We start from the raw sequence: 72,089 nt of genomic DNA, 5'->3' as shown, positions 1-72,089 counted from the left end.
CTTCATAGTTTTAGTTCATTGTTTATGTCCGGCCCAAAACTTTACTGTTCTGGTTCACTCTCAGCGCTCTCATAGCGTCGTTTCCAGCCGTAAAACAGGCCGCTGTTTTCAACAAAAAAGCTGTAAAACGTAAGGTGAACAGATTTCTGAGACAAATTCCGGGGAGCGTAAATACCTCCAAAAAAGGTAATGTTGTTATCTTTGTAAAACTTAAAACGGGGACACTGCCCCAGGGGCATCACAAGACCTAGAGCTGCACTGGGGCACAAGCCCCCCTAGGGGGGGTCCATGGGCATGCTCCCCTGTAAGAACATTTAGTCTATTTTAACATTTAAATGCATCAATCTGGTGCACTTTGAAAAGAAATTCAGAGGTAAGACTTGATTATTCTTATCTATGGATATAAATACTGTATTTGTGCTGTAGCCTGAACTATTTTGCACTTCAGAATTTTAACCATGCACACACAGGTTGAATAGTTTTTTCTTCATACTTTTGCATTAATGTCACTAGGAAGTATTCCAGTGTAAATATATATAATATATATATATTCATATTTGTAAGTGGGATATATATAAGTAAGTGGGATTGTCAGGAATCTGGCAATATAATAACCATTATGGTGGGATACACTGGCTAAGCAATTTACAGAAATGTCTGTGCTGACATAAATAGTTTACATGAGAATACATTATAATTTTGGCCAAAAGCTGGAGACCATGTAGAAGTTTTGTTGCAATTTCAAAACCGGATTATCCAGGAACCGTTTGTTGTACCGATGCATGTGTTGAGCAAAGAGTTTGTGAAATATTTCACAGAGAGTAATGGTGTGCAGAGATTTATGCAGAATGCAAATATGATAACATTTCATGTAAGTTCAATGTTAATTTTCTCGCAAACCTGGCAAAAATATCATTGGAAAGCTTAGATTCTGGTTGAGGTGGTTGTGCCAGACTCACGCCTTTGGCTGAGTCAGAGGGAGAGCAGGTGTGCGGTTGTGAAGAAGTTGGTAATTTCATGGTGCAGATTAACACTTTTGCATGCACTATATCCGTGTCACATTCTCATTAGGGGCTGAGCCCCCCTAAAGGTCTGATCCTAGAATCCCCCTGCTGCTACTTCCTACACCTCAGAGGGAAATGTTGTAATGTTTACTGCACTACATTTATCTGACAGCTTTTGCTTTATTGCTTCATGCTAGGCTTGTTTCTGCAAGAGCTCATTGAGTATCGGATACAGTTAAAACTAGTGAGGAAATATTTTCCTTTTACATTAGTCCAGTATTAAACGAGATCGCTGCAGTCGGCAACAGCGAAACAAGCTACAATCTAAGTTAATGGACGTCAATTGTCCAGCTTGTATTTACGTTCATAAAAGTGCACGTTTTGCCGCTGACAGGCTCAGATTAATATTCTAAGTGTCTGACAACATTATGGAAAGGATTTCTAAGGAGGTCGATCTTTCTGTTAGAGTAAGATTCTTTTTTTAAAGTCTGCAAAATTGCGTTCGCTAAACCTACCAGACTCCATGTAAATAAACAGTAATTTTAGCATTGTAAAATATGGACATTCTAGAACATATCTGAGCTCTGAGCAGCACTTGCTCTGGCTTGAGTTTGCGCGTGTAGCGTCATGTGTGCGAGTCAGCGCGACTATATGTTTGGTCAATGTTTTCTTTCTTTCATTACAATTTCGGGTCTGTCAGTCACAGTGAAAACCGGGGACATTTCCGGGGACAGCTCCAGCCGGATAACCCCGGAAATCGGGGACGTCTGGTCACCCTACTAAAACGCCACTACTACCTGCTCAGCAGCAGACAGACCCAGTGAGAGACTGGTAAACGGAGTGGAGCATACAGCAGCTAAACAGACAGATATGTCTCTCAGGATAAGGTGGAGACCAAAAACAGAGCTAAAAGAGAGAAACAATGGACTTATATTTGCCAAGTGGTCAGAAACAAGACTCCAAATGAAGGATCATGTTGCTCAGTCACTTCTGGATGTGGAAATAAGCAGTATATAAATTTACCATATCAACGTAAAAGGGGAGTGTTATGTTCACATATTGTTTTTGCTGCCCCCAAGTTGTCAAAAAAAAAAGTTACTGTGGGTTTACAGTTTAGATGTTATGGTTGGTTGTATTTAAAAATATATATCTTGTTTACAACTCTTTTTTACAGGTTTTTGCCTCGTGTCAGAGACGGACTGACAATCTGCGTTCGGGAAAAGACGACGGCCATCCAACCGTCAGCCGTCGGCACAAAAAAAGTCTAATAAAACGATATTAACAGCCAACAGCAAGGGGCGCTAATACGATAACTTACTGTATATGCTACGTGTTAAAAAAAACAGGAAGAGAGTAGGAGAGTAGGCCTACTAGTCTGGCTATCACCAATCCACAGCCTGGTCATGATGAGGCAGACAGCAGTTCATTTCACATCAGCAAGAGACCGCGATTTCACTTCGTTGTATATGAGAGGTTGTAGTGAGCTCACTTTTGCTGCTAGGATAAAGACTATGGTATTGAATTAAACGGGAAAACATCAGGCATGCATTGGTATCACTCTAAACGTGCTAACAAACAGGGAGGGGGCTAAATAATTCACCAAATTTAACCAAAAGTTTAACCAAAAAATCCTAGCTTGCACTGTCTGTCTTCCGTCAGAGTGCAGTTTTTCCTTGTCTTATTTGCGTTTACTATTGTGGAACTGGCAAAGACCTGGTGGTTGTTTGTGAAAGCTTCATAGACAAAATTGATAGGGCCTAGTCATTTTCATCATTTCACAGCCTTAATATGAATCAACGTGTAATATGACATTGACGAAATATTAATTAGGTTATTAAATGCTAATTCTTTAACACAAAGCAACACATATCATCAATAATAGCTAATAAATAGCTAATAAATCTTTAAAATTATTTGTTTATTCAGGTTGAAGATAGTTGCAGCACAAAAGATGACAGGGAGAGTGCAGGGAAGTGCCAGGATGTCCCAGGATGCTCTACATCACAATGTTTCAAACAGCAAGTGTTTAGTTGTAAAGATGGTACCAACCGCAAATGGCTAACAAACACAACTCCAATTATCATCATTGGTTTTGAGATGTTACTTGCTGTGAATACCTTGTCTGATAGGCTACAGTATTGTGGCATAGTATCAGGACATCCTGGCTAGTGTCTGTCGTGCACGGCTAGGGGCGAATTGCCAGATGATGGGCCTATTTAGGAGAAAGTCCAGGGATGTTTTTTAGCCCCAGTCCGTCCTTGCCTCGTGTCCTCTGCAGCTGTGCATGTGTGTGTTTTCTCACTAGTCAAGCAAACAGGAACAACATCTGTCCACTTCCTCCCACTCAGCCAAACACAACCACGGAAACCTCAGTCCCACTGCCAGATCAGTGGCCTGATGGGTCAGTCACACAGCACTGGACACGTCCTCTGTGCTCCTCTAAATATTCCTCTGATTTAAAGGCTTGTGAAAGTTCATGTGAGTTTCTGCTACAGTAGGACGGGCTTTGTGATCTTCCCATTACAGCATGCTACTTTAAATTTCAGGCCAATTGCTCTGCAGTAACATGCAAGCATCTGTGATAGCCAGGCAAGCTGTCATTTTGAGCCATATGAGCTTATTGTGGCTGTTGAAATTCAGGTCTGAGTCCATGACTACACCAAGATTTCTGTCTTTGTCTGTTGTTTTTAACATTGTCGTTTGAAGCTGAGCGCTCACTTTTAATCGTGCCTCTTTTGCTCCAGAAACAACCACCTAAGTTTTTTCTTCATTTAATTTAAGAAAGTTCTGGCACATCCATTCGTTAATTTGTTCAATGCACTTACTCAGTTTTTGTATTGGACTATAGTCCCCTGGCGATAATGTTATGTAAACTTGTTTGTCGTCTGCATAACTATGGTAACTTATTTTGTCGTTTTCCATAATCTGAGCCAGTGGAAGCATGTAGATGTTAAACAGAAGAGGCCCCAGAATGGAGCCTTGGGGAACTCTGCATGTCATATTTGCATGCTCAGATGCATAAGTACCTATAGACACAAAGTAGCAGAGGCGATTTCTTTAAGACTGCAAAGGAAGCTCAGCTTCCCCTAAAATGTCAAACAATTAATGGTCAAATATGTACTATTGTGTTAACATTTTATTGACTAAAAATGCGTTCATCTCGAAGACGAGTTCGTTCAGAATCAGCTACTCAATTTCCTTCTCATACATTCCTGTAGCGTCACAGTGGATTTCTATGTTGAAGCCTAGCGTCCATTGACTTCAATGGGGCTGCTTTGAACAGTTTTTTTCAGTGCTTCGAAACTAGACGGTCATTGGATAAATGCTGCGATTATGTCCCGCCCGCGTCGCTCAGCATCTCTGGGGTGGTGGAGTGAGCTCCCTATTGACATCAGGATGGCCGAAAGCCTACGCATCTTCCGCCGAAGGTTAAAAACTAGGGCTGTCAAACGATAATTTTTTTTAATCGCGATTAATCGCTGAAGTTCTATAATTAATTGCAATTAATCGCATATTTTATCACTTGATTAAAATTCCATTATTTTGCATTTCAGAACAGCTTTTAAGTACATATTAACAATCGAAAGCAATTTTTACCAGTGTATCTTGATTGGGAATCAAATGAATGCAAAGAAAGTTACTTAATGAACTTGATTTTAAGATTTGTAATTATTTATTTACTGTAAACAAAAGAAAAATGTGTGAATCTGTCATTATTGCACAATTCCTCCAAGTACCTGACTAAAAAACAAAAAATCCCTATCCTTAATAGAGTCAATATAGTGTTTAGTAACTCCTAAATAATGTTGATTACTCACTGACGTCCAGTGATCACCGGTTAATGAGCAGCTCATTTCTGCACAAGTCCGTGTTAGCACAGCCCATCTCCACTCTTACCCGGTGACAGAGAAACAGGCTGGATAGTCCGGTACACTGTTGTTTCCACAACAACAAAAACACAGCAGTCTCTGAACTCGCGTTGGGAGTTTCATTGAAGTTGGATGTAGTCCAGTTTTTGTCTAATGAGCGGACACTTGCTAGCAGGATTGATGGAACAGGTGGCCTAGTGTTAGCTTTCCACCTAGCTAGGTTATACTCCAGCCCCAGTTCGCGTTTCACCACTGAGGATGTCCCCCCGTGATCGCCCGCTCTGGCCGTTGCCCGCTACAGCCGCTGCAGCTGCTCGCTCTGGCCGCCGCAGCTGCTGCTGCTCGCTGCGGCCACCGCTGCGGCCACCGCTGCTGCCCGCTCCGGCCACAGCTGCGAGCACCGACAGTGGCCAAGGCCGTATTGAAACTGAAGGAATTGTTATTCTTTTTCCCAGCAAATGAATTGCCTTTTTGAGGGGCTTAACGTATTCAAAAACTCACCAAAATTGGCGTTCGCATCAAGCCTGATGAAAATTTACATATTTTAAGGGTTTCGGGAACAGCCGCACAAAAATGGCTCACTAGCGCCCCCTACAAAGTTACACATATGTAGCATGTCAAGACATACAAAAACCCAACCCTACCCTAAACCCAACAGGAAGTCCGCCATTTTGAATTCAAAGTTCGAAATTAGTGCAATTTTGGCCATTTCCATGTCGTACTTTAACGAACTCCTCCTAGAGATTTTATCCGATCAACTTCAAATTTGGTCTGTGCCATCTTAAGACCTTAAAGATGAAAAGTTATTTTTTTTGTGATCAATTATTTTTTATTTTCAAAAGAGAAAGGCATGATACAATTCAAAGACAGTAATACAACAAGTAGTATCCACTTCCCTCCATCCACCTCTCCAGAATGCCCCCCAGAATAAAGATGAAAAGTTATTAAAAGAAAAACTTTTCGTCATAGGGCATAGCGAAAAGGCATCGAAACAGGAGGTGGGTGTAACTTCACTGTACATTGCCCAATTGGCTCAAAACTTTTCATGATTCATAAGACTCTAACTCTGAGGACATTTACCAGACAAAATTGACTCAAAGTCATAGCGCCCCCTAGTGGCAACAGGAAGTAGGCCTAAAAGTCAATGTGCTATACTTTAATGAACTCCTCCTAGAGATTTCATCCGATGGACTTCAAATTTGGTCTGTACCATCTCAACACCTTAAAAATGAAAAGTTATTAAAAAAAAGAACTTTTCGTCAAATGGTGTGGGCGTGAGTGTTTAGCGTAGATGAGAAAGTGGCTGTAACTACAGTGTACATTGTCATATCTGCTTGAAATTTCACACAATTAACAAGAGTCTAGGCTTGAGGACATATGCAGGCCAATATTGACTTTTGGTCATAGCGCCCCCCGCTGGCAACAGGAAATCAGCCTTATATGACAACCTCATCCGATTTACATGAAATTTATGTGTGGTCTACATGTTATACTGAGCTGCCCCCTATAATTTAACCACGCCCACGTACGCAGGCCACGCCACCTTTAATACCATTTGAACCGTTTAAGGTAGAGTTTTGTGTGAGGTCTCATTGAACTTAGCAGAGTTCCTTCTTCATTGATGATGGTTTGGCCCGCTCCCTATGCTTAAGCCACGCCCCTTTCATAACATTTGAACCGTTTAAGGTAGACCCTTGTGTGAGGTATTATTGAACTCAGCAGAGAGTTCCTTATTCATTGGTGACGGTTTGTCCCGCCCCCTATGCTTAAGCCACACCTTTATCGCTTTTATCGAAACCATCATATCTTTCTCCCTAGTGGCATGGTTTGGGTGTGTTTCAGTCAAGCACAAGAATTGCCTAAACCAAATTGTAAAATGGTCAAGTAAGCTGACTGGGGAGTCCCAGCTGCACCCCACATCCCTGTATGCTAAACAACTACAACGGATAGCTATGGCTATCAAAGAAGATAGCCTACACCGACTGAATAGGGAATTCCAGTATCTCCCCTCTGGACGGAGGCTAAAACGTTCCTGGTTACAGAACTACAAGATTTAAAAACAGTTTTGTACCAGTGGCAGTCACTCTGTTAAACAAAAGGTAAAATTATTTGCACAAAACGCACAAGCACTTTGGTCATGTACTGTTTTCTATTCCTTTTTATCCATGTTTTACTACCTATTTTTATATGTTTTAATGTTTTGTGTGTTGCATGTTATGTTGTGGTCTACAATGTTTTAAGGATGGCCTGCCTCTTAGACTGTAAAACTAGTTTACCTACGGGTACCAATAAAGTAACCTAACCTAACCTAACCCTTTCATAACTGGTGACCCTTTTAAGGTGGAGTCTTATGTGAGGTATCAATGAACTCAGCAGAGACTTCCTTTTTTATTGGTAAAGGTTTGCCCCGACCCCGATGCTTTGGCCACGCCCCCTTTCACAGCTAATGAACTGTATGATGTAGAGTCTTGTGTGCAGTATCACTGAACCCGGCATGGAGTTCCCTTTTCATTGGTGACAATTTGCAGTGTCTGAGTGCCGTGCAAATGCACGGTCGCAAGGAGCGGCATCCGCCAGTAACCCCGACGCGCGCACAGGCCCGTCCATCACTGCTTGCAGCTTTAATATAAATTATTATTATAATAATTATTATATTATTATTGTTATATAATTATAATATTATAAATAAATGGACAGTTTTTATGATGTAGGCCGAAAATGAGCTTCCCCTCTTTGAAAGACCAGCAGCTGCCACTGCAAAGTAGTCCCTATTCTTTAAGGAGGATTCAAACCAGTTTAGTACTGTGCCAGAAAGTCAAACCCAGTTTTCCAAGCGCTCTAGTAATATGTCATGGTCGACCATGTCAAATGCAGCACTGAGATCAAGTAATACTAAGACTGAAGGCACGTGAATTATTATTGTCATTGTTTCTGGCGATAATGTCAGAGAAAAAGGACCGCCTTGCATTCCTCAGTTCCAAATTATAAATGCGAAGTCTCTCTTCATAGGTGTCATGATGGACCTGGAGATTAGTTTTTCGCCACCTGCGTTCAGCTTTTCGACTCTCTTTTTTTCTACCAGTGTGGCATTTCTCCATGGCGATCTTTTCTTACCAGAGACAGCTTTGACCTTAGTGGGAGCAATGGCATCAATAACATTTGTAATTTTACAATTGAAATTATCTACAAGCTCATTTACTGAGACCAAAGAGAGGGTGGGTGTGGAGGAGAAAAGCTGAATAAATGTTTCACTGTTTTTAGTGATATACCATTTTCTGATTACCTTTGTTTGGACACTTTTGTGCACAGAGATAGTGCCATAAAAGAAAACACAGGAAAGATCAGAGAGAGCAACATCAGTCACCACAACCTTGGAAATGTTCCGACCCTTTGAGATAATCAAGTCCAGAGTGTGCCCCTTATTGTGTGTGGTCTCTGTCACAAGCTGAGTAAGTCCATAGTTATCAAAAACACAAAAACACAACACAGTTCTTTGGTCCCTCTGTCCTGGGGGAGTGTTAAAATAACCAGTAATCAAGTTAATACCGATTATAGACAGCAGTTCAGTAAAGTCATCGAAGAAGGCTGCACAGTATTTAGGTGGCTTGTAGATATTTAGAAATATAGCTTTAGGGGAGGACCTCAGATGAAGAGCCACATATTGAAAAGAAGCAATATTTCCATAAGATATTTGCGTACATTGGAATGAGTCATTAAACAAAATGGCAACTCCACCTCCTTTCTTATTCATTCTATTTTCACTAATAAAACTGAAGTTAGTCGGAGCTGACTCGATAAAAACAGCAGCACTGTTATTATGGTCTAACCAGGTTTCAGTTAAAAACATAAAATCAAGATTGTGCTTAATAATAAAATCATTGATTAAAAAAGATTTTCCAGCCAAAGACCTGATGTTTAGTAAGGCTAGTGTTAGTGTGTTTTTTTTGGGACAGGCTGTGGCTGATGAGGAATGGATGCTAAATTTGCTAAGTTTGCAGTTAAGTGCTTCTTCTTACTTAGCGGATTCACCATTCTTTTTCTATTACCTATCACAACATACATTGAGGAAGAATCTAATACACAGGGCCCCAGGCTTGTCCTGGAAAGAGTCATGAGTGCCACTAGGCGTGCAGCCTGGACCCAGCACATATCAGTTAAAGCTTGCTGCATTTTGTACACAAGCATCCTTATCAGTCTGGGGAGACAGAGTTAGCTGCCGTCCTTGAGGGGGCAGAGGTGCCTGGCGTTTTACTCTTGGTGATTGTGCCAAAACTGGGGCAGTTTGATGCCGGGAGCGAATTATGGGAGAAGGAAGGGGGTACCGGACCGGTGAAGAGGTGGGTTGAGATTTCTCCTCTCCATTCTGTGGTCTCCCATGGTCAAATCTCTTCTCAGGTGGGGGCTGTGGTGGATCACTGCCGCGCTTTGTTATGCTTTCCTTTTGTTTAGATTCTTCTTGTCTTGTGTCCTTGGCCGAGGGAGCAGATGTGTGGCGCAGAAAGTAAAGTAGGTTAGAGGTGAACAGCTTTACTCCTGGCTTGTTAAGGAAACGTCCATCTGCCTTAAAAAGATGTCTGCGGTCCCAGAACAATTTAAACTTACCAATGAACTGCAGAGAATGGATGGTACATGCAGTTGAAAGCCATGTGTTCAGCATGCACGTGCAGAGGGGGGGCTACGGGTGCTTGAGCACCTGCCCCTTTTGCCCCTCAAGACCAAAGTGCCCTTATTTTGTTCATATTTTTTTTTCATATTTTTTCTTTGACAATGGCCCACAAGTGGTCTGTTTAAGAAGAATATTTAACAATAATAATTAGCTAAATAAAACAACCTAAACCTTCATATCACATGATGACCAGGGTTATTGCGTGACACATGTCCGCTTCCTGCCAGGCACGCCACTTAGATACAAGTGAGTCCATCGGCAGCAGCAGCAGTTCTCTGTAGGTTAACAGAAGTGTGTGTGTGTGTGTGTGTGTGTGTGTGTGTGTGGAGCAGCAGCAGTTCTCTGTAGGTTAACAGAAGTGTGTGTGTGTGTGTGTGTGTGTGTGTGTGTGTGTGTGTGTGTGTGCAGCAGTTCTCTGTAGGTTAACAGAAGTGTGTGTGTGTGTGTGTGTGTGTGTGTGTGTGTGTGTGTGTGTGTGTGTGTGTGTGCTTTCTGCCTCTCAACCAGCAGCCCACTTAAAAGAACATGTCACTTCTTTGGGAAATTAGCTTAGGTTATTTGTAGTCTGCGGTGTAGGTTGGTGGTCTATACATTTTGACTTCTTAATAAAGGACATCCTCATATTTTGAGAAAATAATCTGAAACATGCTGCATACCTTTGCAAATCCCTTTCTGATTCAAAGCCTACTAGCCCACTGCTACAGAAATCTGATAGTCAGTTCAGGTTCCAGTTATAGGCTACAATTAAACTGTTTATCTGCTTTGATATCTTGTTATCTTGTATTTGTGTGAATGTAGTCTAATGTAAGGCTCTATATTTCATTTTGAGGTGTACAGTATTATGGATTTAGTATTATGTAAAATGTCATATTGCACTTTCTATATACAGTTTGGATACTGTATGTAAGATTATATTTTGCTTGGACAACGGTTGCATTTTTTGGATATATGTGTGAATGTAGTCTAATGTAAAGCTCCATATTTCATTTTTTGTTGTACAGTATTGTGGATTTAGTATTATGTTAAAATGTAAAATATACAGTTTTTTAAAATAAAGATGACATATATTGTTAACAAATCTTGTTTCATGTGCCCTTTTTTGAATTTGAGCCCCTGCCCATCAAAAAGGGTCTCTGCGCGGCCCTGGTGTTCAGTGCCAACAGTCTGTTGAATCTCTCAACTCCTTTTCTGACTGGCGGTAGTGGGCCACTGATAAACACCTCCGCGTTTAGAGAGCTGACTGTGTTCAGCATATCCATAAAGTCCAGTTGCTTTCAACATCATGTGACCCTATATGCAGTATAATGTTCTTAACAGTTGGGTGTGTTGCCACGATAGCCGGGATTCTTTGGGCCAAGTCAGACACCATGTCTTTGGGAAAGCAGAGTATTTTGCTGTTTTTACTGAACATGCTTTTTACATCTCTTACATCAGAGTCACCCACAATCAGAGTTTGAGGCCCAGTCGTTAGCTTTCCCTTGATGGGTTCCAAATGGTCGGTTAGGACAGAAGACAAACATTTCTCTCATTTAAGGTGGTTTATTATAGATGGAATAATAAAAAGCAACTTGTATACAAGGAATAAAACAAAAAAGATTACATGACACACACAACGATGTGGACCACCCTACTTCACCCTGGGGCTCCGTAGAATGGCCCCGATTCCCTAAATCAGGCAATCAGACAGTTATTATACTATTCTACTCGGCCATAGTCTTCTCCCATTGTTTGGCTGGGGCCAGGTACTTTTGGCCCCCTGGTAGCGCTCAGGCGTGTCCACGCCTCTTAGAGCTCTCCTGGTCCAATGGTTCTTCAGTTGCTCCCATAGGGAAGAGCATAAGTCATGCAACTCTTACATGACTTCTCACATGACCACACTCATAATAGCTGTTTCACAACCTATGTCTCTCATCCTGTCTCTAGGTATTTTGTACTTTTCCACTGTCCCATACTGATGTAACCTGTCAATACCAGCTCATCATGTGTTAACAATAAGGGTAATGATCTAATCAAGCTTACACACATATTGCAAAGAGCACCATTGATTATCGACTCAAGCATACTTACACACATTTGACATTAGCACAGTTACACTTTTCCTTACCTACACCCACATTTCCTAAAAACATGTAACTTTTTAGTAACGTCATTATCATATTAAGGCACTTTAGGATGTTAACGTTTTTATTTCCTCACACCCTGTAGCTTTTTACTTTTTGAATTGCTCTCAGGTCTTACCCTGCTGTGTGACGATGAGACGTAATCCAGGTCATCAGATGGAGGTCCAGGGTCCCGCAGCAGTGGAGCAAATCTGTTATCCAGTTGCACACTCGGTTGTTGGGGAGGCATTTTGTTGCTAATTCTCCCTTTCGCAGCTGTCCATGGCTGTGTCTTACTAAGTACAGGGGTTGAAGAGGAGCTCTGCCTGGATGATAATGCAGGCCAGCTGGTCATATCACAAATCTCAGGGCGCTGTGCCCTGCCCGTTACTCGTCCTCCCATTTCCCAGAAAATGATTTACTCTTAGGCTTTGCACCAAGAGAGTTCCAGGGAGGACTACCACTTGTTGATTTATTACCCGTTCCACAGCCTTCCTTGTTTCTTTGTAGTCTTGTTGGTGCTGTTTAGCCGTGTGTTAGCATGCTTTTGTCCATTGTTTTGGGTCCATGGTAAAGTGGTGTCATTCCCACATGGTCCGTTCACTTCCACGTTTACAACCGGTGAATTTTGGTTTCCAGAACTGCAATATTCTGTAGTTTTTAGTAGTCATCCACTGAGAAGGGAGGCATCTTGCTGCTAATTAGCTTTAGCTAAGTACCACGTTTCCAGTCACTGTAGGACAGGCTTGTGCTATTGTAGGCCACGCTTACGCAGTACTGAGAAGGTCATAACATTTTTGAAATATGGCGATAGCCTACTATGTCTACAAAAAATGTATAGTCCAGTGATTTATAAGTATCCAGGAGCCGCTGCTCTTAGTTTCTCACAGAGGAAAAGCAAGATTATCAGCAGAAATATGCAAGCGGAAGCAGGAGCAAGCAGCAAAGCGTCTGCACTGTAAGAAAGCAGGAAGCATGTTAACTGTTGACACAATACAGTAACGTGAGCTATTTAAATTAGCTGGATACATGGTTAAACCTCATTAACTCTTACCATTGTATCTCTGTGTGTACTTTGTCCAAAGCAATCACACCAATCGGTCTCAAAACGTCTCAGTTAGAGAGGAAATGCCCTAAACATAATCTTTGTAAATCTTTACAATCATTCACGAACCAAACAGGCTTGCCTTTCTGCATGATCCAAATGTTCTTCACAACTTGCATTTTCAGCGTGTAGCTTGCTAGCTCAAAGTTTGTCCAGAAACGGACTGAGTTTGAGAACGGAACACACAGAGAGGCAATTATCCTGGAAATGTACTTCCGTTGATCCAGACTAACATCACCACGTCTGTCCTTTGAAGCCCATCTACTCAGACTTAAGAGTTTATTTCCCAAAACTTATTGAGGATGAACAGTCAGAGTGGAGACAGAGAAATTCACTGGACAAAGAATATGAACGTAAAATGGAAGTTGTAAAGATTTTTTTTAAATGCATATTGTTAATGAGCCTCACAGATTGCAGATTACAGTGTTATGGTGATGGAAAAAATGCCAAAAACTAGTAGAACATCTGGTTCTTCTGCTGGACTTACTGAATATGGACAGTTCATATATTTTATTCAAAACATGAAAACATTTTTAAAAAGGGGAAACTAACCCTCAGGTTTATGTGTGTGTGTGTGTGTGTGTGTGTGTGTGTGTGTGTGTGTGTGTGTGTGTTCATGTTCCACCACATTAGATCACCAGCAGAGAATAGCAACAAACACCAGGCACCTCGGTGAGCCTAACTGTCTCACAGTTAGTCCCACACCTGTGCACAGGAGCACAGGTCGGCACCTTTGACGTCACTGATGTTTGGACTTGGAGGAGACCTGCAGGGTTTGTAGAAACCCATTTGGGGCCAGAGCTGTAGAGACAGATCAGGAGGGGTAAACCTAAAGGGTTGTGACATTCTGTGGCACAACATCTCCCTACAAATTAGGGGCAAGGACTATGGCAAGTCCTTGAGTTTACTTCCAAGCAATGTTCCTTAAAAGTCCATGTAGGTAAGTCAAGTTTTATTTCTATAGCACCTTTTAAAACATAGGTTACAAAGTGCTTTCCAAAAGATAACAATTTGAACAAAAGACGAGTACAATACAAACATTATAACACCACAAACATTACATCAGAACAACTAGAGGCATCACTACTCAAAATAGAGCACATGGCTCAAACACAGAAACATTTAGAAAAGACATAGGTCTTCAGCTGAGACCTAAAACACCAAAGAGAGTTTTGACCTGAGGGGCCTAGCAGAGGAATACAGCATTAGTAGTTCACTAGTCTATATCCACGACGTTCCACTTCCGGGATTGCTCCGTTGCCGCCGGAAATTCCGCCAGATGTCACTCATTTTGGCTTGATGTCCGTTACCTTCCTCTTTCTTTGTGTTGGCGTTCTAAACTCCGGTGGATTTCTGAAGACTATTGTTAACTGCTCCTCAGATCTCTGCAGGGTAAATCCTGACAGGTAGCTAGACTATCTGTCCAATCTGAGTTTTCTGTTGCACGACTAAAACAACTTTTGAACGCACACGTTCCACCAAAACAAGTTCCTTCCCGAGGCTAACTTTCCTTAGCTCCTGTCTGTCCCATGACCTGAAAGCTTTATTCTTCTCATTCAGAAGAACTTTTAGGTCACTGTTGGGGGGGCAGTGGCACTGTATGTATCCTTCGCATTTGCATACAGGAGGTCCAGAGTTTTATTGTCTCTAGTGGGGCAGTTAATATATTGTTGAATGTCCGGAAGTGATTTGTCCAGTGAAACATGATTAAAATCGCCAGTGATAAACATGAAGGCATTGGGCTGCTGCGTCTGAAGTATAGGGTGAACATTTTTCAGGACTCCCACGGGTCACGGTACGGGAGTCAATCTCACTGTTGGTAACGTGATAGTGACGGAATAGAGCATAGAAATCAACGGGAGTGGGCGGGAGCGGGACGGAGAAATGTGTGTTTTGAGTGTGAGAAGATCTCTGTTAGGAATTACGTAATGAAATCGCCTAGGCCTGCAGGTAATGCATGTATAGTGTATCCTAAATTTCGAGGCAACCTCAGTGATTTGACCGTGATTAGCCAACTGGCTAGTTATCCTCCAGACAGCGACGGACGTCTCTTTTTCTTTCTCTCTTTTCCACCGGGTGGCACGTGAGCCTGCTCGTAGTGTGAAGCGCGTGTCCGCGACAGAGTCCGCTACAGAGTCTGATAACTTTAGACAACATAGGGAATGAAACGGGAGCGGGACGGGATTTGGGAGTCTTTCTCTTGGGATTTTGCAGGACAGGATTTTTTTGGGGGGGCAGTCACGTGATCGGGATGGGATGGGAGAGACAATTGATTCCTGTGTCACCCTCTAGTCTGAAGTAGTGAGACAGTGGTGTGAATGACGTCAGCAGCTGCCTCCGCATCAGCAGATGGTGGAATGTAAACAGCGATTACTATGGCCGACGTAAACTCCCTCGGCAAATAGTACGGATGCAACCCCACAGCCAGCAGCTAAATGTCCGGGCTACAGAAATGTTCCTTTACATTCACATGTCTGGGATTGCACCACTTCTCACTCATATACAGTGCAACCCCACCTCCCTTCTTCTTACGCTTTCTATAACATCCCTGTCTGCCCGAACAGTCAAAAAGCTGGGTGGGTCAATGACGTATAAGGATTTTCAACAGGCCAATTTTAAAATACAATATTATTTTGTATTGCATTTGTTCAAACAATAACAATGTTGTGTATGAATGAATTCATATAAAACAATTATTTAAACTGATTTTAGTGTTTTTTCATGTCCATGAATTGGCCATGACCTTTAAAAATGTCATGTGGTGCGACCGTGAATTATTTTAAAAATGAACATATAACCTTAATTTATTTTACAAGTTCTCAGTAATGTGAAGTCTGTAGAAACAAATTATTTGGATTTCTTCTGAAATTCTATAGTTGTTGATATTTGTTTTTGTTCTATAACATCACAGTCACCTACCTACATGTAGTTAACATATACATTTTTCCTGTAAATTGCACAAAACTGAAAAAGATGTCTAAACAATATAATTCTCTTCAGCATACTCGATACTAGAGATTAATATTTTAGCCCCAGCAATTGCATTTTTATTTTAATACAGTTATTGCCATTTCTGGTCGCACCAAATGATGTGTGGTCGCACCAAATGATGGGGCAACCATATATTGTCATAAATCAAAAGATTAGGAAGCAATAAATTGCATGCAAAAATCAAAAACAGATTTTTATTCAAATCTAACTTATCTAACTTAAATCTAAGATTTTTCAGTGAAGGCAAACATTTCATTTTCATTTCCACAACATACCATTTTCATTTTTAAACAAACACAAACTTCTTAAGAGATTGGCATTTTGTAAACATTTCATGAAAGATTCAAAGAACAACAAGCATTGTTGGAAAGAACTGCCCTGGAAATCCAGAGTTCCAGGGTAGGAAATAACAACAAACACAACACATTTTTAAAACATCAAATTGCTCATTTTACTAATCCTACTTATTCTGATGGGACCATTGGGATTGGGGTATAGGCATTTCTTTAACCCCAGGAACTTTTGAACTTTTCCCAGTCATTGCTGCTCAACTTAGAACAGCGAGAGGGTTCTGAGATCACTGACTGGACATCCTTCTTTAAGTAGAAAATGGCATCTGGAGTTTGTGGCCACATGAATAAGTTCTTATTTCCTGTCTGTCGCATGGCATTGACCTTGACCTCCTCTCCCACAACCTCAAGGACCTGGCCAACGTATGGAAGCACATCATATGTTACAATCACAAATTTGCCACATCTAATTTCTTGACGCATCCTCAGTGTGGCATGTGGTGTCCCTCAGGTCAACTTTTACTGGCTGGTAGCATAAGCAGGTCTTCATTTATGCATGCTTGCAGAAGCACGACACCTCCCTATGGCTTATCTGTGCAGCTTGTGAAGACAAAACCTGGTGGATCTTTAAGGTGCCCTTCACAGCCATCATCTTGCTTGGAATCAGCTCATCATACTTTTGTATTGCCTCTTCGCTTATCCAGTGATGATGAATGCTTGATCCTGACTTTTTGGCCAGCATCTCGTACAAATCCTGTGGAGTCTGCAGCTCACCTCCTCGTAGAACGTATTGATCGGCCTCCCTCTTTACGGCACCACCAATACCGTCCGGGGCACCCTTTCCATGGGAACGTTCAGAATAGTTCCATGAAACATACTTAAATCCAGACAGGAAAGGCACAGTACTAAGCATGTAAAAGTTTGCTTTGTTCCTGTACTGTGTAAACGGTCCATCACTAATAATATGCAGAGCTGTAATCTTTGGGTAGGTTGCCCGTAGCTCCTCCAGTATGGGCTCCAAGTGTGCCCACACTGCCCACTCATCATGACGGAGGCTGTCTGACAGTGTTGCATATGATTTTGTGCCATGGACAGTGTAGAGGATAGCAGTGTGGATTGTGGCTTGCTTTCGACTGCCTCCGAAATGATGAGCCTGTATCTCTGTGCTCATCTTGCATGCATAGTTCTCTGAGAAACCAATGTGAAGAACCACTTCAGAGTCAGTGAGATTTTGTTTTATGTATCGAAACTGCTCTGTTTGGTGGATCCAATTGAACTGATGTATGGCTAAAGCTCCTAGCTTTTTTTGGAACAGCTCTTTCAATTCCTGTATTGGCCCTGTATGTGTGCACTTTACAACATTTGCAAAGGTTTTCTCTCCATTTGTTGAAGTTACCCGCTCCCATTGTTCCCAAGAGACCGTAATACCGTCTGTTTCAGGAAATTCAACTTCGTCAAAGCAGCACTTAGGACAAACCATCCATATCCACGATCCATACATTCCTTATTTTTGGGGTCACATACAATGATTCCCACTAACTCTGAGATGCTTATTGTCTTCAGCAGCCCTCTCTTGGCAAGTTTGTTCACCAACAGACGGATGTTTTCGTGTTCTGAACATGCACAGGTATCTTGGTCCCTGAACTTGGGCTGTGTGATGTAAAATGGCCGCCTTCGAACAAATTGTCTGTAAGACATGGACAGATGTTGTTCGACCTCAGTCTAATACTGCGTGTGGAGCTCAGAGAGGGGCTTTGTTAGAACTCTTCTTTTTACTTTCTGTTTATTTTTGGTGATGGTGTCTTTTTTCCCAGCTAAAAGAACACTGTTTTCATCTCTGGACAAAAACTTGATAACAGCCTGCTTTCTCTCTGCTGACACTTTCTTGCCTCCCCTTTCCTTGAATTTTTCACTTAGGCCTTGACTTTGTCTTGCCATCAATCTCCTCTCTCTCTTTCTACATGTATCCTTTAGTTTTCTCATTTCTGCCAGCTGTTTCCTCAGATACAAGACTTGCTTTTCTAGTGTTCCCTTCTCCTTCTGCAGTCTTTTGCTACGTTTCTCAGCTGAAGTATTCTTCCTCTCAACTCTCTCTGGCGTGGACGCGACTGGCGGATTAAAATCCTCATTAAAAGGTTCTGGGTCTAAGATAGGTTGACCTGCATTTTCGGATGGCTCTGGAGCTATAGCTACATCAAGCAGAATTGGCGGGATGTTGTCCATAGATGGCGGTGTGAGGTCTAATACAGCATTCGCCATCTTTTTCCTATCTCTATAGGAACCGGATGCAGCCCTCCATTTCTCTCTCTGCTTGTTTTTCTCTCTACCAGGCAGCTCACTTGACATAACATAGTGAATCTTTCCCTGCTGTTTTCTTCTCTGGTAGCTGAAACAAATGTAGTGTCATGTCATAAATCTACGGCGTGGTGTTTTCTTTTAGACAACTGACAGTAGATGAATATTTTAATGCAAAAATGCATGTCCTCCACACGAGGAATATGTAGTTCATGTTGCTTTTCAATTTATTGTCTTCATTTTCTGCATTTTACAACAAACCTTTCTTTTCTCCTGGCAAGGTACTCTGCTCTTGCTGCAGGGTCGGAATTGACGCGTTCTCTGTGGCGAGCAGTCTTTACTTGGCAGTGGCATCTGATAAAATGGATTAAAATAATATTATTATTATTATTATATTATTATTATTATTATTAATAAAATGTTATTTTTCTGTATTTTTTTCATTATATTGTACAAATACTAATCATGAACCATTATCTCTGAAATACATGAAAAAACCGTGTTTATAGAATATTAAAATGAATTACTATTTGTATACAAACCATCAAAAGAATAGAATAGCACAAAACCTGTCAATATAGGATGTATAACAGTCTTGGAAGGAATGATTCAATGGTCGTACTACCATTAAATGGTCGTTTAATTCAGTCAAACTTTACAGGCACAGCATTGGCCACCTAAATAATCGCTAGTTTCTCGCGAAAGGGCACTATGACATTTTCCATCAAAATATCAATTTGTAAATATAAATTAACACTTATTGTCTTTTGAGGTCATACCACAAGACATCCAAAAGTGGAAACTACATACCAGCTATTCAACAAGTTATTTTCTTCAAAATATGAGAGAGGGTTACAAACCAGCTTGTTGCTTTCAAGGGTCCTTTGCAAACTGATGTATGATGCAACTTCCTGTCTTTCAGTGAAATTCAAAATAAAAGCTCCAAAATGGTAATTTCTTGATGGTCGCACCGCGTGATATTTCATAAAATGTGCATACTCGGACAAAGTTTGTTTGTATATTATGACAGAAATATCAATACAAGAGCACTGTAATATTATATAAGACTACAAAACACTTTGGAAATTATGCCAAATAGGGCAGAAAATACATTTTAATACATTATGAGCAAATTTCCAGAAGTTTCCAAAATAGAAGTCACGCCTGAACGGTCGCACCACATGATATTTTGACACTTTCAGTAACAACATTTTTTGAAATGCCATATGATTTTTGAAAAATGAATGTGGTTACATAAAGTGGAGAGATACTAAATATAAATTGTTTTTTTTCTATAAATCTAGACCATTTTAACTGGAGAAAATGCAGTCGGACAGTAAATTTAGGCGTCATGTCATTGACGGGATGTGCGAGTGCAGCCATGTCTTGGTAAAACACAGTATGTTGCACTCGTGGAACTCCCTCTGGGTTTTAATGAGCGCCGCAAGTTCATCCGTCTTATTTCCCAGACATTCCCCATAATGATTGCTGGGACGGCAGGCTTATGTTTTCTTTTCTTTGCCTTACGTTTTAATCCACCTCTGCAACCCCGGGCGTCTCCTCCGTAGTTCCTTTGGGATTTCAGGCTTGGCCCCCGGCAGCAGCACAGGTCGACACGGCAAACAATAAAATAAAAATAAATGCACTTAAAGACCAAAAAGTGACTAAAAACACAAAGTACACATACACATCAGGAGCTGCTGCAACAGGCTACCGCACGACGCAGCGCCATCTTTCCAAAAAAGTTCACTGCTGTGAAAATCCCCAAAACGTGCATGCTCCAGTTGCAGTCAATATGCAGACACACAGTGACACAGCTTTGTGCTAAATTGTTCCATTGTGTCTTTGAAAGCGGATGCAGTGGGTGCGGAAAATCAAACACATTCATAACGTTGACAGGAATCATTTGTACCCTAAAGGAATTACATTACAAAACTACAATTCCAATGTTTTTATGCAGGGCATAAAGGACCACTATTAAATCAAATCACCTCTAAGTCTAAAAAGGGAAATAAATCTGGGACTTGGCATGTATTTTTAGTATGCTCATTTGCCTTGAGTATACTTAAATCTATACCCCCATTTCCCACTGGACAAAAAACCCACCAAATCCCACTGTCTGTTGTGTCTTCACTGGGAAATGGCACATGGCGGGTGTCAATAAAGACAGATATAAGTGGATGAATGAGGAGACGAGAGACTTTTTGAATTTAATTTACGAGCAAAATATAACAGCTATTTTAGATAGCAACAATCTAAGAAATGCCATAATTTATCAGGAACTCGCGAAGGAAATGGCCAAGCCGTGGGATGTCCTCCGGAGTAAATGGAAGGCGCTCAAACAGCAATACATGTCTCAAAAAAGAGAGTTGTGTCGCAGCGGTGCCGGAGGGAAAATAAAAGGCAAGTTCCACCTTTTTGATGATGTTTTATCGTGTGTTAAGTTTTAGAGTGCCTTTGTGCCTCTTAAGAGACACAAAATGCAATTAATATGTCTGTGCCACATGAACAGGGCCCTTACGTGTCAACAAGATGCGTTTTCAACTCAGACATTGTTTAAATTCACCTACCCTGGTCCATGTCTAGATCCTGCCGGTAGCTAGCTTGCCCTGCTAGCTGATAGCCGTTAGCCGTTAGCTGCCATCCGGTGAGTGTATTCAGACAGGCTTCTGTGATAATCATCCCAATAACAATCCATGGAGCGGCGGTGGTGTGGCTATGTCCTCCAGAGGACAGGTCATGTCACGTCTTGAAGTGTATTCCCCCCTAAAATAAACAGTAGTGCGACAGTAGCTGCTAGCTGCCCTCCAGTGAGTGTGTACAGCCAGATAGCCGTTAGCCGTTAGCTGCTAGCTGCCGTCCGGTGAGTGTATTCAACTAGGTTTCTGTGATAATCATCCCAATAAAAATCCACGGAGCGCCGTCTGGTGGTTGTCCTGCATAGGACAGATCATGCCTTTGCAGCAAAAGGTTTAGATTATTTCCAACCTCAAAATAGGTAACTGAGCACTGTACTGGTTATGACCATATCAGTGACTATGTAACTACATGGAAAAGGGATAAACGATGTCTGTGGCTTGCACAGTAATAGTCTGTCTTCTGGGAATTCAGTTGTAGCAGGAAAAGGTAAACAGTAGTGTGCAGATTGGATCGTAGCGTGTGAAGAGCGGAGTTGTTTATAAGGGAAGAAGCTTGGAGTAACGTAACTATGGAGAATATAGCAGATATACAACACACGGAAGAGCCTTTTGAGTTTGATGGTCATCCTTATTTATTTGAACAGTATACAGACGAAGAACTAGCCTCACAAGAGTTGGAAAGAACGAGACAGACAGAGGGGAAACAGGCAGATGAACTTGATGCTCCAAAGGTAAGCTAAAGCTAGCCTTCAATAACTGGAGGACATAGCCACACAACCGCTGCTATTGGGATGATTATCACTAAAGCCTGGCTGAATACACTCACCGGAGGGCAGCTAACAGCTACTACCGCACTACTGTTTATTTTAGGGGGGGATACACTTGGTACATACACTACAAGACTTTGTCCACAAATGTTTGCTTGAATGTTGTGCAATTCAGTGCGAAAATGAATGGAAACACCTTAAAATGTCTCAAATCAATTCGATATACCAATTTGACTGCAAAACAGCATGTGACGTCATTACGCACAGGTTTTTATTCACTTTAAAGCCGTTGGATGGAAACACACTTTTACCAGCTTTATTCGAGTTTTTTTACCGAACTTCAGATAATTCGATTGACAAGTCGATGGAAACTTAGCTACAGATATACAGTATAAACAACAAGTACCCTCCGTAACATTTTGACTGGCCTCCATACTGCTTTCTATTATTTAAATTAGCTGGATACATGGTTAAACGTCATTGGCTCTTACCAGTGTATCGCCGTGTGTACGTCGTCCACAGCAATCCCACCAATCTGTTAGAGAGTAAATGCCGTAAACATATTCTATGTAAATCTTTACAATCATTCACAGAAAAAACCAAGCAGGCCTGTCTCGTTGCACGATCCAAATGTTTTTCAACACTTGCCATTTTCAGCGTGCGGCTTGCTAGCACAAAGTTTGTTGTTGTTTCCTGAAGAGAATGGAGTTAGACAATGGCAACACACATCGTCGTTGATCCAGACTGCTGCAGATTCTGTGAGATACTTGAACCTCTCCTCTCACTGATTCCCATCACAATGAGGGAAATTCACAGTTTCCTGGCGGAGTGCTATGGCCATGGAGGTGCTGACACTCATCCTGGCCTATTGTCTTTTGCATGCAAACCGCCTCATTGTGCACTGAAAGTAGCAGGTTGTAGAAGCCAGCAATACATCTATCATCAGCAAAAGTCTTAGTACTGCGCTCAAAGTTTAAATGATTTCAACCGTGACCTTGTCGCCACTGACCTTTCAAGGCGCAACCGAAGCCAGAAGCAATGATGTTGTATACCTGGGCTGCACTTTGACTCTGTGCTCTCGCAACTTTATCTCTGATCATGTGTATGCAGCTTTAGTCCAAAGCTCTGCGACTACTCACTAAACCTCATATTGCTCTCACATCACCGCGGTCTGGTCTCTTCGCTGGCTTCCAATTAAATTTAGGATTCGATACAAGATCTTCCTACTCATCAATAAGGCTTTGAGTGGTCTCGTTCCAGACTTTTAGTGAACCACTAATGCTGTATACCTCAGTCTTAAAAGTGTGTGTGTGTGTGTGTGTGTGTGTGTGTGTGTGTGTGTGTGTGTGTGTTACCTGCATCATTTGTGCAGAGGAGTGATCTTAGGTTCACTAAAAGTCAGAACACTCTTTTTTTATCACAGACAAACACAAATGTCTGTCTTTTACTTTTCACCAGCAGCACACATGTACACACACACACACACACACACACACACACACACACACACACACACACACACACACACACACACACACACACACACACACACATTGATGGGAGATTGTCCTCTTTGTTGAAATGAAGGTTCAGGGTGAAAGGGTCCTGAAAGGGTTTGAAGGCGGTGGGAATTGATCCAACCATCGTTAGGGAAAATGAAACTGCGGTTGTTATGGGAGCCAAGATATCATGCTTCTGAACAGCTTCTGGCCTTCTGTCATTTCACTGTTAACTATTCCACTGAAATAGTGGCACTTTTAATACTATAACAACGCTGTAAAAAGGCCCCCGCAACAAGCAGAGTTGAACTTTACAACTGTTTACCAAGGTGAGTATTGTTAGTCAGGTACATAACGTGTGTTAAATTGTGATTCTACAATGAATAGACAACAGCAATTATTATCCAGGTTATCCCCCCTATTAGTTGTACAATATGTCCATCTGGTGGACTAGCCATCTGGTGGACTAGCCAGACCCTCCTTCGTCGCGCTGTGGAGGAAGGTCTGGCAACGCAAGACTACTATATTATTAGTTCTCAGAGCAGAAAAGTGACAGCAGCGATGATGGTATATAGCCCCCAAACATAGCTGTAGAATTTGGGGGGGCACTGGGGTTGCAGGGGAAATGTCCCCCACAATATTTAGAAGAGGTAGATTTGTCCCCTTTAAAAAAATATTAAAGACAACCCACTCCCCAAAAGAGGTAAAAAAATGTTCATTGATTGATTGAAAAGGCACAATTTGTTGCATAAAAATGCACCAATGAAGTCTTTGACGCTCAAAATCTTCTGAGGGAGGACCCCAAGACCCTCCAATTACAAAGTTGAAGCAAGACCCACACCCAGCGGCGAGTATGTGTGAGTGGCGCTGCGTTCTCACTTTTTATTCCGAGTTTAGACGAGAGTTTTGGGGGAGAAATCTGTGTGCATATGGTGACGCAAAAGTGTGTGAAATTCGATGTAGTATGCACGCTTAGGTGGCTAGGTGGCACTGCCACACAACACCACCAAGGCCGCGTGCCTACGTAGAACCTTCCTTCTACTTCTCTCCTTAGTACTGCAAAACAAAACATGTCGAAGTGAACGACAAAAGCTGACAATTTTGTCTGGACAGACAAGGAGGTGGAGTTGCAGGTTTGTCTGATGATGACTGGAAAGTCGACCGTGATAAGCCACAGCACAGCACCCACGGGAGCACTACCAATATCCTGAGCTTCGCAGCCCTTCAGCCGCTGCTTGAGAGCTAGCCGCTGCCCGCTGGCCCCTGCCACTCGCTGGCCCCTGCCACTCGCTCTCTCTCTCTTTCTCTTCATCCGTAAAGTTGTAGCCTACTCTGGCTCAAATGAATAGCCTACATATGGTCATCGAACTATAACAACCTTATCCACATTGTCGAAATCATTTAAATATTGAGCCATTACATTGAAAATCTTTTAGATAACAGGAGCCTATAATTTCTGTAGCCTACTCCGTAACAACAGACTACCTGGACGCCTTTTCCTCGTCTCTCTCCACACCACTGTCTTCAGACTTTTGCGTTTTTACCCTTTAGATGGTAACGCGACGGTGGAGCGTTTTTAAGATTTCCACTCTGGAGGGTGGTTTCACTTTTTTGCGTTTTTAAGCCCCAAAAATGCCGTCGCCGTATAAACGAAAGGCACATCTGATAAAATATTTTGTTGTTTTCACCCGCAAGCGTCATCGTGTAAACAGGGCCTAAGTGACTGATAGGACCAACAATCTTTGAAACTGGTCCAGTATTTTTTTCGCTGTAACTGGCAGCCGCAGACTGGGCTGCAATGTAACCCTATGGGGCAAATGTGCATCCTCAATATACTCCGACTAAAAGTGCTGTTTTTTGTCACTAAAAGGCCCAGATTATTATTATTAGTGTCTGACAACATTACGGAAAGGATCCCTACAGAGATAGGCCTTTAAGACCTTTCTGTTTAACCAGAAACAGCTCTGAGGTCGCTAGCGCTAAACCCACCAGACTCCATTTAAAAATACTTTTAGTGTGTAAAGAGCCAACATATTTTCACATGTAAATCGGTAAACTATGTGTTTATTTCAACCAAAACTAGAGTTGTGATTGGATGAAGTAGTTTCATTTTGTTTCCGTCGACTTTGAATGATTACTGTTTATTCACATGGAATCTGGTGGCTTTATCGAATGCAATTTTGCAAATGATTTAATGTTTAAACAAAGGATCTTAGTCTTTAACAGAAAGGTCAACCTCCTAAGAAATTCTTTCCATAATGTTGTCAGACACTTAGAATAATAATCTGAGCCTGTCAGTGGCAAAACAAGCACTTTTGTGAACGTAAATACAAGGTGCACAGTTGCCCTATTAACTTACATTGTAGCTTGTTTCTTTTCTTAATACTGGACCAATGTAAAATATTGTTGTTCCCATCAGTCACAGACACAAAAACAGGAAAATAGGGTCCAGGTTGAAAAAAACGGTAGTTACCCTTTAAAAGCAAGTACATCTCCAGCCTAACACCATCTAAAATGAAAGTAGGATGTCATTTATTTTCAGATGCAGGGTTTCAGCTAAACTTGAAGGTGTATGAATCCAGAGCCCTTCAAAAGCAACTTCAGATAAACAGTTCAGCACGGCCAAATATAAGTCAATGTTATATTCAAAACATGGAAGGGGCTGGCCACATAAAGAGCCAGATGCTGCCTCACTGCCAGACTCCATTTTCCAAACAATGGCAAGTAATTTGGTCTGCACTCAGGGACGGAGAACAACTCCGCTCCTCGTCTCTGCAATATTACTCCCTCTGACACTGTTCTGATTGAAGACACTGAGGCCATCTGCTTTACACACACACACACACACACACACACACACACACACACACACACACACACAGATTTACCTGCATTTAGTTTCTTTTTACTAATAACCTTTTTCTTACTGCTTGTCACATATCTTTTAAAAAACTGTACATGCAATAATCTAGGTACATGCAATCATAGGAGGTTCGGTGAGCTACTGTAGGGAGGAAACTGCAGCTGGGATAATGATTCACGGTAAGTGCTGGCTTGCTACTTAAAGACTTCAAGGTAAAAGAGGTCTAATGACAGTTATGAGGCAGATCTTCACTGAAGTACTTAAATGGAAATGCTAAACTGCAGGCTGTGCACAAGATTAAAGTCCTTGCTTCAGTCCAGAGCTCTCATAATGACAGAAAAAAAATTATCAGCTTAAGGCATGGTTTGCGCTGCCTGATAACACCTCTCCAAGAGACTGTGTGCGCACAGACTTATACTTGATTGACAGCTCCCTCACTTTCCAATTAGGGTACATCAGACAGATTACACTGATTGGCTGCCAGCCAGGAGCTTGGTTTCAATGCACAACCTTGTAAAAAGGTGAATACCTTATCTCCCCTTCCTTTGCCATCCAAAATGTTCCAATTAACAGGCCTTTGTCACAGCTGACATTTTGACTCGTCATAGAGGGAAAAGTGTTAGAAATAACATTAATGTCCATTCTAGTCAACTATCCCAGTAAGTCATGGCAGGGTGACAATGAGAAAACATCCACAATAACAGGACCCTGAAACAACAGCTAAATGAAATTCAGCAATCATTCATTTAATTATTTACACATTTCCAGGATTGTTCCAGGGCTACAGAAAATTTTCTTGCAAAAAAAGTTTCCTTCTGCTTTCTTTGTGTTGGAATTTTGGACTATGGTTAACTGCTCCTCAGATCTCTGCAGGGTACATCCAGACAGCTAGCTAGACTATCTGTCCAATCTGAGTTTTCTTTCACACGACTATTTTGCAGCGGTTCTGGGCAGAGTTTAGCACCGCCCATGACGATTCTAATTATTTTAAAGAAATGCTATTAAACCAGAGCACGTTTTCCTCCCATCCCCGTATGCTATGTAGAGTAGCCAGACTCTCCTTCAGCGTGCTTTGGAGGAGGGTCTGGCAAAGCGAGACAAATACCAGACTTACAGTTCTCCACGCCGGTCACTAAGCTATGCTTCTTCTCTCCACTCTACAGAATGGCTATGTCTCTCTTTCTCTCTCTCTCTCTCTCTCTCTCTCTCTCTCTCTCTCTCTCTCTCTCACTCACTGTCTCCCCATGAGTGTTTGGTTGTGTGTGTGTGTGTCACCTCTATCGAAATTTGTTTTATTTTTGTAAAGTATCCGGCTGTGCTATGGCCTTCCTGTATGTACCTACCTTGCTTGACACATTTGCTCGCGTAAGAAATAGAGGAGATGCCGAAACGATGGTTGCAGCCGCTCCGCTCCTGATGGCAGCCGCTGTGGCCAGACATACTGGATAACATGGCCACGGTAGAGCGTAGATTAGTGCCTGATCGTGAGCCTGGCTGTTCATACCAGACATTTCTCTGTGGCGGTCACAAAGCGATCTTCTCCTGTCCACTCTACATACTCTCTCTCTCTCTCTCTCTCTCTCTCTCTCTCTCTCTTTGTATTTGGTTGTGTGTGTTTCACTCAGTCTGTCTGTCCTTCCTAGAGCTTAGATCTGGCCCACAAAATCAAGCGCGACCCTACCCGAGCCCCTGCACGTTGCGTCCGAGCCCGGCCCAACACATTGACTGTAATTATGAGCCCGAGCCCGATTTAAACCCGACAATTTTTTAAGCCGTTATAACTAAGGTTCTCAACTACAATTCCGAGTTGTTTGAACTACAGAAATCTGTTTAGAATTATCTTAATAAATACAGGTAATGCAACAAGGACGAAGCATGTAAACTGCGCTGTTTGTTTATTCAGAATGGAATGGATCGCAAATGGATCCGAATGAGAAACGTAAAAAAAAACTTGACCCTAGCTGCTCCCTCCGAATAGTGTGGTAACAAAGCCCTGGAACCATATAGGAGACTTTCTTGTCTCGATCACCTAATTAATACTGTCCTTCGCCACGGTCTGCAGTGCACAGTGCTGCAGATGGGGGAGACACGATGTAGCACAGTTTACCTCACACTCAAGTCAGTGCAGGACATACACCCAGAGCTACGGGAGAAGCTGGAGAGGCATAGCTTTCTCCCCACTGAATAAGGCTAATAAAGTAATGATTAAAAAAACACAAATGCTTGATCAAGGGCCCGGCCTGACCCGGCCCGAGGATAGCGGCGGAAAATCTAGAGCACCTTGAGAACATCCTCCATCAGAGTCCACCCCTGTGCATGAATATGTTGCATACCATCTGTCTCGAACACATAGATGTTTATGGTACGTTTTTGTTCTGTTAAACGTTTGAGCATCAGATATGTCGAATTCCATCGTGTCGACACGTCCTGGATTAAATGGTGATTTGGCAGCCCCAACTCCTGCTGTAGAGCAGACAGCCTTGATTTAGCACTTGAAGAGTGCCTAAAGTGACCAACAGTTTTCCTGGCCAGCGCGATCACGTCAGAGACACTTTGTTGTGATAGAAGACTGTCGTGGGTGCACAACTGGAGCGTGTGCGCAAAACAGCCAGCACTTGGAACCCTTGCCCCGGACATGGCTTTCCGCATGTTTGTAGCATTGTCCCTCAAGACCAGGTGACACGTGGTATGTCCCACGCTCTGATAATTTCTTGCAGTGTATATGCAATGTTTAATGCAGTGTGCCTTCCATCGAATGCTTCACATCGAAGAATAGCATGTGTGCGCTTAAAATCATCATCAATCCAATGTGAGGTCACACTGATGTAGGACTGTGTAGTGTACTCACAAGTCCATATGCCGCCTGTAAATGCCCAGGCCTGTGCTTTGGCAACGTGTGATTGTATGCGGGAAGTGATGGACTCGTACATTTCAGGGATGATTTTGTCAGTAAAAAAGCACCTGGGATTTTGTAACGTGGCTCAAGCAGATGGAGTAGCTCGTTGAATCCAGTGTCTTCCACTATGCTATAGGGCTGCAAGTCAGTGGCTATCATTTTCCAAATTGCTGCATGAATGGTTTTGGCTCGTGGGTTATCTGATGCCCACTGTTTGTTCGGTGTAGGGCTAGCAAAGCTGGTAATGGTCGTCTGCTTAACACAAGTTTTTAGCTGTGACTGTCCTTCCTTTGCCGTACCTGAAGTTGCTGCATTTTGGCAGCTGTCTGTAGTTTCCTCCATGCACAACTCGTATTCTTTAGAATGTTTCATACGCAAATGTTTTAACAGCGCCGCTGTTGTGTGTTGTTTAGGGTCCTTGCCACCAAGAGAAAAATCGGCATTGCAAATTGAACATGTAGCTCGACTTGAATCACCTTCTTTTGACTGAAAGTATTGCCAAACAACACTTTTTCTGCTCAAAAGTTACATTTTCACTTTCTCACAGCCTACTGCATTGAACGGTCCACCTACGTAAACACCTTCCCATAATCAACGGCGGCGTCATTATGTTGACTAGCGTAGCGCACAAAGAGTATAAAAGTAACAAGAGGCTAAACTCAATAGAATGTTGTGTTGCATTCAGTCCAAGATGGCGGAGCTGCAGCTTGGTCATGGGTGCATTTGTTGCAATGGAACGTTCAATTGAGTTTCACCTCTTGTTACTTCTATACTCTTTGACAAGAGCAGAAACTCAACACAACGTTCGCCTCTTTCTCTCGAGTTTCACCTCGTTACTTCTCTTTGGTGGGTCGATTTGGTGGAAAAAAATTTCGGCAGAACAAGAACTACGTCAAAAAGCCCAAAGTTATCTCATATTCCCTACTTTGGGAATCACTTAAAACTTACCTTAGGGGGCAAATTATTTCACATGTTTCACTTAGCAATAAGGAACGTTCAAGGGAGATATCAGACTTAACTAACTCTATACGTAGGCTTGACCAGCTATATTCAGTCACCTAATGCTGAATTACATAAGAAACGGGTGGATTTGCAAGCTAAAGTAAACATTTTAACTACGAAACATGCGGAGCAACTTTTACTGAAAACCCGCGGAAACTATTATGAACATGGAGATAAGTCTAGTCGTTTACTTGCTCATCAACTAAAGTGCCAGGCCGCATTCCGTCTTATCCCGCATGTAACAGATGAACAAGGTAACTTAATTTCAGACCCTAAACACATTAACGATGTTTTTGTCTCCCATTTCACTTCACTTTATACCTCTGACTTCCCTACAGACACCTCTTTAATGAGGGCCTTTTTGAACAACTTGGAAGCCCCTTCTCTTGACCAAACTGTTGCATCCGAACTTCAACAAAATTGAAGGAGGAGCAAACAGGGTTCATTAAAGGGCGACACTCATTTTCGAACATCCGCCGCCTCATTGATATAGCATATACAAAAAATGCAGATCGTTTGCCTGAAGCAGTCGTTTCTCTAGATGCAGAGAAAGCATTCGACCATGTTGAGTGGCAGTATTTATTTGCAGCTTTGGAAAGATTTGGCTTTGGTATTAATTTCATTTCATGGATTAAGCTTTTGTATAAGGCTCCCCAAGCGTGGGATGATTTTCATCCCAATATCCTCTGGGCCGATGCCCTCCTTTCCTTTCTGATTTCAAATATTTAGGAATTACTATTACTAAATCTTTCGCCTCACTTCAGTCGTCAAATTTAACAGTATTAGTTAACCAAATGAAAGATGACTTTAAAAGATGGTTTTTCCTGCTTTTCCACTTACTTTGACAGGCCGTATAAATGCAGTGAAGATGACTGTGCTTCCAAAGTTTTTATACTTATTTCAATGTTTAACCCTATTTCTTACTAAATCATTTTTTCAGTCAGTCAAATGGTAAACTCATTTATATGGTACAATAAAGCCCCTAGAGTTAAGAAGAACCTTTTACAAAGGCAACGTAGTGTTGGTGGACTCGCTTTGCACAGTTTCATCCATTACTACTGGGCTGCAAATATCAAAAAGATATTCTTTTGGTTACACTCTCCTCGTACAATCTGGTGTGTTCTAGAGGAACAGTCATGTCAGCGCTCTAGCCTTAGAGCTTTAATTTACTCTTCTTTACCTCTAAGACCTTCTCGCTTCACCTCCCATCCTATAGTGCTATCCACTCTTAAGATTTGGAACCAATTTCGCTCTCACTACAAATTTGTTTCTGCCTCTATCCTTGGCCCCATACACAAAAACCACCTATTTCCTCCATCTACTATGGATTTGTCCTTTATGGAGTGGTGGAAGAGGGGTATTTATTAAATACTAAATCGTTTGCTAGTCAGTCTCTGTTCGCTTTGTTCGTTTATGCTTGTTTGCTTAACTGTTTTCTGTCCCTCTGTCTTCAGTACCTTCACCCTGGAATTCCTTCACCCCTGCCTGGCAACCAGAACCATCTACTACGTCGTTCCATCAAGACCCCTGTCCACCAGTACTCACCTCCCAACACGTTCGTCACCACCATCAGCATTCCATCACCCATACTCACCTGTCTACACGTCTGGCATTACCTTTTCAGTTATATTTTTGTCATCAATAAATACTCACCTTTTTTTCACCACCTACCTTGTCCTGGTCTGCGTTTGGGTTCAGAACCTGAGAGGTCTGACACAATTATTGCTTTCAAGTACTTTATACAAGACTGGTGTTAATGAACTTCCCCGCCAGAGCTGAACACGTCAATATGGGGGAAATCCATAGCATTTGAATAATTTAAGGGCCCAGTGTCTTTGTACCTTGGTAGACCCAGTGAGATTATAAATCTCTTGTTTAAAAGGTACAATATGTAACATTTCTACATTGAAATGTCTAAAAATGACTATACCTATGTTATAGATTTTGTTGAGTTGTGTACTTACACTATCCTAAATGTTTCCAACAACATTCAAACCCAGAGAAATCTGTTATTTTATTTTATTTTAATGACACGGTCCGTTTCAGATGGTACGTTCAGAGTAATCGTAAATCATACAATCTCACAGAAAGAATAACACTCAGTAACTGTTATACAGCTTGCTTTCTGCCACACAGCATCATTTTGTCATTGATTACATGCCAATTACAACACAGTAATACAGCAGAGATCTTATTTATTGATACATTTCAATCTTATTTATTGATACATTTCAATATCGATTGATCCAGCTTAACGTAATGTGCTACGTTGACAAGTAACGTTAGCTCATGCTAATGCTCGGTGGGGAATGTTATAAGGTTACAACATCGTTCAAGAAGTTATTTTAAGTATAATTGTTTTGATCAAGGTAAAGTTGCCGTTAAACAGCACTAGGCTAACCCACGATTATGTTTGCCAGCTAACGTTAGCAGCTGTATAGATAGAAGACAAATCTAATGCTAATTTAGCCAGCTATCCCACCTCACTCCCCGCCGCTAAGGGACTAGTTCAGTCGGGATGAGAGCGGACAACAGCCCCAGGGACACAACACATCCACAATTAGCCAGCAGCCAGCCACTCTTATAAACTTACAGCAATCCGAATCCAGCCAGCACAAACTCCAGCACCGGTTGATAACGATGCTAACGGCAGTAACAGAAAGTTGTATGTTCCATCGGGGAAACAGACCATATCGCCCCAGGTGTCCGAGTCTGGCTGGCTGTGGTGTTGTGCTGAAATTCTCCCCCCTTTAGCGGTCTTCTTTACAGTTACGTTTGACCCACAAATGGTGACTGTCCTGTGGACAAAAGGTGAAGGTGGGGGAGAGTCCGAAAGCAACACCTGATGTAGCTAAGCGTATCCTCGGCCGAGCCGCGGCCCCAAAGATACTCGGCGGCCAGCCCCAGCTGCAAAGTAGCCAAGTCTCTCAGAGGTGTCGAGTATCATTACAACAAACCCTTTTCCCCCCAGTGCTGAAAACATCCAAAAAGTGACACTGAGGTGAAATATATTGTGATATTGTTAGCTGCTGGCTAATGTTAGCTTGCTTGGTCGCTAACTGGTCAACTAGCTAGCTAACGTTAGCTACCAATACAAATCAAATCAAGAAAACGTAATTATGTGGGGGAAACTGCAGCTATTTTATCAGATGACATGAATAGACGTTACTAAACGTAACAAGGATAAAACTGTAATGGATAAACCTATCCGTGAACAGATCTATTTTAATCGGCAATTGTATGAAACTACAACTCCCATAATGCCACTACACAACGTCATCAAAAGTCTGTGTTTACATCCCATGTTTTGATTGAGAGACCCCTAGTGGCAGAAAATTACATATTGTATGTTTAAGGGTAGCCTGAACAAAAATGCAACATCATGACAATCAGAACTACAAAAATACATTAAAAGGCAGAACGCACTTCAAGCATTAAACAGCCAGGACTTAACAGATACTGCTTTTTGGCTATTTAAGTTCTGGGAAGTTGAGGACCCAAAGGAAGAGAGCAGGCAGGCAGACAGGAGAAAGTTGAAGTTGAGGATTTATTAAACCAAAACACAAAAAAATAACCAAGGGAGTCCAGAGAATAGCTGACACAGAGAAACACAGAGAAACACAGAGAAACACAGAGAAACACGACCGGCACGCACGCACAATGATCTGACACAAGACAAAGGGAACACAAAGACTAAATACAGAGGGTAACGAGGTAACAAGAGGCAGGTGACACAAGGGCTGGGAAACAGGTGGAAAACATCAGGCAATCACAAGAGCGGGAAAACACAGGGAGTAAAACTAGACAAGACAAGACAGAGAACAGACTATCAAAATAAAACAGGAAACAGAACATAAAACAAGACCAATAATCACACAACAGAAGGAAACAAGACATGACAGAAAACCAGGCTACAAAAATGACAAGAAAACAGACTACAATGAGACAAGACAAAACACCAAAACCATAACAGTATCAGGCTATAAAATATACAAAAGTCAAACCAATGAGAAAACAGTTTACATGAACAGGTTTCTTCCGCTTGCAGCTTAAGCCTTGTTAAACAGATACTTTGATTAAGAGGGTGAAGCTGTCAACATACTAAATTAAAGTGCTTCAGTGGCTTTGTCATCACCTCTTAGGAAAGATTAGAGCTGGACATATTGGAAATAAAGATAACAAAACATAATATGGCACATTTCTCAGCGATATCTCTCCCAGAACATGCACTCATGTCAGTTTGAGTTTTTCTTAAAACAATATGTTTAAACCAAATGTCCCTTCTAGTTGGTATGTTAGTCTTTGCAGCTCAGCCTGAATATACAGAGCTTGAAAAATGGGCTATTTTACATGACATGGTGAAATGTATCCACAGTACATTTGGATTTGCTGAGTTAACTAACCCTGAGCAGATAATCAATTTACAGTTTTTTACGATTGCTATGACAATTTTTTCACTTGTAACAACTTTCCTAAACTCTTAACACAGATAGCACAACGTCAGTCTGTGTAGGCGATACAATTAACACATTTCTTGTTGCCTTGACACTAAATGCATACAGTTAACACTAATTTAAAGTGCTTGAATTTCTTTTACACACAAGCTCAACCAAGACCAAAACAATGGATCTTTACTGCCAAATTTACAAATGCTTTCACTCTGTATGTCAGAACAGACATGTTCTAAACCTAACTTATAGGCTAAAGTCAAAGTGAACAGCTGTTCATATTGTAAATTTAAACAAATATATTTCCTGGATTTTGTTCCATTGCTACAGAGAAACAGCAATAGATCGATCACAGCTGAATGACATCTAGGAAACACACTCAGGTGTTGAGGTTCTTTTACAGTTTTTCTCAGTCGCTTTGGTACGTTTTTCACATCATCCCCAACATGTGCAAAATAATAAGTGCATTTCTCAGAACAATTTGTACAAACTGCAATATACAATAGATATGTTTCTAAAGCTAGTCAGTCACTAAAAATCCTTAGTACATCTCTCAAAAGTAAATATTCATGCCAATGATCATGTCAGTGTCATCAGAATGATAAGTCATTGAGTCATTGTTCACGAACAAGGTCGTCAAAATGTTTGGGCATGTGTACTTTGACAGTATTACCTGATGTAAACTTAGGCTACAGTTTGGATGACAGTTACTGTATTGAAAATGCACAAGGCTGCACTTCTATGGCATATATCAATTTCAACAGTACTATTTACATATTACTGTATGTGGGTTATTGATTGAAAGAGACTGGACAGGAGTTTGTTTTTCACAGCTTTTACTAGTGCTACTTTATGAAAGAAAAAAACAAAATAATTTACAGTAAGAAAAAGAAAAGGGGCACAAAGGAAAAAAAACTAAAATTAGAAAGAAACACAGGAAACACCCCTAAGGTACAACTTTGCCCGCAGCACTGTTCTAGTTGTCTCTACACATCCAGACGTTCCTGTCTGTCGGCCCACATATTCTCATCCACATCACACCGGATATTTTCCCTTGCAATGCAACGTGAAAAGAATCTTTTTGAATGCCTTATCCATTCTCTGCAGGCGTCTACTGTGATGTCCTCACATGCTGCATCCATTGCAGCCAGCAGGGTCATCTGTGTGTGTGGCTGACACTCGTACACCTTCCACCTCCATGCTGAAAAGAACTCCTCAATTGGGTTAAGGAATGGTGAATAAGGTGGGAGGAATTCTATGAGCATCCTCAGGTGGGTCACAAACCATTGCCTTATGACGTTTGATAGATGGAAACTCGCATTATCACAAATGACCACATACTTTGGCAAATCCTCTTATGGGATATGGGTTAGGACACCATGCTCCGAAATAGCAGCACACATGGTGATATTTCCTCCCCGTTGGCCTGGCAAATCCACAGTAGCTCTGTGACTGATGAGCTTCTGCATTTGGTCAGGTTGAAGCCAGCCTCATCCACGTATACAAAGTTGTGAGAGGGTTCACTTGATTCCAACTCCATTATAAGCTATATCCCAGAACACACATTGAATTTGTTGTGGTAAGGAAGAGTGACCTAAAATGTACATATATTGCATGTTCCTTCCACAGCAATGGAAATGTGTGCAGTTTATGCTTACTGTACTATGTATCACTATAAAATGTTGCTGTAAAGTAGTTACATAGATATATGTTTTACCTGTACATACTGGTACCGTAGCTCCTTAACTCTGTCCTCATTCGTTTGGAATGGTACACAGTACAGCTGTTTCATACTCATCTGGTTTCTATGCAGCACCCTGTCGATGGTTGAGATGCTAACCGTATGGATGTTTTCAAAGACATCGTTGTCGTCTATAATGGTCCTTTGTATTTCCCTGAGTCTTATGGCATTGTTTGCTCGGACCATGGTGTAAATAGCCTCCTCCTGTCGAAGTGTGAAAAGGCGTCCTCTGCCACCGGTTTCAGGTAATCTTGCAGTCCTATGTGGGGAAAAATGCAGTGATGCATTGCAAAATTTCACATAGACAAAAACTATGCAAACACACATTTTACTGTAAAACATACAGGTGCATGTAAGGTGCAGTATGGATCTGTATAGAGTATATTTCTGTATGCTGGGAAATACAAGTGGACTACTGTAATATGAAGCATTGTAGGAAGTATACAGTATCCTGCTTATATACAGTAACAGTGCACTGTACATTGGTGGACATACCTGTTCTCTCTTCAAAACATTTGAACTATTGAGGACACGGTTGATCTCCCAATATTCGGCTGCACCCTTCGACCCGCCTCAGCCATTGTAAGGCCATGACTGACAACATGGTCTACAATAGTGGCCCTTATGTCATCAGATATGCGCCTATGTCCTCTTCTTCCGCTTCCTCTGTTTTGCTTTCCACCACGCATCCTTGCTCCTCTTGCTCCTCTTCTTCCTCCTCCTCCTCCTCCTCCTCCTCCTCCTCCTCGTCCTCGTCCTCGTCTTGGCTGTTGACCCTGTTCGTTTCCTGGTCCATCCATTATTGGAAAATTGCAACTCTGTGTTGTGGTCTGTCTATATATGCTTGCCAATTGATTGTTCATGAGATGCACCTTTGAGCAATTTAGACAACTGGTTGATTATTGATTGAACTAACACTTTACATTCCTTCATGAGGGAGGGTCAGTTTCACCTGCGCGATTCATCAATTCACGTTTTTGTACAAACGGTCTAATAGGAATGTGTAAAACTATGCTTGACAGTTTATGACAAATAGTTCAACAATTTTGCATGTAATGGCTTATGCAAGGAACTAATGCCTAGATGTTTTAAGGGGTAAGACTATTCAACAGAGAACCATCTACTATATTTTGATCAACATGACATGAGCAATTGAAAATGTGGAAAAAAGCTGACACTTGTACATTATCAATTGCAATATGTACAAAAGCAATTGCAATTTGTTCAAAGGAATAAGAAATTGCTTTAATGATGTGCACAAGTGACTAGATGATTTGGAATTTGTACAAGTAGTATCAAGAATTGCACTTTTGATCTAAGAAATGCACCAAAGCGACTGAGAAAAACTGTAATTGCATGACCATATGGTAGTACATACAGTAAAAGAGGTCCTATTTGAACAACATAGATGAACACAAAGAAAGGAGGAAAATGCCTGCACGAGGGAGAGGAAGACAAGTATTAGGTTTTTGACCCTTCGCTAAGCCCCGCCCTTCTTAGTTACTGTTGCTACGCCTGTCAAGCTTTCGTGCCTGGCACGTCCATTACAGTATGTATGCACCGGTGTCAGACATTCCCAAGGAGATAACAATTTTTGGCGAACAGGTAAAATATCTGAGAGAGCAAGACAAAAGGGACTGCAGTATGCATTCGAGGGATATATCCACGACATAATATGAGAGAATAATTTCATCAAAATTGAAGCTAAAGCCTATAGGTCATGCAATAATGTGAGAAGTCTCATACGCTGACCATTCAAATGGGAAACACACAAATTGAGGAACAGCTATGTTCATGCACAGCAGGGTAAGTAACATTTGAAAATAATCTAATAATTATAATAATTATAAATCAAACAGCTTATCCATAAATCTTGTGGAATAAACACAAGACATTAGCTTGAACACTTTGCAATAATAACATTCTCCTGCTTATATTTTTAGAGATTAACAAATGCTGAAATATATTTTAAAGTATGTCAGTGAGCCTCCGTCTTGCCTTTAATCATCTTAAGGATGGGTTAATAACAGATGTGTACCCACTCGATCGCTCTCTGGGACATGTTTTCATGCTAATCAAATGTGTTTGGAGCTTGAAACAAGCTAGCGCGGACCGCTGATTAGCTTACAACGCTAGTATACGGGGCAGAAAGACAGTAGCTCCCAAGACGGCGCCCGCCTGTATACGAGAACGTGACTGTATTTATAATCTATCTTTTTCATAAACTGTCTGTACACTTACAAAGTTCTCAATGCTCCGGTTAACATTTAGGGACCCTCATTATGCTACCGTTGAAGTTTGGTGATATTTTGAACCTTTTTAGTGGTATAAATAGTGATTTGTTTTTACTTTCCCTGTGCCCCCAATACTAGCGTTGTAAGCTAATCAGCAGTCCGCGCTAGCTTGAAAACATGTCCCAGAGAGCGACAGAGTGGGTACACATCTGTTATTAACCCCTAGGTTCGTTTTGCGCTGGAATTGTCTTTATTTTACGTTCAAATATATGCATTATGAACAAAGAACCGTCATTATTTCCAAGCAATGCTGTGCTGAGTTAGCTAGCTAGCTAGCTAACATTAGCGTGTTCTTGCCTTGGAGCAAACGTATGTATTTTTGTTAATACTGTCGACATTTAGCTAGTTGTGAATGGGGCCTCCCACACTGCTTGATCTACACCTGGCCTTTCTCCCCTTGGGTTTTAGGTTTCGGGAAGGGAAAAATTCCACCACCCCGTCCAAACTTTTAGGATACCGGGTATCGGATTTGCACAACGCTTCGGCGTACGGTGTTTCCCTCGCTCGAAAGCTTGACAGACCTCCCGCGCCTAGTTACGGTTGCTAAGCCACGATTGGCCTGTGGCGGTTTTCGGGCGTGGTTTAGCGAAGGGTCAATTCTGTCTCTGTCTCCTTTTTTTCATAGACCGTACATTCTATAAAGCTACTCTGAGATGGGTCATTCATTTTCGGTATTGAATTTCTGCAGCAAAAGAAACAAAATGCATGTATTTACTAAACCCAACAAAATGTAGAAAGGCTTCAAGAGAAACTGCAGTGCAAAACACAATCTATGGTCAATACAATATACTATTGTCTATTATTATTGTATAAGGGCAGACCTGACACATATCAAATAATGTAGTTTCTGTAATTCCATGTGATGTTAGTGTTTTGTATGACATTGTGCAGTGATTGACTAAATGTTCCTGTTGTAAGAGAACATGTGTAGTGTTTTGGAAGAATTATTTGATTTTGAGACATGACTGCATTGTTTTGGTAGACATAGTACATTGTGTTAGTGTATTATTGTATTTTGAGGAGTTTAGTTTACAATGTGTGATTTTGATAATGAAATGAACTATTTTGCCAATTGTGTGTTGTAGGTGTGTTGGTGTGTTAAGAGTTTAGAAAAGCTGTTAAAAGAATTGAAAAAATTGTCATAGCGATCGTATAAAACTAACACAGCGTTCCAGCTGGCATTTTTACCAATGGGAAATGGCAGTATATTGTCTGTGACAGACATGGACATTCCACAGGACAGCCACAGAAGATCAGCCGCAGAAGAAGATCTATGTGCCCCTTAAAAAGAGCAACTCTCTCAGACCACTGCTCGAATGCCTGGATGACATAAAGGCCTGGATGGCTTCTAACTTTTTAAGTTTTAATGAAACAAAAACGGAAGTAATGTTTTTTGGTGTACACACCGGGACCCCTTTTGTCGACCTGGGTCCCTTGGCTCAATATGTCAAGCCAACCGTTACCAATTTAGGGGTTAAAATTGACTCTAATATTAAGTTTGACAAACAGATTGGGGCAGTGGTTAAAGCAGGCTTTTTCCAATTACGGCAGTTAGCCAAAATAAAGCAGATTCTTACTAGGCAGCACTTTGAGACAGTAATACACGCCTTTGTGACCGGTTGGATTACTGTAATGCCCTATATGTAGGCATCAGTGCCGCATCTGTTGCTCGTCTCCAGATGGTGCAAAACGCTGCGGTGCGTCTTTTAACTGGAGGACGTAAATATGAGCACGTTACCCCCGTTTTAGCTTCACTCCACTGGCTGCCCGTATATTTTAAGATCCATTTTAAAATGAATTTACTTGTGTTTAAATGCTTAAATGGTCTTGCCCCATCCTACCTGTCCGAGATGCTTCACCCCTACACTACGACCCGCTCACTCAGGTCAGCTGAACAACTGCGCCTGAGTGTTAACTCAGGCGCAGTTGTGCAATCTTAGTTGTGCAGTTGTGCAAACTTAAAGTGAATCATGCCTTTGCTGTGGCAGCTCCAAAAATATGGAATGACCTACCTCTGCCTATTAGACAGGCTTCTTCACTGTCTAATTTTAAATCTCTTCTTAAAACCCATCTTTTTTCCTTGGCCTTTCCCAGCTTAGGCTGACATTTTTGTGCAACAATTTTTACTGTGATACTGTTTCATGTTTTAAATGTTAGGTGTTGTAAATGTTTTAAATGATCTACTTTGTTCTGTACAGCACCTTGTGCAACGTTGGTGGCTTTTTAAAGTGCTTTATAACTAAATTTGATTGATTAAAGAATCCAAAAACCTCCCAGGGAACACATTGATATCACTCAGTATGACTTTCCAAGGATATAATTATCTTTAATGTCAATTGCAAACAAACATCCATAAAAAATCTACTTGGGAAATCACAGAGAAAAAGACACTTAAGAGCTTGCCTGTTAAGTATTTTAGGGTGTCTTCAGTATTAAAGTAATCAAGTGATAGTTGACTAAAAAAGAATGTCAGTACCTACCTATAGGTGACTTTATAACAGCCCATTTGATGAGCTTTTACATGGCCTTGCTCTCCTAAAGACTTTGATTCTTCTGTCGCAGTTTCTGCAAGTTTCACTAAATCAAATTTCAAACACTTTTTAAGATCATTATGAATGAAATTTAAGATATATATCATAACATCAACTGAGTCCTAAATTTATTTTTTCAAGCCAAGTGTCGCTAAACTTGTACTTCCCCATAGCTGACGAATAAAATCTGTTTTATGTCCGTCGGAAAGACTCGCGCCGATCACATGAAAGCTGCAAAATGAGTTCCATGTTGGTCTCATTTGTAGTCGTAATACAGTGAAATAATATTTGGATTAGAGAAAGACAAGAACTACAACACCACGGAAAATTAAAAAAGAGAATATTAGAGGTAGAGTTACATGGACGTAGGAAAATTAAGACTTGTTTTAAGACCTAGAACACAATACTTGAGCGACTTTAAGACTTTTAAGACCCCGCTGAACCCTGCTCTATCAGATTGCCTAGAGACCTAAATGTTGGTATTAGCATATTTCCATATATCAAATTAGTAAAAATATTTTTGACTGTGAATGTTCACACAAAAGTAAAATTTCACACTAAGATTAAAAAAAAAGGAAATAAAATTTAACCACAAGCAGCACTTCACACGAAATAAAACTCCACTTTAAAGTGCTCATATTATGCTTTTTGGCTTTTCCCCTTTGCTTTATTGTGTTATATATCTTTTTTTGTGCACGTTATAGGTTTACAAAGTGAACAAGCCCAAAGTCCACCCCAAAGGGACTTACCATCTCCAACAGAAAACACTGTTCACAAACGGCTCAAAACAGCTCTATTGTAGTCCAGCCTTTACTTCTGTGACGAATGTGCGTCACTTTGTAACACACGTTATAATGCTCACCTAGCTGCTAGCGTGGCACGCCCTCATACTCTGCTTCTGACTGGCTAGTAGTCCTTACTTAGCTACTGCGTATGTGCAACTCCCAACAAAGATGGAATAGAAGTGAGATGCCTCACTCTGTAGCTAAAACAGAGAGCTCAACACACAGGGTGAAAAGAAGAGCTGCAGCAATATGCAGTACAACAAAAATATGGTGTTTTTGAAAATTAAACCATGTAAACCTATTCTGGTACAACCTCTAAATATAATTATGAACCTGAAAATGAGCATAATATGAGCACTTTAAAACACAAGGACGTTGCTCCGGATGGGATAAAAATCAATCAAATCCTTGCACCTCTCCTCGAGTAATGAAATCCATCTAACAAAGCCCAGCAGCTTAATGTTCTGTTAAAAATTTACAAACTCAACAAAAGGAGTTCTCTTATTAGAGATATTGGGCTTTCTGAGTTCCCTATTGTATGACAGGCACAAAAGAATGGAGGGTCACTGTGAACTTGGAAGAAGACTATGAGGAAAAGATAAATGTGTTATTCAGTCACAGCCCTGTCAGAGAGTGAAAAATCCATTTATATGTTGGGTTTTTTTACGTCTCCGTTCAGCTCCCATCTGTAAAACAAAATAAATAAAAAAATAATTACTTTTACCTCATCACTTCTGTCGATGTGAAATAAATGATGGGCAAAGCAGAATCTGGAAAATCCAGTGGAAAAACCACATTTGTATTAGTTTTATCCTAGATGGCTACACGTCTTTTGGAGACAAACAGCATTTGTCAAACAACTGTTAACATCCATTGTCCTACCAATAGTTAAACAATGACCATACTATAATTCTAACCTTCACCACATAGCCAGATGTTGAAAAGATATAAATGCATGTCTCTATTATGCATAATCTTTGATTTACCCAAGTAACTAGGTCAGTAAGTGCTCTGTGGAGATAACCTCTTACCGGATCTGTCATCTGTGATAATGGGTGCTAAAACCAACGATAATTTTCTCTCTGTTGCATCTGGATTTGATCCAGATACATTAGACTTGTCAGTTCAAGAAGAAATGGGGCCTCTGTTCTCTATAATAAAACCCACATCACTGAATGGTATATGAATCATTTTTGTAATGACATTGTGCATTTTGGACATCATTTTGAATGTCATCTTGCTCATAGGATTGCCAGTTTGGAAAACACTTATATGGGTTATTATGGCAGGCACCGACAACTAACCTGTTCCGTTCACTGAGGTTGGAAGGTTTGTTGGTTTTTGAGCTGCAAATCACCAAATTAATGCTTACTACTTCCTTCTAGAACTATAGCTCAGGTAGATTATATATGTTTGAATTGGAATCTTGGGCTACTCCAAGCAACTCTTAACCATGAGTGTCAAACTCATTTTCACTGAGGGTCATACTGGAAAATGAGAATCACATCAAGGGTCAGACATGTGTAGTTTGACATGCTTTTGTTTCATTGAAAAAGTTAAATATCTTTGACTGTATTACTGCATATAGCTTTTTTGACATTTGTGTAGCTTTTTTCGTAATTTTTGTATTTTTTTTTTTATTCCGACTTTTTTGTGGCTTTCTCCGACGTTTTGTCACTTAAAAAAAAAGAATTGTTGCTTTTCCCGAATTTTTGGACGCTTTATGTCGACATAAAGCCCTATAAAAGTCAGCAAAAAAGTTCCTTAGCCATCATAGAATTTAGCAAATCAGGCAAAACAATAACATATTTTAACAGCAAACTGTTTCAGAGCCTCAATATGAAAACTCTCTGCTTCTGAGGGGATTTCTGAGTCTCAAAGTTTTGCTTTGAATGTCAGATAATTGCAGTAAAAAACACTTTCCTGTGTTTTTGGTTTGGCGCACAACTAGGGAGGCCAAAATCTATCGTCAACCTAAATTGATATACAGGCCGGATTTAAATCTGCAAGGGGCTCAGATTTGGCCTGAGGGCCTTGAGTTTGACACATGTAATCCAAGCCTTTTAAAATGTGTCTGGGAAAAAAAAAGCCACTGAGCTGAGTAGTGGCCTTCAACAGTCTGTTCACACTGCAGGATAATCAGACCTGCCTGTTGGGCCTTATGCACTTCTAGCTGGATGTACCTGTAATGTGTGAACATCAAAATGTCAGAGAGTCTATTATCTGCAGCTTATGACACCTCTTCCATAGTCCTCCTATTACAGCTTCCTTTCATATTGCTGTTTTTCCTCCGTCCTAATTTGAAATCCCCACCCTAACTAAAGAAGAACCACGTTTAAGACTTCACCTGCTCACTTCAACAGCCCCACAAGGCCTCGGGTTCTGTGCTTCTGTGCAACATTTCACCAACCATTTTTCAGCCTCACTTCCCAAAAAGTAAAAATTGGGTATATATATATATCGATTTGTTCTGTTGGTCTGCTTTTATGTATTTTTATTGCAGAGAGGAAATGCCTCAAAGTGCATTTCACATAATATTGCTTTTTACCTGGACCTGCAGTGACGAGACAAATAATAATAGCAAAATGGCCTCTAAAAGCAATCCTATAAACCTTGCCCTATTTTCCAAAAAAGACAGTGTTGACGTCTTGAGCTCTGGATGTGTTTTAACCCTTTGTCAGCCACACCAGAGCACCTTTCTATTTCGCCAAGGAAATAACACTGATGTTGACAGGTGATTAGTCAGATTAGTTCTAATTTTAAACTGTTATGGTCAGCTCTCTCTCCGCCCTGCTTTGGATGTCTTTTTCCTGTGTGTCTGTGTTTGTTTGTGTTTTGTCTGTGTTTTTCCGTTTGGAGTGCTGGAGGCGTGGTCTGGAGGAAAGTAGGTCAAGGGGCGTGGCCGCTTCAACCATGCACTGCCGATCTTCACAACTGCAGCTAATCATTCAGATTCAACCCAGCAGTATTTAAACCCGGGCTGATCATCCCCTCACCGCCAGTTCGTTGAACCAGGTCGAATAATTCTAGTTTTGCCTTTGTTCTCTGTGCTTAAACTTACCCTGTGTCTCTCTCTAGTTCCCGCTCAGACCTGCTACTTTCTCCGCTGTGCCTGCATGCTCCCAGCCTCACCGTCCAGCCTCAGTCTCCACTTTGGGAAAACCACCAGTGTACTCATCTCTGCCTGTCTCCCTCGTGTCCCGAAACCACCTGGACTCTTCCCCGTCGGCTCGCCTCTATCTCGGACTAGCCAGGAGTTTTCCCGCCCTGACACAATCAACTGTGTAACTCTAAGTACACGTTGTTTAATTAAACCTTTTAAAACTGCTCTACATTGTCTGTGTGATATTTCTGCGTTCTGGGTCAGAACTAGCTCCTAACCTAAACTTTTTTCCATCCTTGTTCAAGCTGGTCCTGGAACATAAGCAGACTGACTGTACGCAATGATCAATCAAATATTTTGTTATTTTAGTAGAGATTTAAGTAATATTATGATTAATTTATTCTCAAATGTGGGTCACTTGTCAGTACACCACATTCCAAAGTGCAAATCTCTAATACTACAACCACTACAAATAATAACAAAACATAAAAATCATTGTCATCCGTTGCAAACTAAAAACTTTAAGGCCAGCCCTGTAATAAATAACCTGCTTTAACCTTGTAGCAGAGGATTTTTATTAACGTTGGAATGGGGGACCATCCTAGGAAACCTGGAAAACAAGACAAAGTATTGGATTCAAAACCTTACCAATAAAAATACAGAGTGGTGAGGCAATATGCTGCAGGTACAATGTATTTCCCTTTCCCTGAAACCCCAGCTAAGAGTCTGGGCTTTAGAAGCATTCGCTTTTATTGCCCTGATCGATCCAAATCTAATTCCTGCCCTTACAAAACTACTGTGTTATCACTCGCTCCCCTCCCACTGATCCAAATCAAATCAGAGGCCAACCAAAACCCTTTTTGATGTTGTATGAAGGCCGCAGAAAATCAGGTCAGGATCGACCGGGACTCTAAGACAAAGACAAAGCTACAACTGTGCAGAAATGTCAAAGTCTGAAAAGGTAGACAGTGATTGATATTTTCCAGGTGGATACAAATTACATTCAGATATGAGCAGAGCTACAAGGGAGGCTTTCTAAATACATCACCATTAACTGAAATACATTTTCTACCCCTGGACCTGTTTTCCTAATTTAGGTTTCAGACTGATCAATTTGGTTACACTCCATTATTTAGTCTGACATTGGTTTCTCTTTTTCTGATTGTTTACCCAACGTTATATACTGTGTGTGCAGTAGCCATAAGCAGTTACCTTAACCTTGCTGACGTTACAGCAATTTATGTGGCTAAAGATTTGGCATGCAAAACGTTCAGTATGCCAACCCATTCTCACTCCCAACTCGACAAATATGGACGCTTGGTCAGTGTCTCTGAGCGTCAGATACCGACGCAAAACTCCCCCTTTAGCGTCTGTATGGAACACAGAGCAGCAGCTCCACCGCGGTGCTGTAAGATGACGTAATATTAAGAGAGACAACTGTAGAGAGTAGTATGTAACATCGAAATGCTGTGTAGGGAGGTTGGTTGGGGTGGTGGATGGGTCAAACAACTGCCTTTCACCCAGGAGATCGGGGTTCATGTCCCGTTATGTCCCGTGTGTCACTGAAACGTACATTTTGTAACCCCACCCACCATCTTTTCCTAAACCTAACTGTCTAATACTTGTGCTGCATGTCAGTTAAACGTATGCCCTGACCCAGAGCGTCAAAAAGGGATTCCAAGAGTCTTGACCAAGTGCGTCTAAATATGACGCTAAAGGAGACTTTTAACGTAAATAACAAACGGCAAATACGACACCAAATACGACACCAAGCGTCCGTATTTGACGTGATGGGAGTGAGAATGTGTTGAGTAGGCCTCAAATTATCTAGTTCGTAAGAGGGGTCGTCCGAACACATCTAAAGTGCCACGTTCAAAGGAGGGACAAGAAGCCTGCCATCATGAAGCCAGGCAATATGCGATACAAATGGAGATGAAAGTGCACACTTTTTATTGTATTTCGTATAGGCTTCGCCCTCTAAGGCTACGCTATTGGGTTTATCCCTTTGCAAATGCGCAGTCGTGAAGATTTTCTTTCCCACCCTTGCGTCCAGCACGGGCATAAAACTATGTCCGCAGATACTGTATATAAACAGAGCGGACCCGTTGTTCATCTCCCACTTTTTCTTCAAGCTAGCAGTATGAAGACCTCCACCTCCAGCGGTGTTCGCCTCTGCTCCAGCTGCCGGACCGCCTACATCCTGCCGTCAGATCTCCACCCTCGCTGCAAGACCTGCCTCGGCGCCGCTCACGCCAGCTTGGCACTCAGGCCGGCTTGGCACTCACGCCAGCTTGGCACTCACCCCACAGGCCTCCTGCCAGTTCTGCACCCGCCTGCCATCTAAAGAGCTTAAACGGTGGGCGAAAACTTTTCTGGCTTGCCAGGTCGACGGGGAGGGGGATGGCAGCTGGGCAGACCAACGGGACACCGTCGACACCCTGGATCTGCTGGAAAACTTGAAAGTAAATGGCGTTCCTCCAAACTGGAAGAATCTCGTTTAGATTGGCAAGACAGTCTGAAAACCTATATGAAGGCCCTCAGAAATGCCAGATTACTCAACACTAATAGAAGAAAATAAGAACAACCCAAGGTTTCTTTTCAGCACTGTAGCCAGGCTGACAGATAGCCACAGCTCTATTGAGCCATCTATTCCTATAGCTCTGAGCAGTGATGACTTCATGACCTTCTTTAATGATAGCCACCTACCTGTCTCTTAGACGCTATCCCAACGAGGCTACTTGAAGAAGCGTTACCCGTGGTTAACACTTCATTACTAGATATGATCAATATGTATTTATTAACAGGTTATGTACCGCAGTCATTTAAAGTAGCTGTGATAAAACCTCTTCTGAAAAAACCCACCCTCGATCCTGAAGTCTAGCCAACTATAGACCTATATCTAACCTTCCCTTTCTTTCCAAAATCCTTGTGAAGGTAGTTGCTAATTAGTTATGTGATTTTCTACATAGCAATAGTTTGTGTGAGGACATTCAGTCAGGATTTAGAAAGCATCATAGCACAGAAACGGCACTGGTGAAAATGACTAACGACCTTCTAACTGCTGCAGACAAAGGTCTTGTCTCCATACTTGTCTTATTAGATCTTAGTGCTGCATTTGACACTATTGACCATACCATTCTGTTACAGAGATTGGAATATTTAGTTGGCATTAAAGGAATCGCACTAAGCTGGTTTAAGTCCTATTTCTCCGATCGATCTCAATTTGTTAACATTAACGATAAATCCTCCAAGTACGCTAAAGTTAGCCATGGCGTTCCACAAGGCTCAGTGCTTGGACCAATTCTATTCTCCTTATATATGCTTCCTCTAGGCAATATTATTAGAAAACACTCAGTTAACTTTCACTGTTATGCGGATGACACCCAGTTATACTTGTCAATCAAGCCAGACTGAGTTATTTTGATCAGGATATATCCTTTAACACCCATCTAAAACAATCCTCAAGAACAGCCTTTTTTCATCTTCGTAACATTGCCAAAATTAGGAAGACCCTGTCTCAAAACGATGCAGAAAAACTGGTCCATGCATTCGTTACTTCCAGGCTGGACTACTGTAATTCCTTACTATCAGGTTGTCCAAATAAGTCCCTTAAGACTCTCCAGCTAATCCAGAATGCTGCAGCACGTGTTCTGACAAGAACTAAGAAAAGAGATCATATTTCTCCTGTATTAGCTTCTCTGCATTGGTTTCCTATAAAATCCAGGATTGAATTTAAAATCCTTCTCCTGACCTACAACGCTCTAAATGGTCTAGCACCATCATATCTAGAAGAGCTCTTAGTACCTTATTGTCCCACTAGAGCACTATGCTCCCAGAATTCAGAGCTGCTTGTGGTTCCTAGAACCTCTAAAAGTAGGATGGGAGTCAGAGCCTTCAGCTACCAGGCTCCTCTCCTGTGGAACCAGCTCCCAGTCTGTGTTTGGGGGGCAGACACTGTCACCACATTTAAGAATTAACTGAAAACCCTCCTCTTTGATAAAGCATATAGTTAGGGAGTGAGGAGATCCAGAAATGCTTGTTACTAACCTAGCTCTGGGGAGTTTATTTCCCGGAGTCCTTATGTTTCTTTTTCCCAGCATATTTCGTTGGATTAGGATGGCACCAAGATCTTGGTTGCAGCTGTCGCCGTGGTCCTGCTTCACTACACCGTGTACGCTCTACGGTGCCCTGCTGCGTTTTCCTCGCCACTGTTGCACTAAATGCTTGCTCTTGGGGGAATTACTAGAATTGTTGGGACTTTATAAATTATAGAGTGTGGTCTAGACCTACTCTATCTGTAAAGTGTCTCGAGATAACTCTTGTTATGATTTGATACTCTAAATAAAATTGAATTGAACTGAAGAGGACGTCTTCGACAGACACGAGTCTGCTGACTCGTTTCCCCCGAATGACAACTCTCTCACCGGTTTTCCCTCCTCCCCTCTGGGAGAACTGGACCGTGAGACAGGGATCGATGCCCTCGCACTGCTGGAACAGAGCCTGGCATCCATCCTGCTTCTGAAGGATACTTTTTTCGGCCACCGGAAGCCCGCGCCTCCGTCCCCCCAGGATCAGGTCTGCGCTCAGGTCACTGATTGGTCACACCAGGGCCTTGCGGCGCAGAACAATATAGCTTTGCCATGGCCACCACTCCGGGAGCTGTTCCCCCGGAGCTAGCAATGGAGATTGGCAAAGCTATGACCGCCATCCTCACCCTGATCACGGCGTCCACGGTGGCGTGACAGACTGTGGCCCAGCGAAACATCTGGCTCCACATGTTGCAGCTACCCACGGAGGTCAGACGCGAGCTTCTGTACGGCCCCATAGGTCCCAATGGACTATTTGGGCCCAGCCTACAGACAGCCACGTCCCACCTTCACCAGGTGGCCGAGGAGGCAGAGCGGCTGCGAAGGCTCGGCTCTTGGAAGGCAGCTCCTCCACAGCAGCTTTTCCGCCAAGACAACCGACATAAGAGGAAACGCCCCATAGCCTCTGCTGCGGCTGCATCCTCCCAGGCTTCGACCTCTGCTCCTCTGCCCAGTCCCCCCCTCCGCAACGGCGGCAGGTTTCCTGGGGCCAGAGGGCCATGAATATTGTAATTATTTAGGTACCCAAATGCATAGTGCATTGTTTCAACACACGTTTACTTCTGCTGTTAGACTGTTTAAACATTTAGCTTTGGAGATAAGATCCAAAACTAGCTTGTGGTTTGAAAGCTCCAAACCTAAACAAGTGTAATAGTGTGTGAGAGAATGTATGCAGAATTCTCATCATTAGGACAGAAACTATACAGTTCATCAAGTTTGTTTTTGCACACAGCAATGCAGATCGACTTCTGACACGTAACAAGGGCATGCTGAGAGACCTAAACAAGATCAAAGCACCAATTAAGGAGCAATTAACATTAATGCACCACAACGGAATTGCTAGAGAGAAACCAAAACTGACAACATTCAGAGAAACAACAATAAAGGGTGTTTGTGTTAAGTGCTTATGATGCATCAGCAATGCGGGTTAGAGTGTTCTGATGGAGGTAATGAACAAGAGACAGAATTCATGAAGATGAGGTGCATCAATGCATTAAAAAGTGATGTCAGCAAGTAATTTAAGTGAAGAAACAACTCTGAAACGCAGAGTGAGAAACTAAGCGTGTGTGTCTGTGTGTGTGAGCTGCTTGCTGTCAGCAGGCAGTAGCAGTTTCTTTCAAGTCAATGAATTCCCCCGTTAGCCACCAGAGAGTTGGAAACAAATATTTAAATCATTAATCACTAATTGGTAAGTGTTACTCAAGGAAAGAATTACATAGTTTCACAAGAGAGAACAAATAATAAATTAAAGCTGCAAGCAGCGATGAACGGGCCCTCGCCCCTCCCAGCACGTCGGGGGTAGTTGCGGACGCCGCTCCTTGCAGTTGTGCATTTGCGTAGCACTCAGACACTGCAAATAGTCACCAGTGAAAAAGGAACTCTTTGCTAAGTTCAATGATACCTCTCATAAGAGTCCTTAAACAGTTCACAAGTTATGGAAGTGGGCGTGGTCTGTGTACATGGGCGTGGCTAGAGTATAGGGGGCGGCTCAATATCACATGCAGGCCACACATTCTAAGTTTCATGTAAATTGTAATAAATTTCTCGGATCAAAGAATTTTCTATTCTGCACGTGGCTGCACATCTTCAAGAGATTTCGTGCATCCTAAAGTCCTAAAACACCTGTTCGTAAAATGAATAATTTCGCACAAAACCAAGATGGCCGACTTCCTGTCAGGTGGAAAAAAAAAAAAAAAATGTTCCATGGACTTCAAGATCAGACCTATGTTCCCTCAAAATTTGGTATATTAACTTCTCATTTTTTCAGAATTCCGAAGCTCGTTAGGGGGCGCTATGGAGCCCCCTGGCAACGCTCGAGTTCAATCACTACAGAACTTTGTAGTTTTCCAACATGCTAATCCCCTCAAAAATGCGAGCGACGTCGCGGAATAATAATACTTACAAAGACAATAGATTCCTTCACACCGTTGGGGCCTGGCATTTTCGTGCTCGGGCCCTAATAAAATACATTAAAATATAATAAAGTGTTAGTGTTGATAAGCCATCAGAATGTAAACCATGCTGTTTTCATACATACAGTAGCATAGACACTCTGCAGTTAGTTAACATTTCAGTCTGAAGTCAACATTCTGCAGCTACAGTGAGCAGTATTAGTGAAATTGTGTTTTAGCATGAGTCAGAAGACCACTAAAAAGAAATGTAATGAGAGTGCTTTAATGGAGACCTGAGGAATCTATTAAACTGTCAAATAGTTCCTGCCGAGAAGTTGGAACAAATTTAAATTTATGTTGTGTGGATCAAGGGAGGATGAGTTACTGAGGAGAAGAAGAAGGGGGATATCATGGCTCTTATGTCATCAAGTTTGTTAATAAATATAAATGTTCAGTCTGCTTTGGATGAAGCAGAGACGGCAGCAGCGTTGGGTTTGACAAGGTGCATGATAAAAACCAGTGGTTCTCCATTAAATTATATATAAATCCTAATTTTACAGAAAAAAAACTCAAAAGTTTTACAGTAGTTTTCAGTTTTTTAAAATTGTGTACAAAAGTCTGTAAATGTATGGACATCATATGTAAATTAGCAACCCAACTGTTATTTTAAGTAGTATGCCAAAATACATTAATTACATAAATTTTACGTTTTCATTGTCTTTTGACTGTTTTTACAGTATATATATATGTCAGAATGTGACTTTAGGCAGTTTTTTTCATTTTGTTCCCAACGTTTACATTACAACATTTGGTTTTATTGGTATGTGTTGCGTGTTTTTTGCTGTGTGTTTTTCTAATTGTTTGTTAGACTGGGATTATGAGAAGCAGCTATGATTGCCTGGACCACACCCCTCCCACAGATCATGATTGGCCACAGGATCTAATGATGGTGGTTGTTAAAGGTGGACGCGAAACAGGTGTGGGAAAGAAACAAACAGGAGGACAAAGAAAGAGAAGTCGGGGCTGTGACCTGCTGGAGCAGAGTTGTGTTTTTTAATCTTTTTAGTCATGTTCTATAGCTGTGCAGAAGGAACCAGTTGGATTTTAAATAAATTATTGAAGAAACCATCCTGTGGAGCTTAAGTCTTTTCTAAACAGTGGAAACGCCTTGTTTTGCTGGTAACAAAGCACCTCACACTACTGCGTGACATATATATTATATATATTATTATATTTTGTTTAAGTGATTAATTTTTTAAGTTTGGAGCACCTTCCCTTAGCTCTCAGATACGTCTTTATTAGAATACTAAAGTTATTATTATATTATTCCTGAACATATGGCAAACTGGGATTTACTGATCAAAATTGATTGATTTTTCTTAACATATTTCAGTGAAGCTATTTATACAGTTGATTGCCCATTGTCATTAGACAGAATCTGAGGTTTTGCAGTTGCAAAGTAATTACTCAGATGTGGCCGTACGCATCGCTACAACCAAGTCTGTCACAAGAAACACATGCAGCCAGACGATCAAACAACTGAAATTTAAACCACTTTATTTGCAGGTAATACACAAAATCTGCATGTCAGTAATCATTTTGTATTTTGCAGGAATTCAGCTGTACATATAAATACTGTAACTACAGCAAGTTGCTATAAATCAGAATAATTCTCATCTCAGCAATAATGAAAAACAACAGGAACAACCATGATATTGTCAGAGGGCAAATAGGTTAATAGAAAAACCAACAGTCTTTTAGGAAACCTTACAACCAAAACAATCATACTCGTTATTATATTCGGTTAGATTTGTGCTGCTTTTGACCTTTGCTCATAAAAGTGGGTACTTGCAAATTTGAAGTATTTGTTTCTAGATGCACAGGTGTGTGTGTGTGTGTGTGTGTGTGTGTGCATGCGTGTGTTTCCACATGTAAGAAGAGACTTGTCAGAATCGATTGCAGTCATGCTTCAACTTCCACCCTTCACCACCACCTTCTCTCCTGTTCTTTACCTCACCACTCCTCTCTCTCCCTCCTTCTCTGTCCTGTCATCCATCCATTTATTTTTAGATCTTCTGTTGTGTTTCTATATTGGTCTTCATTGTCCTGTTTGCCTTATTGAAAAGAAGAGGACGCTGGGAATGATGGTGATGGTAATAATGAAGTGAAAAATGGTCTCTTCTTTCTCTGCCTTTCTTGGTTCATTGGACGTGTGTGTGCGTTTTTGTTACCCACTGTGTTATTAGGTAAGGTAACAGAAGCCACAGAGGGGACCAGAGACATGACTGATTGATGTCCAGGAATGAATGTAAAGTGGAGGTCTGGGGTTTGTCTGTTTATCTTAAAGCCCTGACTACGATTCATTTGTGTAGGGCTGTCACTGTATTGTCTACCAATTTTAGGCTGCTTTTTCTGCAGCAGGACCAAATAGGAGTAAGTGGAGCTCAACAATTAATGTCAATTCTTTAAAGAAGAGAAGGAAGAAAACGGGAGATATGAGGAGAAAGAGATAAAAACAGAGAATGATCGACTGGTATGACCTGAAATACAAACTATATTGGGTGCCGACTTAAGAAAAGAGATGCAATCTACACTCATATTGTAGGAATTTTCTCTTGATCTCTTGGTGTTATGTAGAGGAAGGCTTAATAAATTGCAGATTTAGGCTGGTGGCTGGCTGTTCTGATTCAATCCCAATGTTTTGATTGGACTGACTGGCAGGTCAGCCAGGGGCTTGACTTCATTCAGCCCTTCCAGTGTCAGCCAGGATTTCCTAATAGGTCCTTTTCACAGCAGACATTTCCATATGTCACAGTAAGAAAAGCCCTGGTGTAAATACTAGAATTAATGATGGCTGAATTCCTTTGCAGAGTCCTGGTATTGTGCATGCTGGCTCACACTGTCCTGGCTTATTAGGGCAATTGAATAGAGTGTAATCAGTAACACCTGTGCTTTTCCTACTATGTCAAGTCCAAATGTGTGCTGTGGAAAAAGCCCATTAGCCTGGCTTCAATTAGCTTCTGTTGGGCAGGCCAGCACCTTCAATGGCAGCTCACCGCCATCAGTGTGCAAGTGTGGGAATTAGAGGCAAATTGCAATGTGTTGGTTAGGGTACAAAAGTTCTCTGATTGGTTGACTCCAACCAGCCATATACGTGTTGTTTATTTACCATTCATACTGCAGGGCCAACTAAGGCTGTAAAGGACTAATAGCATATTTTGGGACCGTGTTCCCTCTGCCCTCTGTTCCCTCAGCCCTCTGTTCCCTCAGCTCTATGCTCCCTCAAGCCTATGCTCCCTCAACTCTGTTACTCAGCCCTATGTTCCCTCAGCCATGTGTTCCCTCAAGTCTATGTTAGCTCAGCGCTATGTTCCCTCAGCCCTATGTTCCCTCAATCCTATGTTTCCTCAGCCCTATGTTCCCTTAAGCCTATGTGCCTTTAACCCTATGTTCCCTCAGCCCTATATGTTCCCTCAACTCTATTTTCCATCAGCCCCTCATCCCTAGTCTAAACAGTGTAACAGTTAAATTGTACCAGTATTGCATCAATATGTCTAATTGTGTACCCCAATTTAAACCTCAATATATAAATGGAACTTCTAATGTGTGCACCAATGTATCCAATCCAATCCATTTCATGTATATAGCACATTTAAAAAACAAAGGTTTACACAGTGCTGAACAACATAGAAACACATATAAAACACAGAACACTTAAAACAAAATAAGACCACACATTAAAACAACATAAGACCACACAGTTCTCATACCGGGTTAAAAGCCAGGGAATACAAGTGAGTTTTAAGACGGGATTTAAACGATTCGAGGGTCGGGGCCAATTTGACCTGTGGAGGTAGCTCATTCCACAGTTTAGGTGCTGCAGCTGAAAAAGCGCGGTCGTCCCTGGTTTTTAAGGTTTTTGGAGCGACCAGCCAAAGTTGATTACTAGACCTAAGTGACCGTGAGGGGGTGTAAATTTGTAGGAGGTCTGAGATGTAGCGAGGTGCCAACCCATTCAGTGATTTAAAAACAAACAAGATCTTAAAGTGTATTCTAAATTGGACCGGGAGCCAATGTAGCGAGGCCAGGACTGGTGTTATGTGTTCATGCTTACGAGTTCCGGTTAAAAGACGAGCAGCAGGGTTTTGTACTAACTGTAAGCGTGAAAGAGAGGTTTCAACGCCAATGAAAAGTGCATTACAGTAGTCTAAACAAGTTGAAATAAAAGCATGAATCACATGCTCAAAGTGCTTATGAGATAAAACAGGTTTAATTTTAGATAGAAGCCTCGAGTGATAGAAACTGGATTTAACAACACTATTAATCTGGTTATCAAGTTTAAAACCATTGTCTATTTTAACACCCAGATTTGTGACTATGGGTTTCGCATATTGTTGCAGGTAGCCCAGGTCAACGGGAAGGACATCATCGGCCCGACTGGGTCCAAACACAATGACCTCCGTTTTTTTCTTCATTTAGATTTAAAAAAATTGAAGCCATCCAGGCCTTAATATCTTTTAAACACTCTAGTAGAGGTATGAGGGAGTTGTTTTCACCTCTTTTGAGGGGAAGATATATTTGAGAGTCGTCCGCGTAGAAGTGGTAAGAGATGCCATGCTTTCTAATTATGTTTCCTAGGGGGAGAAGATATAGAGAAAAAAGAAGTGGTCCAAGAATTGAGCCCTGTGGAACACCACAAAGAAGGGGGGCAGTAGATGAACCAAAGTCCCCAAGCTTTACTGAAAAGCATCTCCCAGACAAATGGGACTTAAACCACTGCAAAGCAGTGTCCCTGATACCAACGCAGTGCTCTAGACGGGAGATGAGAACTGCCTGGTCAACTGTATCAAATGCAGCAGTGAGGTCTAAAAGCACTAGTATGTCAGAATTGCCAGAATCAAAGGTTAATAAGAGGTCATTGAAAACTCTTAAAAGTGCAGTTTCAGTGCTGTGAAATGCTTTAAAACCAGATTGAAAAATTTCAAAAATTCCATGTACATCTAAAAAAAGAGTGCAGCTGTAGAAGTACAGATATAGGTCGAGATAGGTCTGTAATTGGATAAAACAGAGGAATAGGATGTAGCCCTATGTTCTGTCAGCCCTATGTTCCCTCAAGTCTGTTCCCTCAGCCCTTTGTTGTGTCAACCCAATGTTTCCTTAGCTCTATGTTCTCTCAACCATATGTTTCCTCAACCCTTGTTCCCTCAGCCCTCTGTTCTCTATGTTCCCTCAGCCATATGTTCCCTCAACTCTGTTCCCTCAGCCCTGTGTTCCCTCAGCCCTATGTTCCCTCAACCCTATGTTCCCTCAACACTGTGCACCCTCAACCCTATGTTCCCTCAACCTTATGCTCCCTCTGTTCCTCAGCCCTATGTTCCCTCAACTGTTTTCTTTTCACTTCTGTCAACTTGCAGAAATAACAAACATATAGGCATATTTATTTGATCGTTTAACTCTTCCTTAAAAAGGATATATAACTCACAGCTGATTATTTAGGGCAAGGTCAGGTTACTTCCTTTGCGATGCTCCCATCTGATTGCGCAATTATTCTTGCTGTAATCAGACTCAATTCACTGCATAGAAAGAAAATAACGAGCCCTAAATACAGAGATGAGTGTTTTCTAATTCCTCAAATGCTTTACTTTTTCAATGTATTGTGTGAGTATTTATCTCTTCTACAAACGGCTAAACTTAAAGCAGCAGGATGCAGCCGACCAAGGCCAGACTCAGAGTCATATGTTGATAACTCATTTACCTTTGAACCCTGCTGCAGTCAATTAGAGGTAGAATGGGATTATCTGTGATCTGGTCATGTTTGCAAAGCTGAAGAGCAGTATTTTTATCTGTGTGACTCTGTTTCAGACACACACAAGCATGGCTGATCTGTCCTTTTATTATCTATGACTATCCTGTCAGACATTATCGTCTATGGATATGCATCTGTGGTTCACAGTGGCAGCTAAATTCCTCAAAGTTGGTCTAAAATGGCAATGAATGTGAAAAGTTAATTTACTTCACCTGACGGCAATCTTACACACACCCACCCACCCACACACACACACCACTTTCTTTTTTCCGTGTTGATGGCTGGACTGGAGTCGCACAATTAGCCCACCGTCATTAGTCAGGTTGCCAGGCAACGGGAGAGACTAGGATAATCACTCTAGCAGGCATGGAGGGGGGTTGGAGGAAAGGACAAGTATAAGCATGAAGATGAAGATGAAAGATGGGATAAGAGGGGTGTGTTGGAGAGGACAGAATAAAAGCAAACATGGAAAATGGGAGGAAAAGAGGCAGGGACAGCGGGAGAAGGACAAAGAGAGAGCAAGTAATTATTATTAACTCTAAGGGAGACATCTTCTATGAACTGCTCAACACACCATGCAATTATGGGCATCACGAGTCCTATAATTCTGAGGCATCCAGCAAAAACACATTATTTTGATATGTGAATATGAAAAAAAAGCAGTAGCACTTGGAATAAAAAAGTCAAAAAAAGCAGTTTGATTGTTGTTTTTAATGGATTTTGAAGAAAAAAAACCCAAACAGACAGTAGAGACTTCTGACAGTGGCTGATTCATCACTCAGACGTTATGCTTACATTAGTAGTACATTGGTCTCGCTTTGCCAGACCTTCCTGAATGACCATCTTCTTAACCAAGCAGTGCAATGAATTACAGCATTTTAACTTATACTTTTATGCACATTTTTAAATATCTTTTAACCCATGTATGTATTCCCATTCAGTGTATTCAAAATATCACTGTTACACCAGCAGGTTCTTATCGGAGTGGAGTAATATGTTCTGTTTTAGTTCAAACTCTAGTAGCAACATTTTGTATTACTGTACTTTCAGCCTTTTGAGTGATTCTTGGTTTACACCGGATATGACTGTCTCAAAGGTGCCATGGCAAATAGAGGTAGAGACACCAAAATGGATTTAAATGAACTGACTTATTCACAAAAACATATATAAAAATATATAAAAGATGTGGATGGCAGTGAAGTCAGTGGTGTAAGTGTGAGGAAAACCCATAAAGGAACCAACCAATGCGCATGGAGAGAGTCTCTCTGAGAGGACAAACCCCCATTCTCCACCGGGCGTGTCTGTGCTGTGTTCTGGCTGGTTTGTTTCCGTCGTCCACCCCGCACCATACCACACCGGGAGCGTCCTCTGAAGCATCTTGCTGTCCGACTCGCAGATTATATTGTCTATTCAAGTACTTTACCGAACAATCAGGTGTTTATAACGCTAGTATCTACCTTCCACTCCTAGCACTCCTACAGTTAAACTCCATGGGGGGGGGGTGTCTTTTGGTCAATTGACTGGATGCTCTCGCTGTTTCACTTCCTGTATGCTGTCTGAACGCCCCGTGGCTCGCGTGAAAATAGACCTGCCGCTTATCTTTAGCGGAGTGGGAAGCTGCTGGTGGATAATCAAGCATCAACTTGAATGGCTGCGATTGCTCGCGGGGGTTGCGACGCTCCCGGCACGCAGCATAGATGTGCCTGGTGGAAAATATGGGTAAGGTGACTTTTATAGTGTTGGTAGCATTGGGCCCAGGTGCTCCCAGTCAGCCCAAGTGAAGCAAGAGCAAACACAGCACAATCAAACACGCCTGAGTGCTGTCACACACCACTTAAAAGACTATAGCTGCTTTCCGTTCCACAGGGTAAATAAAGTGTGGTATTATTGCATGTTATATGGGTAGGAATCTTTAATGGGAGTTGTGTATGAGGGGGGGACATGTTTGAGAGACGGACTCAGGTTGAATGCGGGTACTCAATAAAGAGGTACGCTAGATAACAATGAATCACGCTCGTTATTTATTAAATAACACGACATGGTGTCAGAAGTGCTGTTATTATAAGCTGAAAACGGTCTGCCGGGAAGGAAAGAGGAAAAGGAGAGATCGGTGAGCAAGTCCAATGAGTGAAAGTGAAGACGAGCAGAGTGGGAACGGAGCTAGCACAATGGCTAACACACCCGGTGCTTCATTTAGCTTCCAGCCACTGGAGTCCTTTGATTTTTCCAAACCACACGAGTGGACAAAGTGGGTACGCAGATTTGAGAGATTCCGCCAAGCAAGCAATTTAGCAGCAAGCTCTGAAAATAATCAGGTGAACACTTTGATATACTTTATGGGAGACGAAGCTGACGATGTGTTGAGAGGCTTGAAACGAAGTGATGCAGATCTGCGCTTATACTCCAAAGTGCAGGATGGCTTTCAGTCATTCTTCGTGGTGAAAAAGAACGTTGATTATGAATGTGCACGATTTAACATGCGCAAGCAAGAAGAAAATGAGACTGTAGATGCATTCATTACTGCCCTGTATGCCTTAGCAGAGCACTGCAATTATTGGATGCTGCATGATGAGCTAATCAGAGACAGGATAGTGGCTGGCAGATATGCGGTCTCTCTGAACGTATGCAGATGGAAAAAGACCTGGAAAAAGCCATTAACATGGCAAGACAATCTGAGGAAATCAAAAAGCAAGAAAACACACTGAGGAGTGAAGTCAGTGGTGTAAAGCAGACGGATGCCAGCTCTGTGGACGGAGTGTTTAAAGGCAGACAGCACAAGGAAAAGGCTAAATTCAAAACCAAAAGCTGTGAAGCAATGCCACACAATGGTCAGAGCAAAATGCTATCAGTGCTACAAATGTGGACGCACTTCTCACCCCAAGCAGCTAACAATGCTAAGTGCCATTCCTGTGGGAAAATGGGTCACTACCAGCGTGTGTGCCTTGCAGGTAAAGCTGTGCATAGTATTGAAGAGGAAGAAGAGAGAGAAGGCTTCTTCCTCGGTTCTGTGTCATCTGATAATGATGCATGGATGGTTGATATAGGCATAATGAACAAGATTATCACGTTCAAACTTGACTCCGGTGCAGATGTCACTGTTATTTCACAGACTGATTTTAATGACATTTTTTCTGACGCACAACAGCCTGTTCTCCAGAAAGCAGAGAAACCTCTGTATGATCCAGGAAGGAATCCACTGGATGCGTCAGGGTTCGCCAAACTGCAGCTGAGGAGAGGAGCCAAGCAGACTACGGAGAAAGTCTATGTTGTCAAAAATCGTACGTCCTTGCTCCGGAAGTCAGCCATTGTAGCCCTTGGTTTACTCATCCGTGTGGACAACATAGAGATGGAGACCATAAAGGCATGCTACCCTAAACTTTACAGTGGTCTGGGTGTGATACAGCAACTGTATGCCATCAAGCTTAAACCAGGGGCGGTGCCATTTTCTGTGAAAACCCCCAGGAGGATTCCTCTACCATTGGTAGGGAAAGTCAAAGAAGAGCTCCAGCGTATGGAAAGACTGGGCGTTATTAGCCGTATCGAGGAGCCAACTGATTGGTGTGCCGGCATGGTGGTCATGCCCAAGAAAAACAGGGAGTCTGTACGATTGTGTGTGGACCTGACTGGCTTGAATGTCTACGTGTGCCGTGAAAAGTACATTCTGCCGTCGGTAGAACAGAGCTTGCTGGAGCAAAAAAGTTCAGCAAACTGGATGCCAACATGGGGTTCTGGCAGATCCCGCTCACAGAAGAATCAGCCAAATACACCACATTCATTACACCGTTCAGAAGGTTCCATTTTAACCGCCTTCCTTTCGGTATCGCCTCAGCGCCTGAACATTTACTGAGGTTACTGAGGGGCTGGAAGGAGTGGTCTGCCACATCGATGACATACTGGTGTAGGGTCAGCACCAGGAAGAACATGATGCTCAACTCCTTGCTGTGCTAGGGAGGCTGGAGAAAGCAGGCATCACCCTGAATGTGGACAAATGTGTACTCTCCACAAGTGAGGTGGTCTTCTTGGGTCACATCATCACGTTTGAGGGCATTCGCCCTGACCCAAGGAAGACTGAGGCCATAATGGAGATGAAGGAGCCTGGGAACGTCGGCGAGTTGAGGAGTTTTCTCGGCATGATCAATCAGCTGGGAAAGTTCATTCCCCAGGTGGCAGAAAAAGACAAGCCACTCCGTGACCTCCTCTCTAAAAAAGTCTGGGTCTGGGGTGTGTTCAGGCTTCTCCTCCTGTCCTCGCTATGTATGACCCAAACAGAGACACCAAAGTATCAGCCGATGCATCGTCGTATGGGCTAGGTGGTGTTCTTCTCCAGGAGTGGGAGGGAGAATGGAAGCCTGTAGCCTATGCGTCATGATCGCTTACTCCAACTGAGCAAAGACACGCACAAGTGGAAAAGGAGGCCCTGGGCCTTACTCCATGGTGCACGTGCCTGGAAAGTCACTTTGGACGGCAGACACAGAAGAACGTGGCCTAATGGAAAGCACCAACATCTATATAGACTATGTCATAGAAAGTCTACCTGCAAGTCTCACTTACATGGAAAATCTTAAGGAGCAATTAAAGACCGACAGTGTCTGCTCACGTGTCATGACGCTGTGCACGGAAGGATGGCCAGCACATGCAAAACAGGAACCTGTGCTAAAAAGCTACTGGCCAGAGCGAGCTACACTTACAGTGAAAGACAGCTTACTGCTGAGCCAACGGCTCGTTATACCTGCTGCAATGTGGAACGATGTGCTAGCAAAACTGCATGAAGGACACCAGGGAGTAGAGAAGTGCAGAAGCCGTACGTGTGTCAGCAAGTGAATGAAATGGTGCTCAACTACAGAGCATGCATACAAGAGCCGGAGAAATCACAAAGAGCCTCTCATGCCATCAGAATGCCCAGAAAGACACACACCTACACGTGACAGAGGTTCTCCTACACAACAAGACATTTGTCAGAGCCAAATCCTGGGCAGGTCCCCTTGAGACCTGCTATGACACCTCAACTTTCACCTGCCAACTCCTACACTCAGAACTAGATCTGGTAGAGCCATAGTTCCACCTGGACGACTCAACCTGTGAACTATAAAACAAAACAAAGAGTGGAAAACAAAAGACTTGTTTATGAGATTCAGTTTTGAACACTTAATACAGAGTAATTCAGAAGTTCACAATATTTGTTGTAGAAATTACTCTATAGTGTCTAAGTTTTCACTGTTCGACCCTGAAAGATGCAGGCAGGGACAGACCTTTCAAAGCCGAGGCAGAATAATCCTCTGAGGTCTGGCAAGACAAAGGCAGTCTACCCTTTGTTCTCTAGAAAGGGGAGATGTGGTATTATTGCATGTTATATGGGTAGGAATCTTTAATGGGAATTGTGTATGAGGGGGGACATGTTTGAGAGACAGACTCAGGTTGAATGCGGGAACTCAATAAAGAGGTACGCTAGATAACAGTGAATCACGCTCGTTATTTATCAAATAACACGACATAAAGTACACCCTACTCCCTGCTCCATGTTCAGGGAATGTCAGGTAAGGGAACTTCCCTTGACAAAATTCCTCCATTTGGAACACCCTGCAACTAAATTGGATCTGTTAGAATGGTCAACCTAGTTAGATTTAAGCATGGGGAGTGGGGATTGGCTATGGTTATGGTAAGAATACCAAGGTAAGCCAATCAGAGACACAATAAGGCGAGCCACGAGGCACGTCCTTTGACGTCGACATGTCTAGAGGATCCTTGCTCTATCCAACGTCACCAATGTAGATATCACAGAAAAGGAAAAGACAACGTAAGTATATGATTATTAATGAAACGGCGAGCTAGTCTGTACTGTTAAGTAACTCTTGAGAATTACAATGACTGTCTTTGGATGTTAAATAGGCTACTTAGACTTTGGCAGTAATGTTTTAAACCCCACCATGCACGCAAGTGTAAACGCGAGCAGCACAGAGCTGTGTGCCTGCCTGCTTTCAGCGTGATTCATTATTAGGCCGTCAAGTTGCTTTATAAAAGTGTTTTTTTTGGTCTTGTAATTTACAGGAAGCAGTACGCCGTCTTCACAACTCGGAGACAAATTGTAGGCACTACGAACTGGAGTAAGGGTAAGATTTAAAGAATATGCTTTCATTCTGCTGTATAAGGAAATAGATACATATTACTGTTTTCTTCTTTGTTTAATTTTACTGTGACTTACGTTTGTTTTTTATTCATATCACTCTCATTTAATTGGTTTCCAGCTGCTTGTAAGACAAGACAGTACGCAAGCTGTGAAGAGTTCAGCTTGGAGTCGGTCGAGAAGAAAAGAGGGTAAGATTAGATCCATTTTTAGTCAATGTGAATATTTTTCAGGTGCATTCATAGATTTGTTGTGTCCATAAGCAGTGCATCGCGCAGTACTGATTGTCTTTATTGATTGATTTTACAGCTGCTGGAAGCGAGACAGAGTGTGCTGGCTGCGGGTGAGGTGGACATTTGGAAGTGCGCCACCATAGACCTGATGATCCGAAATACAGGGCAACGCACCACAGACATCTGCAAAATGGACCGAATTCAGACAGAATGCCGCCAGTTACCAACAGCTCTGAGGCGGCCGCGGCAGGCAGACAGTTGACGGTGCTCTAGGATTTGGCTTCTTGTGAGCGTGGGAGATTTGTTGTGTGTGCTTGTACATAGTTTTTTTCTGATTGCGTTTGTGTTTTGTGTTAATAAAGCTCTATCTTTGAATAAACAGCACGTTCCTGTTAAATCATTTTCCTTAGGATAACAATGACATGAATACACAACATAGCATATCATATGAATACAATAAAATAAATATATACATATATTATTATTATTATTATTATTATTATTATAATGACCCAGAGTGACCAATAGCCTAACCCATGATAGACCTGCCAACCAATCACGAGTGATTTTTATTGTTTAAAAGTAGTGGTTTCAGCCAATACTGAGTGACGAAATTCAAGCCAGGCCAGACATTCTCTGGACAGGCGTGGTGTCGCTGCTATTCATATGCTAGACACTCTCTGGCCAGGAGAGGTTTCGCTGCTATTCATATGCTTATTAGAGCCATTCACACCACCGCGGGAGCTCTCCACATACGTCATGGTTCGTTTCCATCAATATGTGGCACAGACGAACGCAACGTTCACAGGCTGTAAATTGTCGTTAACTGCCAAAAATTTGGGGGATTTCTGGGCGTTTACGGGGACGAAAATCCCACTTTTCATGCAGTGTGTTATTCAGCAGGGTTCTCAAGTTTTATCAAAAGTTAACATGCGTTAGGGGAGGGGGCCATCCCAATATTTGCCGCAGTGGCCCCTCTACCCATTGTTCATAATTAATCAGCACAAATAGAAATTATAACAATTGGTAAATCTGATAAATGACAGTGCATCATTACCACCAGTCTTTTGGTTTTCATATGTACCATGTACCTTGGTCTCTTGTTCTGTTATGCCACCAACAGAAGCTGAAGCATAACACTTTGCAATCCCACTTGCTGACTTAAGTGCCTGTTCTTTGGCCTGATGCCCTTTGCTTTTAACATGCCTGTTGACATCAGTCACACCTTGATGGGCACATGCATTCTCGTGTCTGCAAACAGAGTACCAGTAATAAGAGCTGGTAGTGCCTTTGGTGATTCCACTGTCTCCTGTATGCTCTCTTCCACTGTTTCCTGTGTGCTCTCTTCCACTGTCTCCTGTATGCTCTCTTCCAATGTCTCCTGTATGCTCTCTTCCACTGTCTCCTGTATGTTCTCTTCTACTATATCCTGTATGCTCTCTTTTACTGTCTCCTGTGTGCTCTCTTCTAATATCTCCTGTATGCTCTCTTCCACTGTCTCCTTCTCTGATCTGGCAACTTTTTAGGGGGCTACGCCCCTTGACCTACTTCTGCAAAGCCACGCCCCTTGACCTACTTCCAGACAGAGACGTACAGACAGAAACACAAAGGGAAAAGGGAGAGAACACACACTAGGGACAGGGAAGGACAGCTGCCCCATAACATAGACAAGCTTTCTTCCAAATTACCTTCTCCATGTGTTCGTGCGTCTATGTTACCTAGTAACGAACTTACGGTGGCCGAGACTGTTTAATACAGGGGGCAAACTATACATGCTGGCAGCAGGAAACTTCACTCCGTGTGTCTGCGCCTCGTCCATAATGTACAATGTTAGCGGGACAACGTTAGTGGGACAACGTTAGCGGGACAACGTTAGCAGGACAATGTAACGGGACAACTTGGTGGCGTTGCCTTCTCAGCGTGAAAAAATACAAGGTGTGGCGTGTGAGCGTGTGAACTGCTTGAAATGCATGTGTCTCATGGTCAATGCGTGATGCTTGAGAACCCTGTTATTCAGTTCTTCCCTACACAGTTCACAGATCAATTTGAACTGAGCATGTTTCCCAACTCCCTGCTCCCTACGGTTTGGTATCTTACTTAACATGGCTGAATACTCACGCAGTGCAGTTCACTTTGCAGGAAACTACTAGGTGATCGGACCGCACCCTATATATATAGACATATACTGCACAAAGAAAACAAGATTGGTCCTAAAATTGAACCCTGCGGTACTCCACATGTTATCGGGGGCAAAAGAGGAGACGCTGTCACCAGTTGAAACAAACAACCTACGATCTGACAAATATGCTGAGAATCACTGCAAGGCTGTATTAGCTATATACCAACCCACTGCTGGAGTCTGTTTATCAAGATAAAATGATGGACATCACACATTATAAACAGCAAAACGATGTGAAAGTGCCACATTTAGCCAAAAGGCTCATTTTCATCTGCAGTCCCTCTATAAATTGATGTTGTGTATTAAAAGAAACAAACCAACACATGAAACAAATCAGCAGATCATGCTATGGATACATCACACACACATACTGTTTTTTGTTAATTAGGAGGACTATTTTTTCAAACCAGTTTTTTGCAAGACTAAACAGTCACCCCTTTCCACTTGTTCTAGAAAGATGTAGTAAATCTTAAAAAATCCTATTTGAGCTATACAACACAAATCTCACTTCAAAATTTGAATAAACACATCAGAACTCAAAATACAAGAACCTGACACCATGCTGTATTAAGAGGACAAACGATAATGAGGTACTTAGCTCCGCCCATGATACAAATAGTAATTACCAGGGCCAACTTTATTTGTCAGGACCATGGCCATACACATACACAAACATTTTCTATTATAATTAAAGTATCTAGCTAGATATACAATTAATTATTCTCCCTAAAAAAATTAATGATCCAACATAACAGCTTCTATTTTGAGCAGCTGCTTTGGGATCAATAAGATGTTCTATGATAATTTGCATAATATACTCTGGCAACTCACCTTTAAATTAATCAATATATTTGACATCAAATCCTTCCTTATCTTCACCTAAGGAGTAATAATAAGAAGCATCTTGTTTGGGATTTCTTTTAGCTCTCTGTGGCCTTGTTTCTGCCATCTCCTGCAAATATCAGATGTTAGTGACTTGAGCAACAACACATTACTGTATACAATTTGATAGACAGAAAACATATGTATATTGGGGAGAGAAAAAGAAAAAAAAAAGATTATAAGGAATTTAACTGTAATTACTCATATATCTATCTATGTATAATCTATTCTCGTAGTTATTTCATTAATTACCTAATGTTATTAACATGCTGTCAACAGTATCACGTCTCTCACTTTCTATGTACAGCAGTGTTACGTTTAGGCAGTAACGGAGTAATATAATTCGTTACTAACTATATTTTGGTAATATTATTACAGTTACTGAGTCCGGTAACGCGTTACAATCCGAGCGGTTGCACAGGCGGAGGTTCAAAAAAACAACCCTGGCGCAACAGCCGCAAATAAAGACGAGAAGAAGACGGTTTTAAATCAACAGAAGAAGAAAGAAGAAGACGGTTTGGAGATGGCAAGATGGCAACAACTGATAATTCAACATTTTCGAAGTGGTTATACTCGCACTATTTTGAATTTGTCACAGAAATGGATAAGAACCTCACAGTAAGGTACACTTTATGTGCTGGTGGGAGGCCGAGGCAACTGTCTACGGCTAAAAACAGTAAGTAACCTCAACAAACACCTGAAGAGAGTGCACAGCAACCTTAAGCTAGCGGCTAAACGACCTCTTGCTAGCAAACCGGTGGAAGATGATGGCGCGAGCAAATCCAAACAACTAAAGTTGGATTTCTCCAGACCAGAGGTGAAGATGCTTGACCCAGGAGAAGTTGAGTATGTCGTGGAGGATGTGCTGCCTCTTTCTACAGTTGAGTCATGGGCGTTTCACAAAAGCTCAGTTGTACTGTATATTTAGCCCTAGTTCGGCTGTATATTTTCCTCAGTTGTAACGTTACTGTATATTTAGCCCTAGTTCGGCTGTATATTTCCCTCAGTTGTACTGTATATTTATCCCTAGTTTGGATGTATATTTTGTTTATTAAGACTTTGTTGTTTGGTCCTAACCAAAATATTAATAGGCTCTAAGCATAAGTTCCTTGTAAAGTCTCTGTGGGACTGAAATTAGCTACATTTTGAAATGTTGAATGTGATTCATTATTTATGCTGTTCTCATGCTCTTTTTTATTACTGCTATTTCAGGGCAGGATATATGCTCAGGTTCTAAAATACTTAATTACAAAACATGCCCTGTCTGGTGCCTGTTAGACCTCATTCTTGAAGTGCACTTTTATTTTATTATTGAAATAGTATAAACTATTAACATGTTTAAGTTAATGGAAACGTAACCTAAAAATCTTTGTGTGGCCGCACTTTGTAACTCAGGAGCTAATAAATGAGGCATAGAAAAAGTTTGTGTCATGTTGTGTAAAGGTTTTGGTTGTTTAATTATTCTATATCATTACATTATTGTAATTCAGCTATTCATCGTAACCACTACTTGCAGATGCAATATAGACCTCATTAAACTTTAATGTTGCCCCCCCCCCCCGCCCACTATATTTATGAGGGACTACAGTTTATTGAGGACTATTTGCGCGCCTTCATTTTGTAATGCCTTGTCCTAAATGTTTAAAAAAAGTGTAAGTAACTAAAAAGTAATAAGTAACTTATTACTCTGCACAGAAGGTAATATTGTAAAGAAACATATTACTTTCAAATGCAAGTAACTAGTAATATGAAATATATCACATTTTGGAAGTATCTTGCCCATCATTGATGTACAGCGTCACAAAACTTTTCAATCAAAAAACATCTTATTTCTAAGGATTAGTATCCAGGATAATTGGTGCCAGTGAAAGAATATCACACGCTGATGATTTTTAAGCAGCACAAAAGTTTGGCATATTAAACGTGATGTCACTTTGGCATGGCGCTCACGTGGGCAGATAGCGAACGCGGCATGTACGTCTCTATATTTATGCTAGCACTAAGAACGGCACAAAACAAATAAAACGTCTCATACAAAGTGTACCTTTGATGCTTGGTAGAGAATTGATTTTTCCAAAGATTTGATGCCTCAAAGTCCTTCTAATGCATGTGCATGTGCAGCGGACTAGCTTGGTGCCTTTAAACTCTGCTACACTGACGAGCATGCTTGCTAATAACAACGAGCTAAGCTGTCGCAAATCAGATGCTTCGGTGTATCCGAACGTCATCAAGTAGCCTATACCATTTTGCTTAATTACATGACAATATTTATATAAATGCTATGTGTAAGGACGAAAAAAACGGGTCAATGTTTCGTTTTTGGTTTCAAGCCAAAAACGGAAAAACAAAACTATGAGCTCCGTTTTCTCGTGTTTCCAATGTCCATACAAATTAAAAATTAACTGGAAAACTGCTCGTTTTTCAACTGTTGTTTTTTTTTGTTATTCATGTTTCCGTTTTAACCCAAGAATTTTGGTCTTACGTGTTAAGTCAAAAGTCTACTAAAACCAATGTGCTCTGGACAGGAAGTAACATTAACGTGTCAAAATAAAAGTATGAGCGCTGTAATAACTGCCAGAAGAACGAGGCACTTTATGAAAACATTGTTTGCCTGTAGCTTGTCAGATTAGGCTAAAGTTAGCTATTTAGGGTTATATAAAGTATTTAATTATTTAATAATAATTTTGTGTGGCAGTTATTGACTAGTTACTCTAATCTTATACCAGCCAGTAAAAAGGCATCTAACACTCTTTCAACCAAATTAACCAAAAATAACATGCATTGTTCCCTTCCATGCTCTTCGCAAGTAAATTAATATTCACAACTTTTATGAAATTTTGGGTGTTTTATTCAATTTTATAGCAGTTATGGTCTTCTTGGGTGAATTTTGACCTGGTAGTGCAAAAGGGCACTAATGAGCTTTACTGATGATAAACACACAGGACACACGTGCATGCACACACACACACACACACACACACACACACACACACACACACACACACACACACACACACACACACACACACACAGACAGACAGACAGACAGACAGACAGACAGACACACACAAACATACACAGACAGACAGAAAGACACACACACACACACACACACACACACACACACACACACACTCCTACCAAGAGCCTGGGTCTGTCCGAGGTTTCTTCCTAGTAAAAGGGAGTTTTTCCTCACCACTGTCGCATTTACGCATTTATGCTTGCTCTTCGGGGGAATCACTGAAATTGTTGGATCTTTGTAAATTATAGAGCATGGTCTATACCTACTCTATCTGTAAAGTGTCCTGAGATAACTCCTGTTATGATTTGATACTATAAATAAAATTTTATTGAATATACCAGTCTGTTATAATCCAAAACAACTAATCGTATATATCCTCATTTTACTTAGAAATTAGGTATAATTCATGTAAATGAGGTCTGTTGACCATGAATGCAAAAAATAAGTGTAAAACTAATGAGTGGAATGAAGTTGGATAAAAGGGGTAACCCAGAATTGAGTGATAAATTACTTCATGCTTTATGAAATGGTCAATTTTGTTATGCCAATAACATTTATAATGACACAATTTATAAGACAACACAAGGGCTAAACCACTTGACCACTTAAATGCTTCTTTTTATTGCAACTCTGCAGAATATTCATGTGACATGATTGACCAACTTAACTGCCATTAATTTTGAGTGTGATGAAGAACTCTTGCAGATACAACTGGGCCACATTGCAAACCTCTCATCATATTAGTGAAGAAGCTGCCATGTTGCTTCTCTCATCCTGGTCTCCTCAGGCCCTGCAGACTGGACCACACTTGTGGTTTACTGCTAGAATATTACAGTAGGCCACTTTGCTGATTCGGATTTGCCACTTGAGTCCACAGCACCATACAATATATGATAAACATGCACCAGCCTTTGTGAAAGTGTATGTTCTGAGAGAGAGAGAGAGAGAGAGAGATATCTCGGTTGTAACATTAAACGTTTGCATGATTCTGTGCCATCTGCTGCTGCTCCAGCAATACAATGGCAGTAAATATTTATATTGCTTACCAGGGTTACAACCCAGTAGCTTCTTGCTGTGAGGCCACAGTGCTTACCATTGACCATTCCTTATTGTAATTCAACCACACAATACCTATCATGTATTATATTTTATTATCCCATAATGTCCAACTACTGTTTCAAGGGCTTAGTATGGACAGTGAACATCTAACGAGCTGGGTGATCCAGGCACAGGCCCAGCAGTGAGAAGGTCTACCATGCTCTCCATGAACTCTGGTCCAGTCTGCAGGGCCTGAGGAGACCAGACCAGAATGAGAGAGAGTCTCCAGTACACTTTAACTTGTTAATTTATGTTCTTCATCACATTGACATGTTCATTGGCAGCTAATGTGGTCAACCATGTCACATACAATATTCTGCAGAGCAATTTTAAAAAAGCCTTTGCCTTTTTTTACTGGCTGGTGTAAGATTAGAGTAAAAGTAGTCAATAACGCCACACATAATGCTAGGGGAATGCAGATTTTATTTAAAATGTGATTTAAAACTTATAATCCTATTTCTATTTGAAAACAATATCCATTATTAGTCCCTTTGTGGCTATTAATGAATGTTGCTCAATTAAATACTTTATATAACCCTAAATAATTAACTGTAGTTTAATCTGACAAGCTACAGGCAAAAGCTAAAGTACATTGTTCTACTGGCAGTTATTACAGCTCTCATACTTTTAATTGTGACACGTTAATGTTACTTCCTGTCCAGAGCGCATTGGTTTTAGTAGACTTTTGACTTAATATGTAAGACCAAAATAACATTATAAACGAGACCTGTGTTCCATCAGATTTTTCTTTTGATTATGCACATTATAAAAATGAGCCCGTATTCTCACTCTTAGGTTAAAACGGAAACATGAATAACAAAAAAACAACAGTTGAAAAACGAGCAGTTTTCCAGTTAATTTTTAATTTGTATGGACATTAGAAAAACGAGAAAACGGAGCTCATAGTTTTGTTTTTCCATTTTTGGTTTGAAACCAAAACCGAAAGATCAACCCGTTTTTTCGTTTTTGGTTTAAAACGAAAAACAGATTATACTTTAGTACCCTGACCGGAATTTACAGGACTGTACCAAGTTGATGGAAGAGGAGGGAGTATGAGAAAAGGACGAGAATTCCTTTTTTTCTAAAGAGCAAATTGATTTATTCAAGAACAAGAAAAAAATGCGTTTGAGTGATATTTTGTTACTTTCATTCAACCTTTCAAAATAAATAGTTTATCATACATTTTGCTTTTATTAGAGGCAACAGTCAAATGGTATCTCCCACCAGCAATCTTTAATCTGTATCCATCACTCTCCAAAGGCAGACTGGAGTGCTTATATATGAAGTAAAATAAAGTTATATTTGGGAAAATCAGACAGAATTTAAACACCTTTTATGACAAGATCCTTTCTAAAAATATGATATACACTGTACATGAAAGGT

The 72,089-nt window shown here is 41.4% G+C and overlaps 1 pseudogene; it reads left to right on the top strand.

The window, feature by feature from the left end:
* The first annotated feature begins 28,722 nt into the window (after positions 1-28,722).
* LOC144520229 (uncharacterized) lies at positions 28,723-48,900 on the top strand (annotated as a pseudogene).
* The last annotated feature ends 23,189 nt before the right edge of the window (positions 48,901-72,089 follow it).

The sequence above is a fragment of the Sander vitreus genome, chromosome 7 (assembly GCF_031162955.1).
Source record: "Sander vitreus isolate 19-12246 chromosome 7, sanVit1, whole genome shotgun sequence".
Classification (NCBI taxonomy): Eukaryota; Metazoa; Chordata; class Actinopteri; order Perciformes; family Percidae; genus Sander; species Sander vitreus.
This window is presented reverse-complemented; position numbering and strand designations above follow the sequence as displayed.